A 72,089-nucleotide genomic window follows, 5' to 3' on the forward strand; every position below is an offset into this window, starting at 1 on the left:
TACCACTCTCATCATATGCAGATATCTCTATACATTTTATGTCCAGAATGCCCATGAAAGCAAAAAAATTCTAGCTCAGAATGAATGTAGTAAACCCTATTTTGAGAAATTACCATCTCATGCTTAATCTTTGATTATTAAAACTTATTTTTATATTTGACTGTTCAGGCTTGTATTAAAAGAAATATCTGTAATGTTGTTTGGACAAAAAAAAAAATGCAGCCTGGGATGGAATTTTAGAAAGATGGGAAGATGATATGTTGAAGTAGAAAGTTAAGAGTGGGAAGGCATAGAAGTATTGAAAAGTATTGGCAAGGCAGACTGTTAATGACAAGAGAGATCGTTTTTATAGATCCTTGAAAGAGTGATGCAAAACTGAAGGAATGTGAAGTTAATTGTAGGTTACTTTATTCCATATGTCTGAAAAATCTGAATTGGCTTCATTTCTTCATATTCCATGGTTCCATTGAGGAGATTGTGTATATGTTAGAGACATATACACATGTATATGTATATGTGTATATGTTAGAGACATATACACATGTATATGTATATGTGTATATGTTAGAGACATAGTTCTGCCTCAAGTAAGGGAAATAGTCCTATTCTAAATATCAGTTTGCTGTAATGTTTACCAAATCATGACTGTTGCCTACTCAATCATGAGTAATGTCTCATGATTGCCTCTCCCTCCTCAGAGGCTAGATTGTGACTGACTCCCATAGAAACTACTATTCCACAGATAAATGTTTAATTATTATTTGGGATTGTTAAGAATCCCCAGATGAAAGAGGGTAAGAGTGGCAACAGGCTGTAGAATGCCATTAATTTACAGTAATTGACATATCCAGTGCAATCACTGACTTTTATGAAGCAGTCAATAAGGAGCAAATCATGCTCATTTGCAGTCACAAGGCTTAGACTGGCTCTCTTGTTGCAGCAGCTGTGATGCCTTTCCTCTGTACAGGGAGCAGAACGTGGTTTCCTGGGACAGGCAAAGGGTCAGACAGTGTCACGGTGCCTTTTTCACAAGGAATTACGTGAGGAGCATCAGAAGCATGCAAAACATTGCCTGAGAGACTTCTCTTTGATTGCTTCATATTTTCTTGCTTGTATTTGGAAAAGACATTAACTCATTTAATGCAATAGAATAAAATGAACTGTTAGAAGGCTGAGGAAAATTATGGTCAGCTTGTGTTTCTGTCTCTTGGCACCAAACTGTCCCTACAAATATTGTAGGGGAAAACCTGACCCCAGTCTGAAGTGGGTAATACAGAGGACTAGAAGCATTTATTCCTTTTGTAAATCTGCTGTAATAAAAAACATTTGCTTCTATGATTTTCCATAGGCAATTACTTAGTTATATTTTTCCTTTTTATTGTAGAACACAGATATTTTCTCTGGATCTTAGATATAATTGTTGATTCCATTTCTGTTTGCAAGACCTTCCAGTATTTTACTCTCTGATTATAATAAAGCAGATGTATAAGCTCTTCTTAATTATGAAATAAATTCCAGACAGCAATAGTGACTAATAATTCAGTACTGAGTTGATAAATTGCTCTTTACAATCTTTGTAACAACTATTTTCTATTGCAGCCTGGGGTTTTATGAGCAGAGCTGTGCACATTAGAACATCTCTAGCATGGTTTATTTAAATCCAGCAAGCCACAGTGATGAAAACACACCCCAGCCTGGATTAGTCAATCTGGTGTAACTGAACAGTACATCACTATTAAGGTTCATAATGGATTTTGTGAACTCAGTAGCTTCACATCTAAATGAAGTTTTATGGGATTTATGTGTCCTTAATATTAACTGTTCAAGATTTGTAGATGTTAAAATCCAATTTAAGCGCCGGGCTCAAATGATTTCTGATGTTACAATGCTGTTATTGGCTCTTCCCATATGTCATAAAAAGAGATAAGCACAGTAATAAACACCTCATGTTTTGCAATATGCAAATAGTAAGAAAAGCAGAGATTTCAACTTTTCTGTTTTTCAAATGGTATGATTATTTCAGATGGTTTGATAACTGAGGTTATTATAAATACAGAAAATAACTCACAGCAACTCATGAAACAAGGAGGGAATAAATAAACTAAATGGGGAAAGTACATGCTCTGTCATCTCATCTGAAACATTACATTCATGCACTAACAGGAGTTCTTTGCTGCACTAAACACTGTTGAATCAATGTACATTTGTCTTGTTACATTATCATGAAACAGTACCTGAGCAATCTAGGAATATTTATCACAGGACCTCTTTCTGGTGCTGGAATAGTGAGCCTTTCATTCCATGCTCCACCTTGAGCCCAAACACTGCAACACCCATGTGGAGGGCCAAGAGGGCCTCCGAGCAGCCCCTTGGCCAAGCTCTGTCCAAGGAATGCCCAGCACAGCTCAGAAAGAGGATGCTGCAGTGTAGGGCTCTTAGAGAACAGTGGAGAGGGGTCACAGGGGTCCATGATTTGTTCTGTGAATATTGAAGAGACTGATTTGTATTATTTTGATCATGATTACAATAACCAAAATGTTTACAACATTACAAATTTTCTCCTGAGTATCAGGGCGCCAGAAAGCTGGGAGAGCCTCAGACTTTCCATGTGATGCTGGCTTTGGGCCCTCAGAGAGCCAAGGTGCTCTGAAGGGATCAGCTCATAAATGGCTGTGCTGCCTGCAGGACCAGAATTATAACAGAGAGATGAAAATAAATGTGTTATTAATTTTTTAAAAAAGTATAACTTCAAATAAATTGCACTGAATTAAACAGTCATTACTACATATCAATGGTGAGCTGTGCTGCTGCGTTATGAGGATTAAATGCCATATAAGAGAGTGCCAAGTCTCTATGGTGAATATTACTTGAGGAAATTTTCCCCAAATCAATCAAGTCAATCAGCTTTTATGGATAAGTTGAATGAAGTCTGATCAAGCAACAGAATTGATTTATTATTAGAGATAAACTGCTGGTTTGTGATTGAGATTAAGCATTTAGAGCTTTCAGTCTGAGTTATTTATTTAGCTAAAGCCAAAATGTGAACCAGAACCACTCACTCTTATGGGTCACAGCCTTTCTTCTCTTTGATACTATTAAAATGATAACTTGAGAATACTTTCAGTTAATGAGGTAATTACACCACTCTGGGTTTGGCCTTGAAATTTATTGCTCATTTAACAAGAAATGAAAAGTTGAGATACGTCTTTGTTGCTGGACAGATCTTGAAAATTTTAAATGTAAGAGCCAGTCAAAGCAAAAAGATGGTTGTGGTGAACTGGACTCTCTAAATTTGCATATTAATAAAATTCCTGAGAAAATACTGCACAACTCTGGCAAAGAATGGTTGTCTGTCAGCTGTAGCACAGGGATCCATAGGCTGCATTTCACTGACAAGTCTTGATAGAGCAGATTTGCAAGCAGCAAAAGCAATTAGTAGTGCAAGGAAAAGCATAACTAAGAAAACTTTAGTGCATAATGTAGTCTCATTTGCTCAATAGGTCCTGGGATAAAATTAAAATCCCTCTCTCCTTTTAATCACAGCAACTTTAAACAAACAGATTAAAAAAAAAAATCCCAGCTTTTCTTATTAATTAAATTTTCCATTTGTTCTCTTTTCTTTGCAAAAAACATGCTTTGAATTCAAGGGCAAACATATTTTGCTGCTGTAAAACTGGGGATTTAAAAATATAATTAAAATAATATCTTAATAATAAGGATAAAAGAAATAATAAGGACAAAAGGATAATAAGATAAAAAGAAATTAAGATTTTAATAATTAACTATAAGAACATTGGGGCAGAATTTCCTCCTGGATGGCATATGTAGAAATAGTTCTATGGCTATTTGGTTTGGGTTTTTCTATGGAGAATACAGGAGTTTGTATTCTCTGAAACTCCAGAGAATACAAGGAGAAGGTGGAACCAGCAGCCAAATTTAGCTTCAGGGAAAGAAAAATTAATCACACCCTTGTATCACTTCTAGTTGTGATGTGTTGTAAAATATTCTGATTTACTTTTCTGTAAATTCATCAAAACTATTACATTTGTAACACCCATCTGTTTAATTAAGTACATATTTTGGCTTGCATACTCTTCAACAGAGAGATTTTCTGTAATTAATGCCATGGTAAGTTTTTCTGCTTCAATCAACTGTGTTAGTATGAACCACAGTATTAGAATATAGTGAAATATGTTATCAGAAATTAGTCAGGAAATTTAGAATTTGGAATCTTTTATGGAACACATGTTTTGCATTATAGCTCCATTTTAAGCTATATATATGGCTTAAATATAATATATATATATATATATATATATATATATATATATATATATATATTATAGCTATCCCTTTTCTTTGCAGGAGATTGTATTTATAGGTTTGGGAAAAAAAAAAAAAAAAGTATTCATATAGTCTAACACACTAGTTAGCACAGTTTGCCATGTTGTTAATTCTATTATTGGAAGCTTGTTGCCCTAGGCCTCCTAGCAGAACATCTGTCTCTTAAATTAATCTGCTTCCTGAATTCATCTACTATGGATATTTTATAAATTGTGGTCCTGTTCACCATTCAGTCACCTTTTTTTTTTTTTATTTTGTCAACTCTAGTGACCATTTTTCTAGTTATTTCCAGTAAATGTTCCTCTTTATAGAAATAACGTAAACCTGGCAAAAATGTCCCTGGCTCACATCTATGCCTATTCTAATCTATATTCAGATCTAAATTCTAAATTATTCTGTTGATCCCGAGTCAATACCTGAGCAGAAACAAACTTATGAGAACAGCATTTCTTAGTGATGTCATGAAACCCAGGAGTTCCATTAAGTGGTGCAAAACAATGAACAGCATCAAGAAAATCCAGTTGAAAATAGTTATGTCCTTTAATATTGCAGCCCCTGCCTTTAGTGAAAATACACAGAGTATTTAGCTATTCTTTTGGAAATTTAGTAATACCTGATTCAGTTAAACGATTTTTACAAAAAAAAAAAAAAAGCTTCAGTGAATTAAGTATTGTTTTTCCAGTGGTCTGCAAAAGTTCTTTAATATTATGATTTTGTTCGGCAGCTTGAGAGCAATTAAATATTTCATATATTCAAATATAATTACATATACTTAAACCACAAAGATTTCAGCATGACAGGACTTTTGATTTTGATCATGTACCAATTGTTGCAAATGACTGTAGGGATGGAAATAAAAAGTCAGAGAAATACAATTCCTGCTCCTGTACTTTGGCCAGACTAGCTTGTGGGGTTTGTGATTAGAGAATTGTTTGTAATTGTCATGTCTTGTAGCTTTTACTTGGATGTAATTTTTCCCTGGAATCTCTATAAAACAGTAATTTGGAACAGTTAATGATAGTGCTTCCTGAGAATATGGATAGAAAAAGAAATATTTTCTAATTACCCAAAAATGAAAAAATTTTCATCAGCAGCTGCTCTAGTAATAGAGCAGATGATGCAAACATTTACATAAATATGTATATTTTATTGTCTACAATGCTTAGTCTGCTGAAAATGTGACTGTTTTCCTTGACGGATAATCACAACAGTAAACCAAAACCTGTCAATAAAATTTTCTAACAGCTGCCGCTATAAAAGATGCAAAATCTGCCGTGAGAAATGGTAAATTCACAAGGACCAGGATACCTGCTCTCCACAGAAGACAGACTACCTCACTGGAGGTTATTTAGTGTGATTTATCACATATAAGAAATTACTGAAATATGATGCAGCTGCTGGATTAAACTCATCATGGCAGAGAATGGTGTTTACTGTCCTTTGCCCATGAGCATTGTCATGTCTTAGAGTTTATATCAGTGAGAACTCTAGCCTCAAAAGACTGAAATTTGTGCCATAATTTGTGTTGTAAAATTTTATTGACATAAAGCATCAACTCATATATGTTTGGTTTGTGACTGCCACAAAATTTTTATTCCCATTTTCATCAGATAAGTACATTATGGATCCAAGTGGGGCTCGTTCCTCGATCAAACAGAAGATGTCATCCATTTTTATCTAGCCAGAAGGAAGATATTTTGAGCTGAAGAACATTATGATAGGTGGGGATTTAATACTTGCAATGTGAGTTGCAGATCCTTGACTATGCTAGAGCCTCAGGTGGCCAAAGCCACTTCAGTTTTTGAGTGTTTGGGCATTTGAAACTTCCAGAAATATTTCAGTGCTTTTGCAGTGTTTGTACTGAGGAGCTAAACTAAGCTATATTCACAGAAAAGGTGCAGTCTTGATGAGTAGCAAAACCAAATTTCTTGGCTATTTTAACAAACTTGGTGCAATCAATGGGCCCTGTCCTGGAGTGACGTTATGATATTTGTATTCCCAAATGCCTGGTTTATGTTATATATTTAGTTCTGCACCTTTAAGGCTGGCTTTGAGAGTTAAGGAAGTTGAAACTGCTGGAGGCTGATGGGAGTTTTTTCTCCTAGCCAATAACTAACCATTTCTGAGAACTGACCATTCTCAGAATGGTCAATTGAGGTTTTCACCATTAAAAAGTGAGATCAACCTGTGAACACCTACTTTAAGATGCAAGCCTGAGAATTTCTGGCTCTCTTTGGTTTCCAGCTTCTGAAGAGGTAACAGCCTCTGGCTCAGCCCCTCCCCACCCCCCGCCCCACCTCCAGGCCGGACAAGGCCGCAGAGGGTGGCGGGGGAGAAAAGCGGAGCCGGCCGGCCTGACTCGGTTTGCAGTTTCTGCCACTGAACTGAAACCTGACACCATCAACATCTGCAGCTTGAGCAAGACTTTAACTCTTTTACTACCTGGATGAGACTTGTAGATTAATCCTTTTTTTCCCAGAGATAGGGGAAGAGAGAGAGGGAGTGATAAACATGTAAAGAGACACCACAAAACCACCAAAGATAGTGAAGAAAAGACTTAAGTTTTAGAGGGGGAAGAGAAAATAAGGAGATGCTTTATAAGCTGAAATATTTTTCTGCTAAAGCTATGGAGATGGACAATAGTGTTCTGAAAAAGACTCCTTTAATTCATGACAGAGTCTATTGGGAGGAATGGAGTGTTCAAAGTGTGGATTTTGAACAAATGGTGAAGTGGTTGTGATCCTGTGAGATGCTGGAACAGAGGGGGAGAAGTAATAGCTGAAGATTTGTGGCCTCTTGAGGCAAAGAGAAAACTTCTGTTTCCAGAGAGGTTCACAAAAACAGATGGAGAGAACTTTTGCCTGATGTCCCTAAACTCATTGACCCATAACACACCTCAGAGTGATGTGAAATGGGAGGAGAGAACTGATGGCAGAATTTCCGGGCAGCTGGCATCAGAGAAATAGAAAGCTATAATGGAAATAGTTTTCTTGTGAAAAATTCCATGGATTAGCAGAAGAAGACTTCTTTTTCTTTACAAAGACTGATGAAAGGACTATAGCAAGAATTGGGACTGTTTTAACCACCAAAGCTTTTTTGTCTCTATGTTGTCATGTGAACAAGGGAATGGTTGAGTAGTGGGGGATAAAAGGGTTTTCTAGAAATTTTATTCTGGTTTCTTATTCTTGTAGTTTTTGTTAATAAACTTTCTTTGTTCTTTTTAAGTTTTAAGCCTGTTTTGCCTTTGTTCTAATCCATATCTCACAGAAAGAAATAAGTAAGTTTTCTAGTGATTTTTTAGGTACTGCTTTAAAACCTCGACAGGCCCACACGATCAAGTTTGTTGATTTTGATCTCTCATTTAGTAAGCCCTCAGCTGAAAAGTTCAGACTCAGAAGATTTTTTCATATTCAAAAGATTCTGACTCATGCCAAGTCTTGGCTGCCTATGTTTTGTATAAAATTAGTACCAAGATGTACTTTTTCTTGTTTTTTAAAGTTGTTGTTGGGGCTTTTTAAATTTAAAAATATGGTCTTACTTGGATAATCTTTCTTATAATAATATCTGAAATGTGGAACATTTCTTGAAAGTTTAATTTTACTTTGCTCCTTACATTCTTTTTGTTGGCCTGTACAGCATTTTGGGAATGATTTTAAAGTTGGGTATTATAGATGCTGAATGCAGGAAATGAGGCAGGTAGCACAGTGTCTGTGTGAAACTAAGTCACATAACTTTCTCACACTAGCCTGATAAAGTATGGCCTGAGAAGTAAGGAGGAATTCAAACAGTCATTAAGAGAAGGAAAACAACCTTTGCAGGTGTTGCTTGTCTCTTTGTTGTTTACTTGCAAGAAACAGTGATGGGGTGATGTTCCTAACTGTCCAGTGATGGTGATGTGTTGGTTCGATGACCAATGAAAGCTTTACCTTTTCAGACCTGCTCAGAACTGTCTATAAAAGAAGATCTGGAAGAATAAAAAGTGTTCTCTTTTGCAACTAAGGCTAGAGAGTTTGTGTCATCACTTCGCTGTTCCTAATACAATGTGACAGGGTGTAAATGTAGAATGTATTGTTATGCTTCAGAAATTAGTTGAGAAAGCTTACTACTGTTATCAATATTACCAATTTACAACCTTGTGATTAAGACAACGCAAGTAGGAGGGGCGTGGAACCAGAAGACGGAAGGGGCGGGGCTGGAGGACTGACTGAGTGGGAGGGCTTAAGGGAGGAGCAATAGCAGGAAGAGGCAGGGTTTGGGGGTGTGGTGATGGGATGACACGCCCTGGAGGAGGAGGAATTTCCCAAGGGGAAGTGGGAGGGGTCAGGGTAGGAAGAAGGGGAGGAGTTAGGGAGGAAGGGGTTGGTCGATGGGGGAAGAAAAGGATTGTGGAAAGGAGAAGCACAAGGGAGAGGTCTGACCATGTGGTCCCCGCCATCTTGTGCTCTCTGGGGGCCATTTTGTGGGTCAAGGGAAGAACAGGGGAACATAGGGGAACAAGGGGACACTGGGGGACAAAGATTCTGGGACATTAACTGGGGGTTTTCAACTTTATTAAACTGGGGATTAACCACCTGGGAAGCATTAAACTTGGGATTGACAACCAGGGAAGTGGGGGAATGGGTAGGGGCTCTGGCAGCTTGGCCAAGACTGGGGTTCTGAGGGAGACGTGGGGAGCCAGGGAGACTAGAGCCATTATTGGAGCCCTTCGTAATACAGGATGCCCGCAGGTCTCCCCCAACTTAGGGACAGAGGTAGAGGGACATGGGTGTGGGGAAACTGGGGAAACTGGGGAGAACTGTCCTGGCTGTCCTTGCACTCCCCCTTTTTCAATTAATGGGGACCTAATCAGAACAAAAAGTGGTACTAATTTAGAAGCAGTTTTGTCCCCTTGATTAACTAAAATTTTCAATTTACCTCCAACCATATTCCAAAATTTAACAGAACAAATGTTTTCCAGGGACACTTGGGGGTAGTGAAAGAACAGCCATCTCACAAACCTCTTAACCAAGCCCTTAGAAAACTTCTTCCCTCCCCCCTCAAGGATTCCCACAACTTGGAAACAAATCCCCCTTTGCTGAGCTGACAACCTCGTGCCCATTTTCAACACTTCGGCTCAGCAATCCTATCACTCTTGACAGCAAACGAAAACTGAAAAAAACTAAAGATAAGGGTCCGGAACCCAAAAGAAGAACACCTCAATTTCCCCCTCTGGGGAACTTACCACACCAGGTCCAGACAGGGTGCTGCGAGGGATGTCCACAACCCCGAGGCGATCCTCTGTGCGAAGAGGGTTGCTGCCTCGATCCCTGGGAGCGCCACCAGACAAAAATTGGTCTGCTCCCACCGGGGTTGTCGCCGCCCAAAAGTCCAGATGACGGGTGCCCGTCCCACTCCTCCATGAGGTCTTCAGGCAGAAGAGGCCCCACGTTGGGCGCCAACTGATGCTGCTCCTCAGCCGCACCAGAGGTTTGGGGTAGCTCTGCAACGCCACTCCGGCACGGGCAGCGGCCAGGAGTGGGGAAGTGTGATCCCACTGCGGAACCTACAGAGCTGCGACCCCTGCCGGGCTCTGCTGACTCAGGCGTCGTGGGTTGCGATAAAAGGATGGAGGAGGCTCAGTCTGCTGCACTTCCCAGGAACAAGTTTATTAGGGCGAAGGGAACAGAGGCAAGGGTTCCTGCTAGGATGACGGAGCAGGAGAAAGAGCCCCGAGCACCTCTGTGCATCGGGTTTTATTCAGGGGTGGGCACCATCCAGGGTCCAATCGGGGATCGCGGAGGGAGGAGTAAGGGGAGGAGATTACAATATTGAGGGCCAATGGGGATACAACGAGGGCGGGTAACAACATAGTAACCAATAACTTACTGAAGAAGGAATGAAATACACAGAAGGAGCTGGAAGGAAAGGTGGGGTTTAAAATGATGGATAGGGGAGATGGGGCAGGGTTAAGACAACTGACAGGGAACTTTCAGGAAAAAGGGGAGGGGTTAACAATATTGACAACTGGGGCTAAACCACTGCATAATAACAGGGGAACAAGAAAGTACCAACTAATTTTAACATGTACTTAACAAAAGTAAATAAACAAACTGCAACATTGTACAAATTACTAGTTTAAAGAATAAGATGCGTATGATAAGGAAAATATTACATTCTGTCATTAGTTTCTCCATCTAAGCCTAGTTTTCAGTATTCTGATTTTAGTACATATTCATTAGATGGTCTAAGGTACAGTTAAGTTCCTGGGTTGTTTTGGTTTTGATTTTGGTTTGGTTTTAGTTTGTTTTGGTTGGTTGGTTGGTTGTGTTTTTTAAAATTTTTAAATTTTTTCTCCTTTTTTCTCACTTGTTTTAGTCTTTTTACATTTGCTTTTAACTTTACCAAATAATTTTGTTTACCCAGACTGTTGCTGCCCTTGGCACAGCAGATAAAAGTCTTGTAAGCAAAGTGGTTCCTCCTGTTGGATTTGTACTGCTGAGAATGTGACATGTCCTTTTCAGTTCTGCTAATCTTATTTCTTGGGTCATTCTTGTTCTCTAACTGCTCACTAGGGCAAACCTGCATTGTTCATCACAATAAAAAAGTGTTATCTTTTGGTATTCCTGGCTATCTCTGGAGAACAGTAAATTTCAAATAAAGAGCCAGCAGACAACTGAAGACATCTGTTATCCTCTAATGATTGACATCTTGACTTACAAGTCATTCTGGAATGACAAATGTTTCTTTTACCAGCACACACTTCCACTGAACCTTATACCCAAACTTCTCGATTCAATCAAATGTGCCTCTGATACAGGGCATGTCTCAAAAGCAAACAAACTATGTAGAATTTTTATTTTTATTTGAATATTTATTTTGAGTATTTGTGATCAACTCAGATTTTCCTGTTTGTTCTGTAAAACTCCTGCATAAGGTGCTTCAGCAACACGTTTTCTTCTAATCAGGGATAAAGGACATACTCTACAGAACATAAAATCAAGAGGTTTTAGAACCTTAGAATTTTCCCTAACTTCTTTACATGCTGTTTCTGGAAGTTTTAATACCTGCTACTTGCTATTCTTCCACTGTTATATCTGAAAGTCCAGAGCAAGCCAAGTATCTGTAAGCCAAAATGATGCAAATGTTTTCATGGGTGATAAGAAGAGGGAAGATCATATCAAATTGATTTTCCAATTACTTGTTCCTTTTGTTTTGTTAGGTTTTTTTTAAATCTGTGCATTCTTGTCAGTCTTTACCAACAGTTTCCAGCAGGTGTGTACCTGGAGCAAGCCCATCCATTCCACTCATCTCTATTTGGCTTTAGTATCCCATCACAACAGGATCAAGCCTCTGTTGCAAATAAGAAGATAAACCTTTCGGAAATACAAGTTAAATTTATTTATCCCCACCAAAACAGAAAGTTATAGGCAATTTGACATAGGTTTCCACATAAATTGCTAGTGAAAAAGAACAGATTAAAAGCAACTGAGATTTTGTTCATAGATATTCCAAGTATCTTATTATAACTGAAATTTTGCTCATAGATATTCCATGAATCTTATCTGCTCCTGTAATTCAGGAGAGTTAACTTATTTCAAGTGATTTTATGACTTTACTGACTAAATTGTGAAAAGTATGAATCATCTCTCAAAATTGTACTTTTCTTTGAGGCTACTATGCTTTTTCAAATATTTGTTCTTCCATGAACACTAAAGAGAATGCAATGAAAATAATTGCTAAGTTTTAAAATGAGCTGGATTCTCTTTTTTTAGATAAAGCATTTTACCTCATTGTGTAGGTATTGGGGGAAAAAATCAGGTCAACAATGTGTATGTTTAAATATGCATTTGGGCACACATTATTAGATAGTAATTTGGAAAATGTTGTTCCATTTGAATAATTCCATTAGCAGCCAAAAAGATTTTTGGAGAAAGACTCAAAATGTGGATAGATCATGTAATAGGGTGGAATAGAAAATTAGCAGAAATGCACTATTAAAAGTACTTTGCTTGAACAGGGGAAATTGACCATCAGCCTAGGAGGACAACGAAGGTTAAAGCTACATCAATGTTCTCACAGAGAAAAATGCTTTTCAGTTTTTCATGATACATTTTCTGAGGCAAAGATTTAGCAGAAAAATAATAAAGAAACAGAATATCCAGGCAAAAAAGTAATATGTGCAGTGACATTAGACACAGTTCCTACTGGAACTAAGATTATGCATAAATTATCCATAAACCCTTTTCTGCAAAACTAATACTTATAAGTGCATTTTTGTTGAAGCTGAGGTGTCATTTTTCAGTTGGGTGATGACAGACATCATAAGATTGAGGAGGCATTTTGCCAAAACTGGGGGCTGAAAACAACTGGTCCAGAGAACAGTGTGTGTCAGGAGTGGATTTGGGATTTTGGTGCTGAAAGAGAGAGAGGTGTTCAGGAGCAAGCAAACACATGTAATCAGTGATGTTAAGGAAAACAAGCAATCCATGAGGACTGGTTTTAGTAGACTTTATCAAGGTTTCAATCAGAGCTCTCTTAAGAGTTACCCTGGAAAAGGAGGAAAGAGGAGCTGCAGTCATTGTTCCCACTTGATGTTAGAGATAAAGCTGGCAGACACAATCTTTCTCCCAGTATGAGCTCATTTCCCTCTATTAGTCATTTATAACACAAACATACAGTCAAATTTAGCAAGGGTTTTTTGCAAGTATGTTCTGCTTGTTAAACTTGGGAATTGTTTTCCCTTATATATGTAATGGCCTTTCCAAGGGCTAAAGTGCAAATCCAAGTTGGATGCACTCTGTAAATTCATCAAGAAATTTTGACAAGAGGCCACCTGGGAGTTGTGCATAGTTACTGGAGTTTCTGTATTTTCAATTCCACATTAATGTTTCCTGGGTATAGCTCATCTTTGGAAGCCTGCACTGCATGAGAAAACACATAATTTTGACAGAAACACATTTTGCTTTCCATCTCAAGGAATTATTTGCAGAATTTCCCTGTCCCCTAATCTCATAATATCATTATTATTTTCTTTGAGTGCTTTTCTGGAATTGTAGTGAAAAATGAGTCTAATTAAGAAAAAGTGTCAAGGAGAAAATATTGAGATACCCTTAATGTTCTTTGGTTTATGTATGATAACCTGACTGGGCTTTAGGATTAAATACATTTTATTTCGTAACTTGACTACAATCCAATAACGTAATATAGTTATATAATGGTTTGCTAGGAAGTGCTCAGATACAGTGACTACTTCATTTATTTATTTATTCGTTTGTTTATTTATTTATTTATTTATTTATTGAGCTTGTGATACTGTACTTCATTTTCTACTGTGTTTAAATAGAATCTGATATCTGACTGCTGCAGACAGTAACGTGAAGTTCATTTATTGTTTGGAATGTGCTATGAGTCCAAATGCAGGGTTAGAAAAAAATAACTGAGTCCAACTTCAGAGGAGATTCTCTATATTGTTATTAGCTGTTGATATCTGTTTGTCTTGAGGTGAGTTTATGATGATACTTTATTCCCTGATCATCTGCTTTATGCTCAGAAATGCCTGTGGTACCTTTAAGAGGTAGTTGGTGGCAAGGCAGGAGCCCCAGGAGTGAGCTGTTTCCAATCTCCCTCTCAGGGCATGGTCAGCGAATTAACGTGGATTGTTACTTCGTTGCCTTTTACTGGATTAGTATATGCCAGTTTAGGCAAAAAGCTTCTGTTGGGTATTTTTGGATGTTCTGCGGGGGGAAGGTTGTTCGGGGTTTTTTTTTTGGTTGGGTTTTTTTTTTCTCCTTCCCTTGGCCTATGGGCTGTTCACCGGCAAATCCTTTTTGGTTTTTTTTTGTTGTTGTTGTTGTTTTGGTTTTTTTTCTCTTTGGTCCAGAGAGCCTGTAGCGGGGCCCTGGTCAGTCCAAACCCCGAGAAAGACCAAGCAAGCCAAAGAGGGGATATCAAAATCCACCAGTTTTGCCTGCAGTGAGGAGGAAAAACAATGCCAGAGGTTGAAAACCAGCAGGTTTCTCATCTGCTCTGCTTCGAGCTGCTGCTCTTCCCCTTCCCAGAGACAAAAGGGACCAGTTGCCTTTTTGTTTTCTGGGCCACATGGTGAGCCCGTTTATTTCTTCTTCCCCGGGCATTTTTGAGTTTCTTTTTGTTCTGCTGTGTGTAGGTGTATGTATGAGTGGAGGGTAAGTTTCTGGGACTTCATATTTAGGATTTATTCAATCCTTTTCTGTAGCTTGAGGGCACCCCCAAACCCCCTCTATTTTTTGTTGATAAACAGTTCTTCATTTTCAGCCTCTAGTATCAATTTCTCTCATTGGCAGAAAAAAGGGAGTTACTGAATCCCTTTCCCTTCAGTGGAAACACTCATGCCAGGGTGTTTTCTCCTGAAATTTGTCTCCAAAACCAAGACAGTGTTGTAGACCAATTTTAAGGGAAATAATATAGAGGCTGTTATTAATTTAGATAATGTGAAAAACGAAGTTCACTCCTGTAAAATTTTAAAAAGGTGTAATAAAGACAGTAAGAGACATAAAATAAAGCAGAGTTGCCTTGGCGCGCTGCCAAGAGCACACCTGGTATCTTGGGAATACCCTTTTTATCCCATCCTGCTGTAAGGGTTTAATGCATATTCAAAGCATGTCTCCTCCCTGGTTCTGCCTTCTTAGAACATGCTCTGTATGGTTTTTTATTTCTGCTGGTCAGCATTTTTTTTGCTGGTCATCATTATTCTAGCTGGTCAGCATTATTTGAAGTTTGGTTTCCTTTCTTCTGCAAATGGTCAGTGTTGATAACAGTCCGGGCCCCTCATCCTTCCTCTGAGAGCAGCTGGGCTTCATATCTTTCCCCCCTGCCCACGTCCTGGTCCTGGCTGCTGATAACAGTTTGCTCTCCATTTCCTGCTGCTGATAACAGCCTGGTTTCCACTGTCCTTCAATTGGAAACAGTTTGGTCCTCCCATTATCCTGCCTGTTGGAGTTATCTTGCCTTGTCCGGATGAAACATATCCTTACCATTCAGAATTCCTATCTAAGCCTATAACTTGCTAAGAGAGAGAAGAATATAGCAAAAGCATATAGCATATAACATTTATCATAATACTTGCAAAAAGCCAATATTTACAACATGAATGCACAACAATAAGAAAATCAAATAAAAGAGAAATAACCAGCTTAGAGTGGAAAACATGCTAGATGCTTCAGATTTAAGTGAATAAACACTTGAAAAACTGATGAAATAGGGAAACCCAAGAATATCCCAAAATCAAACCAGCTCAATTTTTGGTAAAGCAGGTACACTTTTTTGAAATGGCTCCAGAGCAGCAGCAATCAAAGCAAACACAGGAGTTAGTTTTACTCTGCTAATTCCAGGAATGAAACCTGTTGTGCTAAAACCATCTTCAGGTGAAGAATGTATTTCTAACCCAAGGCACCTTGTCTTCTGGGAAATCTGAACAAGGGAAATCTGATTGTCTTTACAGAGTCTGTGTAACAAATAAATGACTGATGTCAGCCATTGCACCACCAGTCTTCCTTCACAAGCCTTGCCTTATAAATTCTGCTTTTTGTTCAGCTGGAGGACAAAACAACAAATTAAGAAAATGTAATTATGAGTTACTACTAAGACCTGAGTGCCAATGGTTTAGTTTTATGGATATTGAAACTAGAAGATAACACCTTGTTTCTCTATCTTCTGTGAAGTTCTGATTTATTTTTCTTTTTGTATAGGCTAACTAATATTTTTAACTGGGACCAATATGCACTTTCACAGAATTCACATCATACTCATTTTATTTCATTTGAAAATTCCTGGTTACTAAAAAAACCATTCTTTTCCACATAGTTTTATCCAAAATTGGGAAAGAAATTTAAAAATACCTTAGAATATTATTTAATTCTGTCTTTGGTTAGAATTGTAGGAAACAAAGAATCTCTTATGACAGAAATAATTCTAAATAATTTCTACTGTGAAATAAAAAGCAATGAATTAGCAGTTCCATTTTAATCCATAGTTAATTGCAAATGTTTCATATCTATTATTACTAGTAATTAATATTGAGATATGGGTTTTTCTTAAAGAGTCCTGAACTTTTTTATTATTTTTTAAATTTATTTATGATTTTTATTTTTTATTATTATTTTGTTGTAATAATTAACAAAATGAATTATCAGTTTATTGGAAAACCTTTTGTTTCTTTATTTTGTTTGTTTTCTTTCTTTTTTTTGATGCAGAACACCCTGACTATAAAAACAAGACTCCATGTACTGTCTCCCAGCATCAAGTTGTTTCATTTTGTATGAAAATATATAGAGATAAATAAAGGGACAATTCAAAGACTTTATACTAGAGGATTAAAAAGCTTCTGTTTCTGTTTTCCTGGAGTCCTGAAGGACATTATATTCTCATTAACTCTGCTTACTTTTTTCTTAAAACTTTGAAACCCCATTTCTTTGTTAGAATTGCTGGGTGTATTTTTTGCAGAAGGAATGATAAATGATACCTTGCTGCTCTGTGGTCAGCACTGAGACCAAAAGACATTTTCAAAGGAAGGATGTGACATATTTTAAATTCTTTTTTCTTCTGGATTCTTTCCTCATTCATGCCAAAAAAAAAAAAAAAAAAAAAAAAATTCACTGACATGTGATATATTCCAGTCATGATATTTTGGCAGTTCTACCATAAAATTTTTCTGTTGATTTCTGAATGAGTCTGAAAAATGCTGCATTTTTCCCACATACATAGAGAGAAATGAAGAAAAGATGGAAGTAAGAGTAGAACCAGCTAATATAGCTCACACCCACAGCAGATTCTATTTATGTATTTCTCCTTCAGGCTCTCAGAAACACAAATAATATAAATTTGGTGGATTAAATATACTATAGGCATTCTGAATAGCATTTTTTTTTTATTATTTGTCCTTATTTTCTATTAAGGATCCTGCATGCATGTGCTTTTCTGTGTGTATTCTTTAGAGCTAGGATTGACAAAAAACAAACCTCTTCCCTGACTTTTTAAATGATATTCATTAGGGTCATGTATCTTAAGAAAAGGCTTACTTCAACATCTTGGACACAATTAAAATTTAAACATTTAGAAATGGCATTTGGTTCTTCTCCAAATTTTGACTTGTCTTCCCAAATTTTTTTTCTTGTGTGTTTTACAAAAATACATTTTTCATTGTTTACTTTTTTTAATATTTTTTTTTTGCCTTTGATAATACACAGTGCAAATAAAGAAATTTCTGCTGACATTATCTAGGTTAGAAAACTGTGAACTTTCTCAAAACATATTGCACTTTCCCTCATGTCTAACATGCTCCCTGTGTTCTCAAAGAAGGCTGATTGGGGAAAAAAAATGTTTCCTTTCTGGAAAAAGTCTGGGGTTTGGAGAAAAAGTAATTTCTCCAATAATTTCTTCTGTGTTTCAATGGCCATGTCTAGAAGAGTGAAGTGGGGTGAGTTAGATTTGCAGAGTTATTTCAGAGAGCCAGTGTTTGCCTGTCTCTACTGGTTGGTAGTGTTTTGGTTTTTTACCTGGCAGGTGAGATGGGCACATTCAGATTCCACTTGTATCTGTTTAAGGCCCAGCCTAATGCTGTATCATCAGGCTGCTCTGGGGAAAAACTGGTTTCTCTCATTTGCAGGTAGAAAAGATAAAGTTCATTTTCTGCTATGGGAATGTTCCTTGAAAAAAAAAAAAAAAATTGAAGCTTTTTTTTGTTTGCTGTTGGTTAGATCATCCATGCTTATACCTTGCAGAAAGGGGGAAGGGTGGATGGATCTGCTCATGTTTTGTCCAATATTTGAAGAACTTGCTTCTGTTATGACCTATTTTACTTCACATTTCTGGGATTTACTATAAATACTGCACAAATATAAGAACAACCTGTATACTTTGTAGCTTTTCACTTGCCTTTTCTAATAAATTCTGGTTTATGAACCTGCACATTCCCTAACGAGTTGTATTACAAGTGGAAAGTTCTATTGATGGGAACGTTATAAAACGATGTGTCTGTTCTTGCAGAAGTCAATATATCCATGAAAACATTGCAATTCTGCTTTTTTAACAACAGCACTTGAGAAATATCCTGAATCCTTGTGTGAGTGTGTACACTGAAGTAATATTATGTTCTTTCTAAATTCTAATATATCTGTTGATTGAACTGTGCTCTGGAATTTCACCTGAAGGTTTTGCATCTCTCTAATAACACTCTCAGGTTATAAGATAGAAGATGCTGGGCTTGGGAAAGAAAGAGGTTGGACAGGCATTCCATTTTTGTTTGTCAAAAGTAATGTACTTAACACTGGGTAAATGGGTTTTGTGCCTTTGTTTGTGTGCTTTAATACATAGCGAGTAATTGCATCTGGCAAATAGAAAAAGAGCAGTTTCAGGTCTCATAGACATACAACCTGCAATAAATATTTATCACACAGAACATTTAAAGTTTTGCTGTACTGGTAACAGTGATCTGTAATACTTCTTAATCTCTCCCGAAAAAAAACCCTTAACCACCAATTTGTGAATTATAGTTTGTTTGGTTTTTATTGCAGTATGAGCTGAAAAAGATCTTATTTTCTCTGGAAACTGGGAGTAGTTGCATATCATTGCACAAAAGAATTGTTTTCACATACCAGTTTCTTAGTTATGATATATAATACACCATTTTACCTAAATCCAGGAGTTGCTAATACTACTTTTATGGCTCATCTGTCATATCGTTTATAGCCACATATCTGAATCGCTGGACCTCAGCTGCAGCTTGCAAGATGACTTTTCAGTGATTAACAGGTCTTACAGTAAGCTTTTTCATTGCATTTTACAAAATCTGTGGGCTGCTGTAGGAATTGTTGCAGGTACATATATCTATACATAACAGAAAGTGTGAACAATATCAGCTACCAAATCTTTGCTTTATTTCGGCATTCTGAAAATGAACCTCACTTCTTCATCGGTGTACTGTGTCAAGGAATCCTATTACATTAAGTTTGATAAACTGCATTAAAGATTGCACAGGCTGTGTAACAGGCTTGTTTGACAGTGAAAGATTTTAAAATGCCTGCTTCACACAGGAAAAAAATGAATACAAGCCCATTTAATGTGCCAACTGACAAAGTATAAGGATTAATGGACTTATTTAAATGAATTATGCCCTCTGTCCTATACCAACTTATGTAGTACTGCTATATATGCAGCAGCTGGCAACCCTCTTTAAGAGATGTAAAAGATGAGAATAAGTAATGATAAAAATAATGGTGGAGCCAGGCCGAGTTAAGATTAAGCCTGCACTGCATTCCCTATGACCTCAGTGGAGTTCAGAGAACTTAATTGGCATCTCAAGGTTTCATTCACCCTCCCCATAACTTTATTTCCAAATCTTCTATGAATCACTCTACTGAAAAAAATCATGTTTAAAAGATCTAAATTAATCCAGTGAAACAAATCTATAGAAAATTTTCTTTGTTCTATATAAGATCTGTGACCTAATTCTATTTTTACTTAATAAAGTGGGAATTAATGAGGCCAGCATAGCTAAAACAGAGTTGGAGCAGGTGATACACACTTTCATTTTTATTCTCCACTCCTCGAGTGTGGAGGAATTGCTGCACTAGAAAATGTCCCAGGGCAGGAGGGGTCATCAGTGAGTAGTGGCACAGCAAATAGATCTGGGTTTAACCAGGTTTGGTCACAGATAACTCAGTCACTTGTGAGCAGGTGTTGGTGAATTTTTCTCTTTGGTTTTGTGTTGTAGGTCTCTCAGTCACAACATGAGTTCTGCTTAATATATTTTATAGCATGGCCTTTAAAATAGAATGCTTTTTTTTGTGTGTGTGACTGCACTGATTTTTACTAAAGAGACTTCACTGATATTTAATAGCACTTGAGGCTTATCATAAAGAAATTTTAGCAGATAAAATTTCTAACCCTCCCTCAATCATTGCAAAATTTCCACTATTTCACTTCATATATTGTGAGCTAATGGATTGTTTTAATAATTAATTCCTTTCTACATTAGTTGAGTTAGAAAGTGAGAATGAGTTAATAACCTTATGGGAATCCACACCAAAGCCAAGCTAGTACAGAAAAACAGAAACAGGTAGTAGAATCTGAGCATGTGAACAGTGTAAAAGGAACCAGTAAATCTTTTGAAGTGTATGTCTATTTTTAGCTCACTAACGGAATCAATGTTTTCTTACAGACTAATTCAAAATCCAATGCAATTGATGTAAGAATTTCCAGATTTAGGTAAGGTCACAGTCATACTGTTGTTTGTGATAAACAATCCCCAAAATCTGTTTTCTCCTTGGCTTCATTTGTATAAAGTAAAACTCTCATAAGCACATTTAGGATCTCTAAAAATGCTTTCAAATGTAACTTCCTGAGAAGGGCTGTAAAACCTAAAGCAAAGAAAGAATAACAATGAATGGCCAGTGAGCCTTCGATGCCCTCACAGAATATCTTTCCTATCATTGAAAAGCATCTTTTCATTCTTTGAAGTCTTTTGGCAACAACAAAGACAACTAGAAAATAATCTTCAGATGACATGTCCCTGAGGTAATACAGAGAGTGGACTGCAGAAAGAAATGAAATAGCATTCTTAAAATGTTTTGTTTCAAAATCGTACTTATTACTCTGTGCTGTGTGGAGCAAACACAGGAACCGCAAATAGCACAGGCTCTTTCATCCATCTCTGTGCTAATGCCCTTTCAAGTTTGCAGGGATTGATGTGATAGTGATATCACAGCCCATCCAAGCCTTTTCAGTGGATTTGTTAACCTGCTGAAAACACACACTTTTTTTTCAGAGACAAAGCTGAACTTCCTCCTGTTTGCTTTACACAGCTCAAGATTCTCGCCTGTTCTTTCTGTCTGGTTTTGTTATTTCATTTTTAGCAGGTTTCCATGTGGCATAGAGAAAGTCTGTCATTTTCTTATTCTTACACAGAGCATCCACATTTGTGTTTGGCTTTTGTCTCTTCTGAGAAAAAGAAAAAGCAGGAAACCAAAACAGTTCCTGAAGGATTTCCTGACTGAATGGAAGGCTGTGAACAGTTATGCTGTGGGGTCACAAGAGGCAGAATACAAAGGATACACTAATAAAGATTTATGTGAGCTTGTAAGGGCTTCTCTTTCTAAATGTTACTTGCTCTGTTTGTGTTATATCAGAGTGGGGAAAAGAATGCCCTGGTGTTACATTAGGTTGTGCTGTGAACTTTAGTACAACCTGTGTTGTTTTAACAGATATGTTGTGTTAAGCAATAGTGGTTTTCAGTGCTTGTAAGAGACAGGGATTTTTTTTCTTAGAGCCCTGCTGTCTTGGTTTGAAAAGACAGGTGTCTGTTAAGGAAGGCAGAAACTTCCTTTGAAATGGAAAAATGTAAACTACCCTCCTTACTCAGAATTATTATAATCTTGACATTAAGGGGCTTTCAGGCAAAGATATGGGAATAGGAATAACAGTCCTTTACCAGGAAAATCAAATAAAAATTAAAATAAAAATGCAGTAATACAAAAAAGAAAACTAACAAAAAAAAACCCAAACAAAAAATCCCAGCCTGCTGAGAGTCAGAATATAAACTGACACTCTGTTAGGGTGTTGGTAGCAGTCTAACTAAATGGTGACTGCAGTCTTCCTGGAGTCACAGATGTAGTTCTGTTGAAGTAATGATCCTATAGCAGGAAGTAATTTTCTTCTGAAGGTCTGGTGGTGTAGATGGGTTCAGTCTCTCTCTTCGGGGAATTCAGTGGAGAAAGGTTGCTGTGGTGTTCTGAGTCTCTAGAGATATACAGGTTTAGATGCTTGGCTCCTCCCCCTGGGTGGAGCATCTTGCAGTGGGATGATGTAATTTTATCAGTTATGTAATGAGACTCAATTAATGGCCCATTAACAGAAGATATCCCCTGGAGGGAGGATGGGTCATGGAAGACAAAAAGAACACTGCCCCACCTGGTTTTAACAGCTGGCCCATTAACAAAAGATATCCCGAAGTTATGAGGGATGGGTCACAAAAGAGATAAAGAACAGTGCCCCACCTGGTTTCAACAGATAGTAACAGAATACTTAATTTTGGTTATATCTTGCATTGCAGCCTAAGACACCTGCCATTTAATTTCAAGTGTCATTCTCTTTTCTGAGGCACATCTAAAACGGCACTGGGAGGTTTTGTATTAACTGTTTTACAGAGAGTTTAGTGTAATATGCAACTTTCCCTTAATGTGGGCTTTCAAGATAAAGAAGGTTCTTCTGATCTGGTGAACTTGGTTAAATTATATCACTGTTGGCAGCACTAACTCTCTGGTCCTTTCAGGTTGTTTGTGCATTTAACAATGATCCTATCTTAATTCAGGATTCTGACCTGATCTAAGATAATTAATGAATAAATAAAAAAAAGGAAAATGGCATACTTATGCAATTTGGCAGATGCAGACAAATAGCTCTGTTGCATAGGAGCATTAACTTATTGCTTGTATCAGTTTTCAGAGTTAGAATTACCCCTAGGTATTAGCTGATAACCTTCTATGAGTGTCCTGATCTGTCACAAACCTGTAGTAGCTATGCATCATTTTTGTATATATATGATTCATTTTTCATGGAGATGAAATTGATGGAAAAATATCAATAGCTATTCAGTCAGTTCTGGAGAGGGAAAAAGAGTCACCAAACTCCTAATACTCTATAGTTTTCCTGTTATTTTGATGAGGGTGGACTCATAAACGACAGATAGTTGGCAAATTTACTGGCTTTTTTCAAGGAGTAAGGTATTACTTGATGTGAATTGGAGTAGAAAATTAAAACAAAGTAATTCAAGAAAGTAACGAATTGAAGTTTTAAAGAATGTGCATTAGAAAAACAATATTTATGGGTGCTGGAATGCTAGAAGTGTGATTGAAACAGTAAAGGCCTGTGGCTTGTGACAGTTGTCTTTATATTAAAGTAAAATGAAAATTTTTGAATTAGTGGGAAGAAAATGCAGGAAGGAGTTGGTAGTCTGTAAACTGAAAACTTTCAAGGTTGTGTCCAGGTATTCAAATCAATGCTTACAACAGATAGAGCAATGCAGCCTAATAAAAATCAATAACATGAATAGATCACGGTACTGAAAGTTATGTGAATGCCAATTAAGTAAATAAATGAGCACAATGAGATGTTGTCAGTGAGAGATCTTGAAAGGAAATAAAAATTACTAAGGTGGAAGAATGCGTATTATAGGAAAACGCCAAGAATTTACCCACAAAGACAATGTCACTAATTGACATGACTAATCATCATGGCACACTGGGATAAAGAAACTCTGGGAAAGCAGAGAGGACTACATATCTGCAGCCAAATACAGATTGCTGTAAAAGATACTTCAGAAGTTAATTTATGCAGGTGATTTATACTTGAATTTTTAAATTACATCAAATATTAAACATTATTTACAGGATGATTGTGATTTAGGTTGTCATTGGGATGAATGATAAGCAGAAAATATTAATCTAGGAAGAAGGATATTTCAGTGAGGCAAAAATACAATGGTAAAGCACAAGAGGTTCAGTCTAAAATATGGTCCTGTGATGTTTCTGAAGGAAGTTGGAAAGGAATACTTGAAACTTGAATACCTCTGCCTTTGTTCCCTGCTGGATTTCACCCAGTTACCTAGAGATAACAGTTTTGACTGCAGCTTAACAGCTATTCTGGGCTCTGTGTCATCTGAACACTTGTCAGGTGGAGACTGTCTGTGCCTACCCCTCCTTCCCTATATTAGAAATTCTGAATTTGTCTGAGCATCATAATTGTTCTCTTAGTTTTTTATGTTTCTATTCTCTGAATACAGTTACATAGATTTGTACACTAAATTGAGATGTGCATGACAGAGAACATGTTTTCCTACTCCTTTTTTTCTCTTTTTTCTTTCTTTTTCTTCTGACATCTTTATTCCCCCTCTATTTTGTGGAGGCTTCATTTCTTGTCTGGTCCAGATCTGACAATCTAAGTAAATGTGATTCTGATCAATTCTGATCAATTATATTTTTCCCTTTTCTGTGGAGATGACTTGTTGCCATCTTCTTTCAGTGGCAAGTAGTGGACTAGAAGAGCATTTGCAGAGAAAGTTCAATCAGGTCTTACCACTTCTAACTGGAGAAACCTTCCTAATGAGGTAGCACTAGAATATATGCCATGTCAAACAGCTCTCTCTGTTCACTTTGGAGAGATTAACTTCTCAATTTGAGCAAAATCCCATCATTCAAATACAAAATATATAATAGAACCTGGATTTTTTGCATACCTTTTGTTGGAGTCTGAGATACAGAGTATGTGCCCTTGTTTTTAATACTTAGTTATAGGATTCAGAAAAACACTGAATTTCATATAACATGAAATTCATGAGCATGTTTTCATGGTGATACATGAGAACAAATGTTAAAGTTAGATAGAAAAAGCTAAAAGTGTAAGTGTGTAGATTAGAAAGTTTTTTAATCACTGGGTGAAAAAGTTAGTTTAGAGAATAAGAGACAAGATGGAGGATTTAGGGTGTTGTCCTTTGTTCCTTCTTCTTTCTTCTTCATGTTCTTCTAGAGGTTTTTGGGTAATAGTAAGTGATTGGATAGAAAATGCCGCAGTGCATCACAGAGGTGATGGGTCATTGAGTCATTAAGAAAAATAATATACATGTCTATTGTTAATTGGGTAAAAATAGGTATAAAGATAAAAGAACTGCATAGTTCGGGGCCATTTTGTGCATCAGACATGAAGTGTGCCACAAGGCCTTGTTTGTGCCATCAGAAGAAAGAAATGTGCCAAATTGCAAAGATTAACCTTGTAACCAGGCTGAAGAGATCTGTCAAGTTTTGTGATCACCTGTTAATAAACACGAGAAACAAGATTCTAACGAGCTCGGGAGTTTTCTTAGAATAATAAGGACTGAGATAAGTGGGACTCCCCACGAGGGAGGATCCCAGAAGAATTCAGCCCAAAGGAGGCTGAGAGACTAGAGAAAAGTTATATCCACAGAGAATTCAGCCCAAAGGAGGCAAAGAAAGAGAAATTACACCTTTACCACATACAAAACAGTATTTGGGAAATGTAACTTTGCAATTGCTTATTAATTTTCTCTCTAAGGTCTTTTGCTACTTGCACAGTGTACTATTTTCAGTTTAGCTCTGGTCCTACTCTCAAGTACAGTTTGTGTAATAGATTATCAAAAATACTTTGGTTTTGTTACTCTAATGTAAGTCATACCTCTTTTAGTCTTCTGATTTGTATGAATTAAATTCAAATATAAAAAAATTGAAGAATTCTTGACTTTGAACACATATAAAAAAGACCTTTTCCAGAGTCACAATTTTATATAAACTATCTTACCTTTACATGGTAAAAAAAAGTGTCTTAGATGTCTTTATTTTCATCTATCTTATCATCCTTTAATTAAAGGGTCACAGAGTTCCTGACAGAATTCTAGGAGAATGTTAATTTCTGAGCATGCATTTTGAGCAATGGAAAGTAGTTTGTTCTTATGTTGTACAGGAAATCTGTCTCTCACCGAGGCTGGAGAGACCTGGAAAGTTCTATCTGAGTGATCCAAAAGTAGGAGTGAAAATTTTGTGTTTGCTCTCCAGCTCTTTCTACTAGCTTGCTGGTATTATAATTTTCTGAGTGATAGGTGATTAAAGCAGCAATGGGCTGAAAGCCTCTCACAGTGTTTAAAGCATATGTGAACCATATGTAATACTTACCTCTGTTTTCATCTCAATAAAGAAAGATGTCCATGCTAAAAAGTGGAATTGTGTGCCACTTGATGTGCACAAAGAACACAGCAATTAGCTGTGCAGATTTTGATAATAGAGATCCCTTTATTCATAGCTGTTGGAACAGATAAACAAAGAATGATAAACTGTCAGCTGAAGTGTTTAGGAGAGCAGGTAGTTGACAGAAGATGACAAGGAAGGCAGAAAATGAGCTAAAGCAAAAGGAGGAAAAAAAGACTTCTTGAAAAAAAAGCATCTCAGTGTACTTAAACCACCAGACTTTGAAGTACATTTTGAAGAGGAGAGTTGCATAAGGAATATACAGAACAAAGACCACAGAAGTTATAAAAGTAATAAAATGTTTCCTTAGAGGTATCTGAAATAAATTTCTGCCCCATTTTTAGAGGTTTAGCAGTCTCTTTGTTTTTCCTCTGAAGTATTGTATACCATCTGCTATTGTTTGTTGTTTTGTTTATAAGACCTACTTGCAGAGTCAGGTCAGTCTGCCAATGCTTTCCCTTGGGAGGAATGTGCCCTGAGGGAACTGTGATAAGCTTACTTCAACCCTCCTCTCTTGTCATGGTGAGCTATCCCACCATGCTTTGGTGACTATGTTGATCCTTTGTAACCCATTGGTTTCCCCCCTGGTACCACCTTGGCTTTCCCCCATGAAAAGCCCAGCTTCTGCCCAGTTCAGGAGGGGGCCCCTGTCCCTGGCTACCCTTCACAGAGCTGCTGGACAATAAAAGCTATCTCTGTGGAATCACCACACGACACTCCTCTCTGTATCTCTGAGTTGTCCCAGGATAATCTCACAAGCAGAGCTGAAATAACTGTGCTGAAATCACTTGCAGCCACAGGCTTCCCCTTGCTGAGGCTACCCAGTGGTCAGAGATTTCCAGAGACCCCCACTGTGAAGGCTGTCTCTTGTGGGACTGCTCTCTCTGGGAAAGTTGTGGCATCCCAGATCAGATCAATGGACCCAGCCTGGCCACCACACCTACTGACAAATCGTATCTTATACACACTTTTATTCTTAAATAAAGACTTTAAAATAGCAGTCAAAATTCTCATCTACATTCTGTGAAACAAACAGATTTCCTCAGTTGGTAGGATAAAAAAGATAGGGTGTTTCAGTGTTATCTTAAAGTGTGTGCTTTCAGGTTCCAGCACTGAATTTAATAATCAATCCGGAAGTTCCTTCTTTTCACGTTCAGCATGCTTTGAATGTGCTTAAGTGGTTTTGTTTTCTTACAAATCATTCCAAAGATATCAATCCTTGTAAGGGGAAAAGTTTGGTTTATCAGTATTAAAAGTTTTCATGTTTTGGAGAAGAAAAATCCCCACATCTATTAACTGCTATCTATTATTTTTGTGTATTTGAAATTATTTTCTTTCTTTGTTCTAACTTGGAATTGTCCACAGAATAAAAATTCCAAGTTTCTCTCAGCTTTGTTAACTCTTCCTGTTATCTGCTTCAGTCAGGGAATGGCAGATTCATCTAAAGCCTCTATTAAAGCATATTGTTTTGGAGGTGTGACTTTGCTGCTTACTTCTTGTAATAGTTTTGCTATTTATTGGGAGCATCATGTTGTGGTGACTGTTAAACCAGGATTTTCACAAATACTGCATTATATCATTTAAGGGAGCATAAAAGGAAAAAACCGCAAAGCGCTGATATTTCTATTTCTTTGATGCATCACAATTTTATATAGGAATAAGAATTCAAGTTGAAGTTGAATAAGAGGAATAAGAGTTTAAGTTGAAATTATTCCCTACATGGTGGGTGTAAGAGTTTTATAGCTGTGCTTCCATTAACACTCATTTAAGTCTGAAATTTTTCTTAATAATTTGATGTAACATTGTAAAAATCATACAGGCTTCAAGTGAATATCATGCAGATTTATTTGTTAATGTCAGATATAATTGCTCATCTAATTTCCATCCATCACATTTTATTTTAAGAATGAAACATTAATTATTTCTTTTTATAGAAAGTTTTTATCAAGCTATTAAAACACACTGAAACAGGAAACATTCATGTTATGCACACAGAAGAGGAAGACACAAGGTGAAGATGGGGACAGTGGCAAATTTTAAAAGATTGTGAAGTGCAGATCAAATCACAGTATATGATGTCTGTGTTTAACAGTACATAATGCTGGGCAAATATTCAGTGTTTCAATAGACTTACCTGTGAAGCTCCCTGCTTTTAATAGGAAATTGGATAATTCGAGTGCCTCCAGCTTAAGTACTGCTGGCTCAGTAAATTTCTGGAAAAAACTTTCTTTGACAGAAATGAAAAGCTGACAAGCATTCTGGGGATGAGGGTGATATGTCCCCTCTTTGCTCATAACAGTAAAGCTACACAGAAACAGCCCAAGCCCCGGTGCTGAAAGTTCATGTAACATTTTGGATACATTCCCTGGTTGGACAAAATTAGTCCTGTAATTAAAAAAACTCCTCAAAACTGTACATCAGTTTCTTTAAAAGGCATGTAGTATTTTTTTACTCCTTGTAACCAAATGGTTTTTTTGATTGCCTTTCTCATTCCCAAATGAAACAACAGCTTTGAATAACAGATAGTGATTGTAAGTGCTTTTTCAGGTGCCAAACCATAGTGTCACTGCTCAGAATTCACAATTATTTCCAATACTATCAGTGAAATCCATTTTCCATGGAAAGCAAAGACACAACTCCGGTGTGTTCAAAAAACGTTTTACTGCATGATTAGGAATATTGTAAACTAACTACAACCAAGCTTTCCTGAGTAAATATCTGTCTTTTTAAATTAGGAGCACTTCCACAATAGATGCTTCTGTAGATTTCAGGTATGTTATGACAGCAGTTAATAATTACCCATGCTGTCTTTGTGCCAAAAAATCATGCTGAGGAGATTCACTTAAATGTAATGAAGACTTTGGAGAAAAAAGCAAAACTCCCAACTTCTTAGGGAATATCAGTTACACTTTTTACAACTGTTGCCACAGCATAGTAATAACTGTTTTATGACCTACTAAATAACAATTAAAATTCCTAGTATCTGTAAGAGATGATTAAAGTCATAAAGAGGCTTCCTAGTGTGGCACTATCTCAAATTATCTTTGCAGTTTTCTTCTACCTCTGAGAACCAAACAAAATCTGGTTTTTATGGTCCAGTTACAGAGCTGTTGAAGTCAGATAAGGTTTTCTATCCATGCATTCTCATTTTCATCAAGTTGCTAGTATGATGTTTAACAGGAACTTTTCCAACTGTTATAGTGACAGCTTTATCTAAGATGTTATTTAAAAGATGGAAACATTTGTCATAGCTTTATATGGTCACCGGAGCCCTGGCTATCTCTTTGTGCACACTGGCATCCCTGTGCCAGGTGTGGGGAACAGCCTTGGAGAAGCAACTCCAGAGGCTGAACCTTTAGAGTCACTTGCTCTATGGGAACAAGTGTCAGGGGTATGGCAAAAAAGTAAGGAGGAGGCTCTCTGTGTGGGCTCCAGCACACTGAGTTTATTGAAGCTGAAGGGATCAGGGACAAAGAGCCCTGAGCACCTCTGTGCATGGGTTTTTATACAGGGAGGTTTCCAGGGGTGGTAAAAATTTTAACCTATCAAGGATAAACAGGGGAGGAGCACAAGGCGGGGTTTACAATACATGGGCCAATGAGGATGAGGGGGAAAAGACGACAGGTCACATGGGCCAGTGGGGGCCTCGAGGGTTAGGGGATTTCCAAAGGAGTGGTACCAAAGGGCAGGGTTACAGTGACAGGCAGGGAAGGTTTGGGAATAAAGGGTTGGGTTACATTGATGGGCAGCATAGGGGAGGATACATCTTAGGGATATACCAGCTTGGAGAACATAGGGGAACACTGGAAAAAACCATTAACATTGAACTATGAACCATAAAAAAAATGCATACTGCAACAGTAGATGGGTCTACTGTTTTGTTTCTAGGGGAGTCTGAGGTCAGACAGGTTTGGGGATTGGCACTCCTGCAGTGTCATTGAGCAGGTGTGGGCACAGCTGAAGTGACTCAGCTCATCAGTGGCCACTACAGGCCTGTAAACACCTGTGAGGAGCCGTAGGCTCCCATACCATGTGGGAGAGATGAACTCTGATTCTGTGGAGTATCTCTTGTGGCAGCAGGGAATTAGAGATGTATTGTTGGAACTGAAAGACGTGAAGGTGCTCAGAGGCACCTTCCCGGTGCTCTGCTCTCTCTCCCGATGCCCTGCCCGTGTCCAGCCCCAGCAGGACCAGGCGGACCGGTGGGCTCCTCCTCCTTCTCTATCCGCTGGCCCAGGCAGGGTCACCTGTGCGGAGCCTCAGGTGGCTGCCAGCGTTGATGCTCCTGGGGGTAAGCAAGGTGTAAATTTCCATCTTGTTTTCTGGGTGTGATGGAGATTTTTTTTAAAGTTTTGTAAGTTTTACAGTTTACAAAGTTTTTCAAGCATGGTGCACCTGGAGGGGTTCAAGCCCTCAGGGGCACGCAGCAGGTGAGAGGATTCTGCCAAACCTCATGGCTAAGGTAATCTAGCACTGCCTTTACCTGTGACACACTTACAAAGAAAAACCTGAATTCCCAAATTTGTACATAATAGTGAAATTGTGTTGAAATAGTGTGTGTTTTGTTTACTCTCTTTCAAAATAAGAATGGGCAAGTGGAAATCTTGGTATGGATGGTGTCTCATGAGTATTTCCTCAGCATGTGAAGCTGAGGGTGTAGGGAGCTCCCTATGAGGGGGCTGGGGGGTGAAAAAGGCGTCCTCCTTGGAATTTGCTTGTGTTTATTCTTGGAAAAACAGTTGCTTTTTGTCAATATATTCCTTATGAATATATTTCATAGACAGACATTGTATGAGTGATTATAACTTAGTATCTTTTTTAATCAAATGTAGGGTTTTTTAACCTTCTCTTTATCCAGTTGATGTTGAGAATTGGATTTGTGTTGCTACTTGTTTTGAAAGACAAATTAAAATAGCATATCACCAAAACACCTCCTTCCCCCCTCAAAATGGCTCCTGTAGATGTTGGGATCGTAAGGCTGGAATTTCCAGTCAGAATTAAAGCAGTAAAGCCATTGACTCCTAGACAGCCTTTACTGCTTTCACCTGGATGCTGTCTAAGCTGAGAGAAATAATGTGGCTCTGTAAATCAATCTTGTTGCTAGTGGACATTTTAGGAAAAAATAGCATTTCCTATTTTTCATTTTGGGTTTGTAACTTTTTAAAAGTGGATATCAAAATTCTGTTGACCTAAGTGGTGTGTTCATGTGTCTTACTTTGTGTTCTGCACCTTGCTAACTTCCAAAATTTCAAACATGCCTCAAGTTTTCAGACATATTATTTGCATTTATATGCAGACTTCATTGAGACAGAAGAAGGGTCTCAGCTCAGCTGAATCTCCCAGACTTTGGGCTTTAACATTTGCTACCATTGATATGTGTCATATTTGGTATACTAATGACTCCAACATTTTTCCAGAGGTCATTATTTTCCCTTTTGGGAGAATCCTCCACCCCACCACACTCAGATACATGCAATATTGATATATGAAAATATAAGCATACCTGCATTTTAAATATGACAGGAGAAAAGATATTTTCTAGTTAATAAAAATGTTTCTTTAACTTGCAGGAAGTGGGGAAATTCAAGGTCCTGAGAAAGCATTTTTCTAATTATTCACAATGAAGCTTAAAGGATACCTCTGATGAGAAGCATTTGATCCCCACCTTCTATTTTATAAATACAATGCTTTCAAAGTGTAAGTTGCAAAACAATTGTTGATACTGTAAAGTGAATTTGGTTCCACTTGACCACTTAATGCAAGCAGAAAGCAAATGTCATGGATGATTTTGTGCTGCCTTTTGTTTTGTTTTGTCTGTATTATTTAAAATACTTTAAACCATGAAACTGAATTGTACTTATTTACCAGGAATTATCTGTGCTTTTCTAGTACATACAAGATACATGCACATGTGGAAATTAAGGCATTTAAGACTGATTGTACCTGGACTATATACTAGCAAAATCTGTAAATTATATCAATGTTTAATTCTGACTTGAGAGATTAATAATGAGTTCTGCTGAATTACACTAATTATTTTCTTAAACCAAAGTAGTGTTTTCACTATCTGTACCTGCCTTGTATTAAGCTTTGTGTTTCTGTAGCTGGAAAACTATGATAAATATTTGTGCTTGGAATTGGTAGGAATTTTTTTTTTTAATCTCATTTAATTCAGAGAATCATGAGACAGATGAGAAAATAGCATGACTACCTATATGTATCTCTCTGTCACCTTAAATTTTCCTTTAGGCCTTATTTGTTGCTAGATTTTTTTCCCTCTGAATAATTGTTTTGTCCATCTGCTTCAGTATGTTCATTTGTGGGCAGTACAGTATCTTGTTAAAGAACACTGATCAGTGCCTTAAACTTTCTTAAAACAAATAAAACAGATAAATACAAGAACTTCTGTTTTTGTTTTTTTTTTTCCTAAGAAGCAAAACCAATCAAAGGCAGAAGTTATTTTGCTTTCCTATCTCAAGAAAGTTAGGGGTTTTATTCTTGCTTGCATTATGATTCTTTTATTCCAGTCATAGTTATCCTGGTTTAGGGCAAATTTGGGAGAAAACCTCCAATGCCCCCCCCCGGGAAGCAAACCCATGTGAACCCTTTCTCCCACCCCAAAACCAGTTTGGGAAGAGATTTCTCTGAGAGGAGTGGAAAAAACCTGTTTATTTAACAAGCAAAGCACTACCCAGCACAAGAATGAACAATATCAAATTACAAAACCTCTCGCCCGCTCTGAAGAGATGACAAATTCAGATGACTCTTTCCTGTGGGTGTTCACTCTGTTATCAATCCCTCTGGCACTGGAAAATGCCGCTGCCCAGGCTGGGCTCCTGGTAGTCCACGGGTGCAAGCTCCCGGTGCTCCCCCGAGTCCCCAGTCCAGAGCAGGTTTGATCTGTTCCAAGGAAAAGGGAAAGAAAACAGTCCAGGAAGACCTCTCTGCTCCGGCTAGCTGGAAAGCCAGGGTGATCTGTCCCTTGTTGTCTGTCTGTGCTGTAGTCAAAACCCTGTCCCAGGATGCGGGGGGAGCAAGTACAGTCTCTGATAACAGACTTGGTGCTTCTTCTCCACTCACTTTTACTCTTAGATGAAATTTTAAGAATACAAAACCTGTGTCTGGGTTAGGTGGATGAATGGGGATACAATTTCACATCACAATCACCCCAGGACAGTAGTGTACAAAATGCTATTAAAGAATCTGTTAACTTTTATGCCTACCTCCAACATTAGTCTAAATCATAATTCAGCTTTGCCAGTGCTTGTCACTTCTTTTACTTATCCTGTTGGGAAGGTGTGAATAAATTGTGATTTTCGATACTGTGTCTATATTAGAATATTCATTATCTGGACTGTTCCTGCTTATGCCTGCATAAATAGTCACTGCAGGTGTCAGGCTCTTATTAGTTTTGTTCTGTTTTCTAGTGCTTAATTTCTAAGCTGAAATGGTTGTATGACGCAGTGCCGGATTTTCCCCATCCAGCTCCTGGCTCTTGGCCAAAAGTGGGCTGATCCCAGAAAGCAACACAGTCCAGGACACAGCCGTAGGGCTTAAGCTTCACAGCACAGGCTATTGAGAGCAGGAGCAAGAATGAGGGAGAGCTCTTCAGTTTGGTATCCAAAAGGGGCTTACTTCATTTAAGGGTCCAGGGATGAAAGACAAACAAACTGGGTATGCAGGAACTTTTATATGGGGGAGGTCTCAGGGGGAAGGTACAATCTTTAACCAATAGGGAAAACACAGGGGAGGATCACAGGGTGGGATTAACAATATACAAATCAATGGGGAGCACAAGGGGAGGGGAACAGATCAAACAAACCAATGAGGCTTTGAATATTGGGGGATTTCCGGGGGATTTCCAAGGCAGGGGGCTGGGATAAGGTGGGATTGACAACTAAAAAAGGGAAGGAACAGAGAACGTTCTGTAACAAGGGATAGCACTTAGGGAAGATGGACAGCTAAAGGTGGGGGATATAACTTCGATTAAACCAACAAAGCAGGCGGGAAATGGAACAGGCTACTAGGGACAAAAACATACTGCAACTGTTTTGTGTTTTTTGAAGACTTCAGGAAATTGAATGCCTGATTAAAGTTACTACCATTTGTGATTTCCTTTCTGTGGAATGAGTGCACTACTGAGAAATACATTATGTGGACTTTCTTTCCTGATCTGCAGAAGAGTTAAAATTTCTTAAATACACAATAATTTTTTTTACATTCAGCTCAGCTGAAGTCTTAATAATTGTGTTCAGTTCATACTGGCAGACAAATGATATTTGTCTTTATTGCCTTTTTTAAAGCTTCATGTTTTTTCACTGATGTTTATTTAAGTGATTGTAAAACCAGCTTCTGCATGCAGGTCTAGTTTAAAATTCCAGGATAATTATGTAGGTGAACCTTTCCAAGGTATCTTGTCCATTGGGTTGCCAGCTGAGACATCTGTAAGTGTTATTTGTAAGAACAGTTTGTAGAAATTCACTCTGGTCTGCCAGAGAGAAGTTAAATTGCTTTCTTCCTGTCACAGTCTGTCTGACTAATGGCTATTGTGAAATTTTTAAGGGCTGCTGTGGTTCCACTCCAGCTGGCAACTAACTCCCACACAGCCTCTCACTCCTGCACCACCCCCAGCCCCACCCTAAACTCCTATAGGATGGGGGAGGGAACCGGAAAAGCAAGACAAGTTGCAGGTGTACGTAAAAACAGTTTAGTAGATAAAACAGAAGCTGTGCCCACAAGCAAAGAAAATCAGGAATCCATTCACCACCTCCCCTGAGCAGACAGGGGTTCAGCCATCCCCAGTCTGGTGGTTTTAAAGCACTAGTTAAAAATCACCAGAAAACTTATTCATCTCTTGCTGTAAAATATGGATTAGGAGAAGGGAGAAACAGGCATAAAACTTAAAAGGAATAAAGAAAGTTTATTAATAGAACTACAATAAGAAACCAGAATAAAACCTCCAGAAACCTTTTCTCTCCACCCCACTTTTTTCTTTGCCCAACTGACAACATAGAGACAAAACCTGGTGGTTAAAGCAGTCCCAACTATGCAATAGTCTTTTCATCAGTCTTTACAGAGCAAGGAGTTCTCTCTTGCCATTCCATGGAGAGTTCTCCACAAGAAAACAGTTTTTCATTCTCATGATGGCAGCTGCCCGGAAAAAACTCTGCTATCATGCCCTCCTCCTATTTTCACACCAATCTGAGGTCTGTTCATGGGCCATGAACTCAAGGGGTGTTATTTTGAGGATGTGTTACTCAAAGGCAAAGGTTCTCTTCATCTGTCTTTGTGATCATCTCTGGGAACAGAGGTTTTCTCCATTTTCTCCCTGGGGGCCAAGGGTCTTCATCAACTTCTCTCTTTCTGTTCCAGCATCTCATGGGATCACAGCTACTCCACCATCTGCTCAGCTTCATCAATGGATACCTTTGCTCAGATTCAGAGTTTGAATAATTAATTCTCTCCTAATACTCTTTTCATGAATTAAAGGAGTTATTCAGAACATTATTGTCCATCTCCATGGCTCTACCAAAAGAATATTTCAGCTTACTAAAGCATCTCCTCATTCTCCTTCCATCTGAGGCTTGACTTCTTTTCTCTTACTGACCTTCATGTTTCATGTTGTCTCTTTACATGTTGATCACTCACTTTCCTCTCTCTGGAGAAGGGTTTAAATCTGCAGGTCTCATCTGGGTAGTGAAAAGGTTAAATCTTGGCTCAAACTGTGGCAGATATTCATGATGTCAGATTTCAGCTTGGCAGCCGCTGGAAGAGAGCAGATGGTTTTCGGCTGTTTTCAGCCTGGAGCCGTCTGTGCAGGCCATGGGGGTGAGGGGGCTGGAGGGGGGGCGGCAAGTGTCAACAGCCGTCTGGAGGCCCCTGGGAAGAGCTTTGGCCACCCTGCTGGTACGGGACCTGGAGGTCTTCCCAGGAGAAGCAGGCACTGCAGCACAGCCTGGCCTGGCCTGGGGCTAAACCCCGCAGCCTCCATCCCCCACCCGGGAACCACTGGGCTCTGGCTGAACCTCCCCCCAGGCCATACAGGCTGCGGGGGTGGGCAGGGGGCAGCTACACCAGAGTTCTGTTACCTTCCAAGGCCAGAAACAAAGAAAGCCAGAAGCTCCCGGGATAAGGTTTAAAAGATGGTATTCACAAAGGTAATCTCACTTTTCAATGGTCCAAAATGATGTCAGTTCTGAGAACTGGCCAGCTTGATCTCAAGCAGAGAAGAAATTCCCAGCAGCCTCTCTCAAAGCCCTTACTTCTGTGGGTGTTTCTTACCTTTTTTTTTTTTTTTTAAATGCCAAACCATCACACCCAGGGAAGCAGAGTTCTACTTACAACAGTGACTTGGGAAGAAAAACACCCTCTGAACATCCCTGTTCCTTCTTTCACAGCTTTTCATGCTGGGCATGATGCTGTGTGGTGTGGAATATTCCTTGGTGTCCCCTTCCAGTTTGTTGTGCATCCCCAGCTCCTCACTGTGTGTAAGAAAGTGTAAGAAGTAGGAAAGGCCTTGGCTGTTTGTAAGTGCTGCAGTAATGGAAACATCCCTTTGTGCAATCCCTACAAAACCTACAAATGGGGAGTTCTAGAGGAAATCCTTCAGTGTGCATTATCACCATTCTGCCTATTGATTAGAACACCCACTTCTAATGATATTTTCATTGGCATAAAGTTTGCATTGTCTGAACAAATTAAGGCTCTTTTTAAACTTTTTCATCCCCTGAGGGCTCTTAGTAGTTGTAGTCAACAGCCACACTGTATTTGGGATTATGTTTAATTGCGTGCAATTAATTGGGTCATAGCTCTGCATGTTGGAAATAATGTTTATAAAGAAAATCTAGTATGGATATAGTGAGTTGTGGCACTTTTATTGTGCTTAATATCTGCTTCTGGCAGAACTGGGAGTACTTACTAGTTAAGTGTTGATGGATTTTTCATTGATGCTCTGCTGCTTAATTTCAAAAGATGGGATGCATTTTTATCCACTTCAATTTGCCAAAGCAAACATATGCACACTTTAATTGAAATAAAGCAATAATAACTTTATGTGCTACTAAAAATATAGCTGCTCTGCATTTATAGAAAAAAATGTCAGGGCAAAGATGTGCATTGTGAAGAATGAACAAAAACAACTCCTTGGAAACACGCCACCCAACTAAAAATCCCTTCCAAAAATAAAAGAAAAAAAAAAAAAAAGCAAGCAGCCATGACCACACTTATCTGGCTAGTGTGGTTGTGCAGCCATCAGTATCTTCATAGGGAACTTTCAGATGTTCATGTTTCAGCATTTAAACTTCATAAATGCACATAAACTGGATTTGGACATAGATGTACACAGCTGATGTCAGTGTTCTTTCCATATTCTACCATCCAGAAAAAAGCAAGAATTAAACCGATGCACCAGTTTATATATGCACCTATAAATGTAGAAAACTTATTCTAGTATCAGGGTTTTTTCGTTATGGAGGCATTTTGGTAGAATTTAGGAAGTCAAAAGTATCTTTGTTGGATGAAAATGAAATGGAGTCTACTTGTTCATGTGTGTTGGAACATCAAGGCAAAGTACACTTAAAAATATTAAAGGTTTCTGTAGTAACATTTAGTGTTACATGTTAGCACTTGATAGTTTCCTGTCATGCTTCTTCCTTTGGTATACAAGAAGTGGGCCCATGAATTTAATGTTATACTGACACAGGAAAACAAATAAACAAACCTGTTTTATAGTTATGTTAGAAGTTTAACTGCAATGTTGTAGTAAACAAGGAGTTAAAGCTTTGCCTGAAAGCTCATGAAGCTTTATCAGTTCAGTCTGACACCTGAACAGACCTAGTGAATTGTTCACCTTAGATTTTACAAGAAAACATTAATTCTTCCTGCAAAACTGGAGTAAGCTGAGTAGGAAGGCAGTATTTCTATCCCAGTTATCTGCATTTCTATGGTTTTATTTAAGAGTTATTAATTATTCTGATTCTTTTATAATTCGAGTTCATAATATTTCAAAGTATTTTTTAATTTTCTTTTTTTTCTTACTATTGAAAGATAATTTTAAAAGTATGTATCAATGCTAGAAATGTCAAAGGTGACAGTCACATCTGTGCATTAGAAGAATTAACACACAATGCAGTCCCACTGCTGAAAATTCATGATCTTAGCTATAAAATGTTGAGAAATAAAATAAAACTTACCTGTCTCTTTGAAACAGATTGTTAATACTTCTGCCATTATTAGAGTAAGACCTATAACCATCATCTTGAGTGAGTCAGAATTTAAATTTTTAAGGAGCTGAAAAATTGCAGTGGCCTACTGAAGTGCAGTATAGTTACTTAGTTTGGATGAGCAATCACTGCTGTGAATGAATCTCACATTTGGAGTGGTGCATGCAGCTGGAATGTGGCTCATGTTAGAGACGTTTAAGGGATGCTCTTCAGGGGAATGTCATCTCTGAAAAACTTGAAAGGGTTCCTGGGAGGTCTTTATCTGCTCCTGCTAAGATCAGTGCTAAGGCATGGTGCAGATCCTGGCTATGTTAAGTGCTGACTAAAAATTGAATGCGTATTTATCCCTCATTTACAGCCCAGAGTGAATAACTACATGAGATTGCAATCACAGCTGGAGTACTCAGGGCAGTGTGCTGGAGTGTCAGTTGTCACTTAGTGATTATTTTGTGCACACATCACTGTGTGGGTTTTTTCCAATTGGACGTTTAAACAAAAAATTTTCAGGTTTAGAAATTTAGCTTGTGATGATGGCATAAAGACTGGCATAAGCCTCTCACAGCTCCTCTCAAGTGTAGGCTGGGGGGGCAGGCCTCTGTCATTTTAGCTGCAAGAACCATCATGACATTGAGACTCGGAGATGGGCTGTTTGGACAGCTGCTCCCTCTGTTTCATAGCATTCTCTGAAGAGTGGACCAGATGGATTTAGTCTATGAAAAGGGACCTTTGGGAGTCTGTGATTATGAAAGTTTGTAGTGATACAGGCAAAACCTTATGAGGACAAATGTTCATCACTCACTCATCTGATGTGTAGCAGGGATATATTTTTTTGGTATATACTCAATTGGAGTCTTACAGACAGTTTGATGCTTGGATGTTGTAGACACAAACTTCAGCCAAAAAATATAAAAAGGTGTTGTTGTGCTATTAAATAATAGCTCTTTTTTGAGGGTAACTTTTTATATATGTCCATATAGGCAACCTTTCAGATGTGTTTGGTATTGAAAATAATTTTATTTGTAAGTCTTGTTTAAGATTGATGTTTTTGTGTGCGTATGGTATCTATTACATACAATGGCTGTAAAGATAGTAGGTATGAACTTAATGAGAGCTCTGAATTGCTATACCATAATAAATGCAACATATAAATATTATTTTATTGCATGTGAAAGTAGGAGATCTACTGAGTAGTTCTTGCCTGCCTTCAGGTGTCCTGGATTATCCTCTGGTAGGATTACTACTGAGTAGGAACCCTGAGTTCTGGTCACAAGTATCTGATCTTGTGAGCAAACAAAACTTTGCATGACCAATGACTTTGAATAAGAACTAATAATAGGAACTGCTTCTTAGTGGGAGAAGTAAAACAGGGTAATTTAAATCTAATGAGGACATGGTTATCTTTACTCTTATAGCTCTGTGACATCTGTAGACCATATAAATGGGGGAGTTATGCAAGATTGGACATTAAATTCATGTTAGTCCTTAAAGGAGTTATGATATTGAAATTATATGTTGATTTATGTCACGATCTGCTAGCAAAAGTGGGAGTCGTGAGAAGTTTGTTTGACCTCAGTGTGCAAAAAGGACACCAAGGGATTTCAGTTTAAATCACAGCAACAATACATCTTTATTTTAGTGCTAACAACATGGGTTATGCGATAGATGAGAGGGAGAGAAAGAGGCGGGGGGAGGAGGGGAAGAGGGGGAAGAGAAAGAAGGGATAAAGAGGCAAAGTAAAGAGAGAAAAAAGGGGGTGTTGTAGCTACCAACAGACGAGATGGAGTCGCCGATGTCTTCTTCCATGGGGAGATCTCTCTCGAAGAAAGTAACTTAGAAAGTCACTTTTATAGTCTGTTTCAAAGCAAGGGGCAGTTGGACAAGAGGTGGGGAGATTCACATTGTGATAAGACCCACTGCTCTGTGAAGCAGGTATGAGGTACAGAACAGGCCACTCCTCACCAGTACCTGCTCACCAGCAGGAACGAAGGCAGTGTACCATGGCACAACAAGCACACCTGCAAACAATCACTGCTGTGGTGTAGGTCGAGCACACCTTCAAATAATCACTTAGCAAGCATCCACCTCAACCAGGCCAGAACCCCTGCACAAAGTCCCCTGGGGTCTTCAGGGTCTTAGTCTCTGTTCTTGGGATGGTTGTGAGGCAGATGAGGGAAATTTCAGACCATCTCTTACAGTGTCTTGCAGTTTCACTAGTAGGATGTTTTACACTGAATTATTATAGAACATACATAATGTTGCAAGTGAAGCAGAATGGCTTTCTTAAGGTGTTCGCTCTCTTACTATATAAGAAAATAAATTTAATTCACTAGTGATAACAGTGCAAAACAACCTATCAACCTGTAGAGGTAAGTCGTGGCTACAATTATGTTCCAGAATATTGTCAAGATGAAGTGGCAACTGAAGAATATCAGCATTTTAATGAAAAATTTGATTATTGGTCAAGAGCAAAGCAGAGACGAAAAAAACTGAGCTTTAGACTTCATGTCAAGAGTGTAGAATGTACAAATGAGAGATGGTAGTCAGAGGGAAATTGGGTAGGTATTCTAAATGTGTTACTTTTAAACTCCATCTAACACAAGGATTATTTGTATGTGTGTCTGCTCCTGTGTAACACCAAATCATCAAAGATTCTAAACCTTATTCCTGATCTGGCTTTTGAAATTTCAGTGCTCATAGAAACCCTTGGAGGTGAAAACTGAAAGTCTGGCCCATTGCTGGAAGCAGGAGTATTGTTTATATACTGGAAAGATCAGTGCCAGGAATACAAAATTGCCTCTTTTACCCCTTTGTGAATAGGGACCACCATTCTTGTGCCTCTCTTGGCGACTGCGAGAATATTTTTGCTGATAAATGCATCTTTATGTGTTAGTTTGCTCTAATTTTGAATCTTGACAAAGTTAAATTCATTATTTTTATAATTTTATAAATTCATAATATATTTTTATAAATTCATAATTTTAGATGACAATACTTGGGAGGAATTGCATTGATTTGCTGGCCCATGTTGCACTGCTGTCTTGCTGACTCAAAAGCTTTTAGGAAAGATAATTGCAGGTGTGAAACAAGAGCTTTATGTGTAGGTCTTGTGTTTTATAGCAGTGGGAGAGGTTTTTTATTAATTTCTTAGTGCATAGTTTCTTCAAATGATCAAACAAATTAAAGCCTTAGCAGATCTAGTGCATTGTACAACTATAAATATAGACAAATATTGCTACAATGAGCAGTTTAGTTTCACATTTACACCACTATGAAAGCTGAATGCAAGCTGACCTTTAGGTTAAATACTTTTATAAGCAATATGATGGTGTATATATACAGTACTCATCTAGTGTGAGAATGGCTGGGGTACTTTGAAGGGCAGCTTTAGTTTTTATTGCTTCAAATAAAACTAATAGAAGTAGGATTCTATATTATAAAATGTTCATAGATTATTATATTAAATTATTCACTTATGACATCCTGTGCGTGTGGATTTCAATAATTCAAAATTATATTTTACCTTTTTATTGAATTTTATTTTTTTAGTTTTATTTTTTTAAGTTTTGGAGCTTTTGTGTCCATAACAGTCCCCCCCACTTTGTTGTATGTTCTAGGTTTTTTTTCAGCTAGAAAAAAAACTTCTGTATGTTGAGAAATCTCCCTGGAGGCTGATAATTAGATGTTAGGATTTTTTGGCAAGTGAAGTTGTGAGCTGATAACTTTTCCTGCAGCTGTCTGTCAATCATAAACTTAGACATTGCTGTAAGTGTGGAGGATGCAGGTTGCTGGAATTGTCCCCCATTGCTGATCTGGATATTGGAGGCAGGTAATTTTATTACTAATCTAGACAACAGACACCTTCTCTTATTGGGAAAAATGGACTATAGATTTCATTGCTCAGTGCTTGCAATGGCTGGATATTTCAATTCCTCCCTGGGATAGAAGAAATAGAATTTAAGTATGAAATCCTGATTTGAATGAGTAACTCCATCAAAGTTACCTACTGACAGTGATCAAGGTATCAGTCAATAAATGTAGCACTGATGCTACAGTGAAATCCATGTGCATGTAGAACTCCCAAAGACTTTTTAATTAATTGCAAACACCATTAGGTTTTCCTTGCAAAGAATACTTGTGTTAGGTGGAGTTTAAAAGTAACACTGTTTGAGTAAGCAGTTAAGTGATGGTTGAGATACTGACCTGTAGTTTTCAGAAGAATATAATGAGAGAACATAGACTAAAGGTGCTTTGCTTGTGTCTGTTATGGAAAACCTCAGCTTAAACTTGGAAACTGAACTGCAACCAGCACAAGAGGGAGCACTTTCAGTTTTGTTACTGTACCCTGAGCACTCTGGATGCTTCTGTGTAACAACAAAAAAGTTATTAAAGATGACAGAAATTAACACTGTCACACAGAGATCCCAACAAACCACCAACCACTGCTGTTTGCTGAGCCTATGAATTATTAGATGTTCATTAAGAAAGCCAGTGGGCAGTGTAAGTGTGGGGAAAACAGACTGCTTATGTTTTGGAATGAAAAATTTTCACACACATCTGAGTTGGAGCCTTTGTAATATTAATGGAATGGGCACATGCAGTTAATTTTTTTTCATACTAGCAAAAACCTTTACACTCCCTGCATGCTGAAACTCTGAGTTTTGGAAACTGTTTTTGGAAGTGTTTGACACTTAGAAATAATATTTAATAGTAGGAATTTCAAACATTTAAATACGAATAAGGCATGATACTTCTATTGCATGAAAATTGTTTCTATTATGGATATACTGGATTTTCCTTTTTTTTTTTTTTTTTCCCAACCAGACTTATTAAATCCATCCTTTCCTCCACTGTTTTGAGCAGTGTATCAAATCTGATCCCGGTCCCAGTGATGTCATGCAGGATTTTGCTGTTATCTTTAACAGGAACAAACATTTTAGGAAAGGCATCAGGTGAACTGAATTGTAGAAACAATAGTGACACAGTTAGAAATTACATTTTTAAGTTGTAATAAAGTATTTGTTTCATTCAGCAAACGTAAGTCAAAAAAGAAATTGTAAACACACATGGTTCAAAAAAAATATTTGACCTTTTAAATAAATTCCACAGAGCTGGGAAATTTATACAGGAAGGATTTCAGTTCTATTTCTTCTGAGGAAAACCAAGTTTTGATGGAGAAACTGTTTTGTTGTGGGGTTTATTGGTTTTTGTTTCTTTTTTTTTCATTTTTTTACAGGTTTTACTAAAGAAGTATGTTTTATTGAATGAGGTGTCTGTCTGGAGAAGGAATTAATGATGTCTTGCTTAGACATGAGTTCTGCACTATTGTGTGATAAAAAGTGACCTCACATGGATATAAAGCACTTGATTGGGACTATTTGAGCTCAGATGAGATTTTGAAAAGAAGATCCATACCTCAGACTTCTTGACTTTCAACAGCAACATGACCACATTTTTGTTTCTCTGTGTTGTGTCATTGTAGGATTTCACTTGTAAGAAAAATGGGTATCTACATTAATAAATGTAAATACTGAGGTTGTCATCCCCATGAGGATCTTTCAATAGGATAATATTAAATTCTACATTCTCTGAAATGTCCGCCTCTGTTGAGTAAGAATGTCTATTCAGAATGGTAACATATTAGAGATGATGTGATTAGGAAATAGATTTGTTTAGCAGCACAAGAGTTTGTATTAATAACAAAAAATAAAGCCTGCGTTCTTCTGATATTAATTCTTGCTGATGTAATGGTGGATCTCTAATCAGAAGGTTGTATATATGGTTAAGAGCATAGGGTATTATAATCAGAAAGCTCTATTGTAGTAATAAGTGTAACAGCATCTTAAATATAATAATGAGTAGCTAATCAGATTATAAAGAGTACTCCTGGACTGGTGAAGAGCTTTCACCTGTGTAAGATTTGATTTGCAAGACAAGCCAGTATCACAGATTCATGATGTTTAATTGCAGGAAAATGAATCTCAAAGATGGTTTGGTTCAAGATTGGTGTTTATTCACCTTATTCATATTCACAGCAGAGAAGTAAAAACAGGGAGACTTTCTCTCCCTTTTCATCTTTACTGGACTAAATTGACAGCCTTAAGGCCAGCAGAAGGAAAGAAATGTAAAGACAATCTCAAATTTTGTTTTAAGGGAAGCATCATTATGCTTCTGGAAGAGCTGTGAAAAAGAAAGTGGTTACTATTACTATTTGTCACAGTAGAGAGAGACGCGGCACAGCACTCCATAGTTCACGTGGCAACAGACAACATTTATTGAGTGCAGTTCGCTTTATATAGTTTTTGAAAGCCCATGCAGTTGGTCCTGACTGACTGAATTTAGTTGCCACCCAGCTTACTGGATCATAGCTGTCTGCATCCCCAGTTCCCCTAATGGAACCTAAACTGGTTCCCTAATGGCCTAGACTGGTTGAGTTATATAATTATTAGTTATATATTAGTTATAAAAAAAAAAATTGATACATACAAAACTGCTGGGAATTTAGGGTAAACTTGGAGTCTGTCTTCTCAAATGAAGAATTTCACCACAAATCCTTGATTTATATGTTATTTGTTTAAAATGAAATAAAAAACTGATGGTATCTGGCAAACACCATCTAATATATCAATGATGCTTGATGAAAGATTTTAATTAGATTTCTTTATTGTTTTTCTGGTTTTGAAGTACCTGACTGTGTTTATTATGGAGAATGAGGAACAACTTTTTACAGAAAACAAGCATGCTTAGTAATGTCTAGAAAGCAATTGAAGCCTGTTGTGTGTAATTAAACAAAATCCCCAAACCAAAACAGCACCAAACTCAAAAATCAAACCAAAATACAACGAGCAAACACATACAAAACAAACAGGCAAAACCAAAAATAGACTTTACATGAAAAATTAAATGGTGTCTTTTCACCAAGGAAAATGCATTTACAACAAAGATGAAAAGCAGTTATGGGCTTCTCTCAATTTCTAGATGGCTTTTGTCTTCATCAGAGCCCACTGGGGTGCTAGAAAAGTAAGTTTTAAGTTTCTTGGTCTTCTGACAAATCTCTGATACATTTTCAAAATATATGGACAAAACTTATTTGACTTGATATCCTTGATTCTCTTTCTGTATCCTCAGTAGACACTTAACTTCTCCCTCAGGGTTAATAACTCTTGTTTAAAGAACTTGGCAAAACACTCGTAAGCAAAAAATAAATACTGGAATCTGGTCAAAATAGTAATGGCAGTTCTTGGTGTAAATAACTTGATTCAAATGGGAATTTGCGGTGATAAAAACCCCATTATGTAGTTGAAATTGACAGTTTCTCTTCCAGTGTGTGTCTCTGACTGACCATTTCCATAGCTTCTCCTGTCCTAACTTGATGTTTTCTGACTGCTATATTTAGACAGCAAGTAATTGGGGAACTATGGCAGAAATATTTTAGTGTTGGTGGGTTGCCCATCTATCTTTAACAAACTAACAGCCCTCTTGCAAAACTCTCATATAAGAAATTTTATAAGAAAATGCACAAAGACATCTTAATTTTTCTGTGACATGGGCTTCTGTCAACCAAATTGTACAAGAACTTAGGTTTGCCCAAGCAGTACCGGCACATTCTCATCTGTGTATGTTTGGAGCTGTAACTTATGCCATGCCAAACCAAAAATTATTTAAACATAGGTTCTTGAGAACGTGTGTTTTGGTCTTGTTGGTTCATTGCCCACACCCCCAGGGTTACAAAGCTCCTCTGCCTCTGCTTGCTGTCTCACATGGGGAGCCTGGTCTGTGCAAACACAACTCCACACAAAATTTACTTTAGCACCAAATCCCAGAAAAGTTCCCTTTAACCATGCTTGTTGGGAGTTAGGTGTCCTTCTTTTAGTTCTGGCTCACCTGTGGAATTTTTACCCATTAGTTGCAGGGAAAACCTGACTGCTGGTACTTGGGAAACACAAAGAGTTTGCCTGGGCCCAGGGAAGGGAAGGGGGGCAGGAAAAGGAGAGGGCAGGGACAGTTTTGCTGGCTTCTTCAGCTTCATAGAAGGACACTTTGCTGGGAGCTATTGCTGCAGAGAGAAAAGAATTCGCCATCACCCAAACGGAGCTGCTGCTGCTGCTTCTCCTTCCTTCTTCGCTGGTGGCCCTCGCACCCCTGTCCTGCCAGGGACATGCCAGTGCCAGGCATCACTGCAGAGTTGCTGATACACCTCATCCACCAGCCCTGGATCTCTGCTCATCCCTGCTGTTCCAGCTGAGTGTTCCTCAGAGCCCTGCAGGGGCACTGGGACTGACTGCCCGAGGGGGTTTGTGAAGCAAAGCCTCTCCTCCATCCCTTCCTGTCTCGGCTGAGAAGGCTGTCCCGGGGTCCCTGGTTCTGTTTTGTTGTTAATGCTGTAGTTATTGTTGTTTGTGTGCCTTGTTGTACATACTAGTAAAGAACTGTTATTCCTATCCCCAGATCTCTGCCTGAGAGCCCCTTAATTTCAAAATTATAATAATTTGGAGAGAGGGGGGGGTCTACATTTTCAATCCAAGGGAGGCTCCTGCCCTCCCTAACAGACACCTGTCTTCCAAAACTGAGACAGATTTTGGCGCCCAACAGTGGAGCCTGAGGGCACTGAGAGAAAAAGGGCAAAAAAGGAATAACAGTTCTTGAATAACCTAACTTTTGTGTGCTGAATTTAGAAACCTTGTTAGGTAGAACCATGTGGTCTGTCTTACCCAGGTTCGGGTGGCACATGGTCACAACTATACTTCTCCCATTTGCTGCACCTTACCTAAATATGGGTCCTATAACTAAGGCTACTGTGGCTGTTATCCAGTTTGTTTTGTGGGTTGATAAGGTAAGGAATTCATGGATGTTTAACATCCTCTGGAAGGCGGGCTCATGGATTCAGAGCTCTCACACACTAGCTGGATGTTTTTCGGGTTACTTTAATAATGGCGCCTACTGGGAGAAAATGACAGCTAGGGAAATTTTCTCCCAACCTTTCACCCAGTTCCTTCAGCCTACCCCACCAGTTTTCAAAGGGTTAAAATCTTCTCTAGATGTTAATGACATCTTACAGTGGCTGATGTTGCTGATGTGCCTGTTCTACATAGCATTCAGAGACAAAAGGAAATTGACAGGGATAAGCACCCTGACACCTACCCCAGAGACTGAGGATGCTGCCCCAGAACCTGATGCAGCCCCAGAGACTAGGGGTGCTGCACCAGAGCCTCACCCTGCCCCACAACCCACCTCAGAAATTAACCAGCCAGAGTGGATGAGGGTTCTGGTGAGGGAGATACATGTGATACTAAAGGAGTGCATTTCCTCAGCTGCTGGGAAACCCTCCCCCTGCCTCAAAGAGGGAGAGTCTGATGATGCAGCAGTGGAACCCACAAGCGTTACAACCATCCAGGTTCCAGCTGAACCACAAGGGCAGTCACAGACAGCAGCAGCTGCTTCTGTGGAAACGAGGAAGTCTAAGATGAAATCACAGCACCCTGTTGGTAAGGATAAGAAAGGAGGGCCCTCACAACCCACAGGGGAGCCAGAGGTTGAAATCATCACTGAGTCCCTGACATATGAGAGTCTCCATAATCTGCAAAAAGACATTGTGAGGCGGGGGTGTGAAGCTTATGGTTACTTTGGGTCTGGGACCTTATGGGTGCAGGCGTGCAGCTGGATGGTGGTGAGGCAAGGAATGTGGGACTCCTGGCCTAGGACTCAAGTGTAAATCAGGTATTCTTAAGGGAGCCAGGGCAAATCAAGGGGCTCTCAGGCAGAGATCTGGGGATAGGAGTAACAGTTCTTTATTAGTATGTATAACGAGGCACACAACCAACAATAACTACAGCATTAACAACAAAACAGAACCAGGGACCCCGTGACAGCTTTCTCGGCTGAGACGGGAAGGGATGGAGGAGAGGCTTTGCTTCACAAACCCCCTCGGGCAGTCAGTCCCGGTGCTCCTGCAGGGCTCTGAGGAACACTCAGCTGGAACAGCAGGGATGAGCAGAGATCCTGGGCCAGTGGCTGAAGTGTATCAGCAGCTCCACGGCGGTGCCTGGCACTGCCACACGTCCCAGCAGGACAGGGGGTGCGAGGCCCACCTGGGCCCAGCCAAACTCTGTGTTTTCTCAAGCACCCACCAAGTACCAGCAGTCAGGTTTTCCCCACAGCTAAATGGGTAAAAATTCCACAGGTGAGCCAGAAGTAAAGGAAGGACACCTAACTCCCAACAATACTTAATTCTATCTGATTTTTAATAATTTGTTGAAAAAATATTTCATTCATGATCACCCAGTTTTCAGCATCAGTGGTGAGAAAATTTGTTGGATTCATTACTTGACTAGTTATTTTTTTAGTTGCTTATTCTTTTTAATGTGAATCTGTGAGGGAACAGACAGTGTTTATAAATCAGAAAGGATTAATGTAGTGCTGTAGTTAATAACAATTCCTGATGTCCACCTTCGGGTAAGAGATTGGTGCTGCCAACGTACCCAGGACTATGCCCCTGTGGATGGTGAATGCGAGAGATCAGGCAGGTAGCACAGTGTCTGTGTGAAGCTAAGTCACATAAGTTTCTCACACTGGCATGAGAAAGTGTGGCCTGAGAAATTGTGAGGAGGAATTCAAACAGTCCTTAGAGAAGGAAAACAACCTTTGCAGGCGTTGCTTCTCTCCTTGTTGTTTATTTGCAATAGATAGTTGAGGAGTGTTGTTCCTAACTGTCCAGTGATGGTGATGTGTTGGTTTGATGACCAATGAAAGCTTTACCTTTTCTGATCTGCTTGGAACTGTCTATAAAAGAAGATCTGGAAGAATAACACCTAGCTCTGTTTGCAATTAAATTGAGAGTCTGTGTCGTCACTATCACCGTTCCTAATACAGTGTGACATGCCCCCAATTGTAATTAACTGTAATTAACCAAGGAGATGGAGGAGGCCAATTTCACAACAAGCACAGCTGGCTATTTATAGATCCAGTGCCATCTCTAGTGTTTAATCACTGCCATGGCCAAGCTGCTAAGTGCTGTTTGGGTATTTTGTGAATGCATCAGAAAGGATTCACAAATAATTTAATGTTTAGATCTAAAATAAATTTTAGCGAATAGCACAGATTGTGAGTAGAACTATGTAAATTTATGCTGCTCAAAGTAACAGAATGCATTCACAAAAATGCTAATATTTGCAAATTTTGAAGAAAAAACGGAAAAGCCGTTTTGAGGAATCACTTTCTAACTAGTGTCCAGAGGAAAAAAGCCAACATTTATATGACCTTTAGCTATAATCTACAAAGTACTGGCCTTTAATTGCTAAATGCTTGATAAATTGAATTTTGGAAGAGGGGAACAGTACAAAAATTCATCAAAAGGTGACACATCTTGAGTTTCGTGTTCTTTGCATTATGTAATAACAACACACATCCTCTTCTAGCAATTAAAACCAAAATGAGTTTCCTAAACAGTTAATAGGCCTTAACCTAAGTAATAAAATAAACTTTGTGAATATTTGCAGCTACATTCTGTCTGTTTAATTTTAATTAAAAAGCTTCTTTAATCACCTCCTTGAGGGATTATTTGGGCAATTGTAACTAGGTATTTGACTACTAGTAGTTTAAATCCTCCACACTCCTGCATTCGTACTTTTGTGTGTCTTTAATTATGAAGGAAAAATATTTTCATTTGTCCAAGATATTACTTGAAAAAGCTGCTTTTCCATAAAATCTTCAGCTGTCTTTTTCTTTCCCTATTTAAAGTTTCTCTTCTCATATTCTGCCTGTGCATAAATTCAGGGACTTGAAAAAAGGAAGATAATCCTTTCTTTACCAGTCTTACAACTGGAAAATTAATGTTTAAGTTAAAGCTTCCTGTTTCAACACTCTACCAAAATTTCAATAAATAAAGTCAGATCTCTTTCAAAGACATACTTTTTAAAGCCAGAGGTTATCATTAGATCATCTAGTTTTAGTAATATATTGCAACCAAATGATTTCCTGTCAGAAAAATTTGCTCCGGGCTATGGCCAAGAACAAAAATTATTAGAAATCAGGCAAACATAATTTGAGATTTTTAAAATAATTTTGAGATTCCAAGCTGATTGTCCAGATGCTGGCATCTCCTTTCCTTCCTAGCATTCTTCCAGCTAATGTAGTATAAAAAGCTATTCTTGTAGGAAGGCATTACCCATGTCTGGTGGCTGAGGCATAATGAGACCTATTTTTGATTTGAAGAAAGAGAGGAGGTAAAATACTGAAGTAAATTGTGGAACATTTCTGGGGCTCTAATCTTTCACCTCCTAGTTTTGGATTGAATTTAAGCTTGTTATTTACAGGGAAAATACTGGTGGTTTGACTTTCAAGATTTTAGTAGGTTTCACAGCTTATTTCCCAGTTGATTTGTGAGCTGCTCTAGCTGTGTTTGTGGCGCTCTTATGGAGAATATTCTAATTTTATGATATGTAGTATGTGTATCAATGTTATCCAGCAAAATGTGTAGAAAAATAGACGTATACATTAGGAATGTATTAGGAATAACTGATGGCACATACATAGCATTATAGTTTGTTTTTTAGTGTAAGTAATCCATTTATGACAACCTCAGTTTTCTTTGCCCTGCTAAATATTTTCAAATTCCAGAGAAAGTTTTTTTTGGTTTTTTTTTGTGTTTTTGTTTGTTTGGGTTTTTTGTTTTTGTTTTTTTATTGAGTGTGTTGTTAGTGCCAGCAGTGGTCCTATAGCTGTGAGATTCAGTATTGTCTTACAGGAGGCCTAAAAACTCTGACAGCAAACTATAAAACTGGAACATGTATTCAACAGAGGCTTGTTCCAAGGCAGAAGGAGTTTATTTCAGAATTTGCAAAGAAAACTGAGCCTTCTGAAATGCTGTTGTTACTCTATCAGTAGACCCATGATAGGGCTGAGGATTCTCTTTCATGTCAGATTTTTGTCTCTGCAGATATGAATGCTATAATCAATGCATGAGGGAGCAGCATTTCATTTTCCCCTACTAGCTGAGCACTGTACAATTGCTTCCAGACAGATGTGTGCAGTTCCATGCAAAAAATTATCTTATACAGCCATTAGTATGACTTTTTTTTTTTTTTTTTCAGTAGCAGCTTGTGCTTGAAGGCTATATCTTCATTCTGCTTCTGTGAATTTCCTTTCACCTTTATCCATTCTGCCAATACAGATATAATTTCAGTGTCATGGAGTAGCTGCTCTGGGCTGTGAATATGAACGGGATATGTGGATATGAAGGGGATATGTGGAGACCTATGAAAAAAAGGGAGCATGAATGCATGAATTTATAATTAACTTTGTCTGCAGCTTTTTATCCCACAGAAAAAGAGATAAAATTCAATGAACCTTGCAAGTCAGGGAACCAAAGTGAGAGATGGGAGAAGTTGGACCCCTTTCCATGTAATACATCTTCTTAGCTAATTCTTTGGTCTTTCCCTTTCCACCCTTAATCTGCCTGTCTGGTTTTAGAAGCATCTTTGTCTGAGATGCTTCTGAGGAGATGAGCACACCCTTTTCCGTTCCCCTCTACTGACATGACCACTTCAGTGAGAAAACAAGGTGAATGATCTTATATTCTCCCTTGTCCTGTGATTTGATGTGCTGCCTTTCTTCCACTGTGGTTGCACATTCCTGATCCTCCTAAGCCCAGTTAACCTTCTCTGACTCTCCTCCTCAGGCTGCTCAGCAAGTCCCCAGTGCTGCTCACTTGGTTTATTTTCCTTCATGCTTTGCATGAACAGATGGTGGCTATTACGAGTTGTGCACAACCAAAAACCAGCCCAACATAGCAGTGACTTGCTTTGGACTGAAATATCCCTTCACACACCATAGTTAATGCAGCTTGGTTGCCCTCAGCCCTGCAAGTATTAAGTCAGAGGAAGGGATTTCTTAAGAAGCACTAGACTTCCTCAGAGTCATTCAATACAGTAGATTTATTATATGTGCTCAACTCCCCACACTTGTAAAAATGAAAAATTCTGCTTTTGAATAACAACATACTCTAGCTGACAAAGCTTTAAAGCTCTCTCAGAAATATGTTTTGATGCAGCAGAAAAGAATTGTCAGCAGAAAGTTCTGTTTAAAAATGCAGCTTGCTTTCTTGGCTGGATCAGCCACTCTCTCTCTGTGCATTATCTTGCCTCACTGCTTCTGCTGTTGTCTTCTGACATAGTTCAAAAAAAAAATCTGATCACTGATGACAGGGAATTGTGAAGACAACAGGGGAAAATCTGGACATATATATTTGGCTGTAACAAATTATTTTTCCTTTTCCACAGGTGACAAAAAATGCATCATTCTGTCCCTGGCTGCCCAGCAGCTTAAAATTAGCAGCTGGATGAGCTGGATGACCTTTGATCATTCTTTCATTAATAATGTTTTGTACTGTGCTTGCCATTTCCAGTCCTAGGCCAGCCCAAAACCTTTGCTGTGGTACAGTAATTGCTGTTTGTCTCTGCTTAATGTGTATCCCTGTTCAGGAAGTAACATGGTTTTATGTTGGGTAAGGAAACAATTTTGTGAGAGTTGATCATGAAAGTATTATGTTTTAAAGATTAATTTTAATCCTGGTAGGGACCAATTATTAGCAGGAATTCTTTGCAGACTTGTGAAGCCTCCAAATGCTGATCATTTGTTTCCCTTCATTCTATTCTAATTAAAGAAGAATTTAGCAAAACCCATTTTCATTGTTTCTTGAACAGATCCTCATTGGTTAGCCCTGGCAGAGGAAGCTGTTTTGTCATGGAGCAGTTCTGGCTTACAGAGTTCCTGTTCTTGCCTGTCTGCTGCTGCCTTTGCTGTACAGTGTTTTACAGGTGTACTGAAACAAGTGTTTTGTGCAGATCTGGCAGGGACTGCATCAGGGTACCTATGTGGCTAAAGAATAGGCCCTTTTCTTTTTATTTTGCCCAGACCCTGATGTGTTTCTCCATTCAGCCTTACAAACAATTTTATTGGCACAAGATGAGTTGGCAGTGCTGCAGAATCTGTAACAGCAGATAAGAAATGACAATTTCTTACACTGGCAAAGCTGCCAAAACCCTTGTTTTGTGAAGCTTCTCCCTCTAGCTATCTTTTCATCAGGCAACTGAGGAAATTGGATTGTAGGTCTTAAAGAGAAAAAAACAATCAAACATCAAACTCCACAACGTTGTGTAGGTCTCGTGTAGTCTGATTAAGTCCAGACCATCCCATTGGAATCACCCAACTTACTTTCCGAGCCAGCTTTATTTGGCTGATAGACTACTAATTTTTGGAAGTTCATAATTTCTAATGATAAAGAAATGAGTCGGTCAGAATATTCATCCGTTCACAAAGCAAAATAATAACTATGAAATTCAGGGTGCAAAATTAGATTGCTGCTAAGTAATCCTTGCCTTGGAGGGATTTTAAAAATATGTGTGTGTTTATTTTTTAATATATCTGGGAAGCAGTGTAGAGTTATCAGCTGAAGTCTAGGGTTGGAAAACTTGACCAATTTCCAAACTTTATTCAGCTTCACTAATTCCTGGATTATAGAAACTAAATACTACCCTCCTGTCCTGAGTTAATCACTGCCATTGATACTATTGCCAGATGTTGGTATTTACTAGCTGTAGCACAACCATTTAGAGTACAACAGACTAGAACAGTAGTGAGGACTCCTGTAAAAATGCCTAACATAGGTTTAAATATTAATCACATTACCTGGATATTAAATTAGCTGCTCTTGAAAAAATGTACTGTCCAGCTGAAACCATTAATCAAGACATTCTCATTCTGGAGTTATAGTAGTTTGAATAAAAGGAAATGCTACAGAAACACTTTGCAGTTATAGTGGTTTACTTTTTGAGATGATTTTTCCTTTTAATGTAATTCTTGGTGATAGCTGAGAAAAAATATAGTAATGTTAGCAAGAATCTTCTCTCGGTTTAAGAATTACTAAATGGTATTGATACTTCTTCATATTCAAGAGATGACAGGTCACTTAAAAATCTCTGTGTATGCAGAATTTTAAATTTTCAGCAAGATACCCAACTCTGGGAAGCAGTAAAAGTAAGAAAACTTTCAAAAGCTGTGAAAATAGGCCTCAAAAAGAAAGAGAATTTAGAGCTATCTGCAGCTGCAAAGCCTGAAAGTAAAGAAGATACAATAATGCAATATGCAAGGACATGAAACAATGGTTAAGTTTTTAGGCTTGGCCAAGATAGACCTTAAGGCTGCAGAAAATTATGCTTACCATGATAGCAGAAAGTTTTAAGCTTAATAATGGAGTATTGTGTATTGTTAATAGAAAGCATACAAACAAGCATTTTTTGTTTGAAGCAGGTGTACATGTGCTTTTAGTGATCGGCTAGAACAATTGTCTGTAAGCTTTAGCAATATGCTATTGGCTGAAAAACTTTTAATGTACTGTGACAAAGAGATGTCCAGCTGCTCGTGGCAGACATGAGCTTGTGCCATCTCCTGCATCCGTAGCTGAGACCTGTACCTGAATAAAAGCTCATGACATGTCACCCAGCAGTCCTGTTCCATTTGTGAAAAATTAACCTCCAACACTTAACAACCACTTTGAAGGTGTCTCAGTAGCATTACATTTGCTGGGACAGAATGTATTTAATTCCTTAACGCATGCAGGAAATCTCCAACCGATAATCTTTTTTAAATGCATGAAAGAAGCAGCTTTGCTTATTTCTGTGGCCTATGTCTCAGCCCAAATGCTGAGAAAAGAAGCATAAAGGTGAGGTTGTAGACACACTTCCCCAGTCAGTAAACACCTGTTCTTAAATGTAGTTGTTAATGTCTCAAATTGTCTTAGTCATGCTCTGTTACCTTTGAAGAAATTTAAAACAGTCTTCTAAAATTTGCTGCCTTAACTGCTGGGACAGTGGTGGGCAGATGAAGCAAGAAGGGCTAATATGAGGAGGCATTACTCAGAATATGTAGTGTTACCATGTACCAAAACTGACTAACTTCTCAATATTTTTGCAGCATGGATGCAACCTACCATAGAAAAAAAAAAAAAAAACAAAGTGAATTTTTCTATTTTACATGCAAAGTGTAAATTCACAGAATGGTTCTACCTTCTTATTGTCATAGATGTATTTTAAATGTGATTATTCCAAGGTGGTTTTAATTACTAATTACATAATCACTGAACTTTTAAGAGCATTTGATTAACTCAAAGGCACTATTCAACAAATTGAATTGTTGTAAAGCTAGTCACAATGAAAAATTACTTCAGAGGAAGTTAAAATAGACATATATTTATGTGGTTTTTTATTTATAAATGGTACAGACTGCTGCTACTTCAGTGAGTAGGTCCAGGTAGCCAGGAAATCAACAAAATTGGAATGTCAGAGGGAAAGATAATGTTCAATAAATATTCAAAACTGGGGCTATCATTACAGTTATTAGCAATGTCTGAGGATTGAATGGCTGTCTTTGTTTTCCCTGACAAAGCTGGATTATTTTTATATCTCCCTTGAACAGCCCTGTTATCTTCAATTGAATTTTTTTGTTTGTTGTGAAATTCTACCTGGGAACTCCACACAGTTTCTGGTAGAGAGTTAAACAGTCCTGAGAGGAGCTAAAGGTGGTAGTAATTCTAGTAAGTCTCCCGCTCCTTCAATTTCTGTGCCATGTGAGCATTAATAAATGCAATTTGATCTCCAGTTTTGGAGCAGAATTATACATTGCAAAGACTGTTGGGGAATAAAAGTATGTGTTTTAATCTCTTCTAAAAATGTTATATTCAAGGTGCAGCAGCAAAGAGACCTGAACTTGAAGGTACAGTGATGCACGATGTGCCTTAGATCTTGGCTGGCTCACTGTGTACCTTCAGACTTCAGCATTCCTCATGACTCCTCCTGGTAAATGACATGTTGAACCAGTTTGTTCTTAGGGTAGGAGAAAGCTCTGACTAGCTGTTATTTGTGTTCTGCTTTGTTTCTAGCTCTGCAAGCATTGCTCATCTTCCCTCTTTGTAACTTACACATTCTATTGCCTACAACTTTCAGGCTGCTCTTTTGTGTAAAACTGACCAGCTCACTGTACCACTTTATTTTAATCACTGAGGTGCTATAAAAAAAAAAAAATAGAGTCATTAAGAAGGAGTACAAATATGAATAGGTGATACAGATGATTCTTAGTTTCCTTTTTTCTAATGTTTGATGTTGCATCCCAGGAGCTGGTACGGGAAGTTGTTAGTAAGATGCCCTGGGATGTGACCCCTGTTTAAAGAAGTCCTTTGGTATTTTTTGTACCCCAGTTACATCATCCTAATTATGTCATTCCTTGTCCCCATCCAAGAGTTACGTCACCCCTAGTCTCCACTCCAGTTCCAGACTGTTCCCTGCTTTTGTTTTCCCTATTGGTTCCCATTCTCTGTCACTCCACCCCCAAGCCCCTGGTTAGCTGTTATCCCTTGGCTCCACCTTTGCACCACCCCTGTGCCCTCAACCCATTGGCCCTCAGTTCTGATGTTCCGCCCTTTCCTGTTTGTGGATAACCTGAGTCACCCCTTTGTTCTGGGTTTTTTGTCCCTGGTTCCCTTCTGTGTGAGATCAATAAACTCTACAGGAATACCATACAAATAACCTCTCTTGTACTTATTTGCCCTCAGACAACATCGTGGTGCTTGAGTGTTTGGTGTTTAGAGCTGTCCCTTCCCAGTGGAGACATGAAGCTCTTGGGAAGGCGGTGGCTTTGGCAGCTCCTGCCACACCGCCACAATGTACCTCTGCAGAAATGGAAGGGAGTTCCTCTGATTAAAGAATGTGTAGTAGATAACAAAATTTGGGGTTTTGCTTGTTTCAAAACAATGTCATGACAAAAGCATCTTTGAAGCTGTTGAATAATCTTGCTGTACTTAGTGTGCACAATACTAATGACCATAAATGTTGAATGATTTTTAAGTAGCGATAGCTAGTTCACTTACTTGCTGGGCTATGTGACATTTGTCTTTTATCTAGTATATTAAGATGAGAGGTGTTGGTGTCAGATTAATTCACAAAGCGGTATGTGTAGACTGTGACCAAGAAAAGCATTCTCGTGATGCTCCCTAGTGCACTATCTGCTGTCCATTTGCTGTCTTTTCACTGCAAGGATACGTGAAATAATTTGCTTTTCAATTGTAAGCCACTGTGTGCACTTTGCCTTCTTAAAGGTAGTAGGGTCTAAGTGCTCTAGGCTGAACCTTGCTGCTTGTGTATTCCAAACGGTGATGTAAATGTTGGGAGAACTGAATTGGAATATAAAACTTGAGAACAGCTAACAAGTAGAAAAATGGGACAGGAGTCTTGTCATCAAAGAATGTTGGAATTTGAAATGAACCCAGATACTGCACTTTGCTTTTGAATATGGATATGGCTATAAAGTTTTTTATCTTGGAAATCAGCTATTCAGTTTAGTATCCTAAATAAGCCTGGATAAAACAGTAGCACTTTGATTAGAACAGAAGTTGTGCCTGCTTATTGGAAACAGCATTCCTGGGAGAGAATTTTTCCTGGATGCCAGGAAAAGCCATAAAAGATGCAGTTGCTTTCATTTTTGTACCTATTCAAACATATTGTCTCTCTTGATCTACTTGTCAGTGACATTTTAAAACACCTCTAATTTTGGGATAGAAATTCTGTATTTGTGAGAAGTTTTGGGTTGTTATGGGGAGGAGCAGAGAAAGAGATTCAGAAGCAAGATGTTGCAGTCAGCAACCTCAGGATCTCATCCAGGGAAGCTGCAGGATTCTGGGGACCAGCATGGAACACCAACCGAGACCGGCGCCCGTTCATGAAACCATTTATTCAGCATGGAAACAAAGTCAGGTCCAGAACAGAGAGCTCTGAACAGAGGCACAGCAGGGGTTTTTGAGGCACAGAACTCTTAAGGGTTTCCACTTTTGAGGGTGGAGTTCAGGGTCAGGGACCAGTAGAAGCACACCAAGGGAGAAACCCCCAGGGACTCAAACCCATTCAGAGCACCTGGGCCGCCCTTCTCAAGGGGTTTGGGGTGGGACAATGTAACTCTTTATCTCCCCTGAGGCCGCTGCCACAGCCAGAGAATTTTCATCTCTAGAACAAGGCTGGGATTTCTTAATGACTGGTGAAGGAGCTTCAGAAAATGACCAGGTATAAAAGGAACCTGATGAGGGTGATTTGGTTGTTTGTATTGCAGAAATTACTGTGAACACTGCCCTGCAGTGATTGGTTTTGAGTGGCTTTGGAAATTCACTTTCTTTCAGACTTTCTTTCAGAACTCTGTAAAATGCATCAGACCATAATTACTGTCATTTCTCCTTGAAAGACATTTCTACTCCATGGTAAAATTGTCTGGTTTATGGTATTAATGGTTGCCTCATGTCAGCCTGGGTAAGACTGTGTTGCCCTGTTCCTGGTGATATCCAAGTTTTACACCACCTGTTAATACCTGTTGTTATCAGGAGTGTTTTCATTCAGTGCAGGATAAATTGACCTCTGTGTACAGTTCATAAAGCCACTATGATTCTCTGGTATGAAAGGTGCTAGGTAAATATCAAACATCAAACCTATGTCATTTTTGTAGCTCTTATGTGTAACTTATTTTCTAATATATATGTTTATTGCTTTATTTCTAGATGTAGCAGGTGGGTTTTTTTTTTTCATTCTACTTCTAGATCAAAATATTGGCCCTTTTCTCTCTGTAAAAGAAGGTCTCCTAAGTTGGTAGTGTAAAACACAATTTGAATACTGTGTATTTCAGAATTCATCCAAAACTCAAGTTATCCTCACACCAGCTAAATCCATTAACTAACTGAGAACTTGGTGGGGGCAAGATGCTATTCTTTATTTCAATCATTCTTTATCCATCAGTAGAAGGTGAGGAATTCACTGATGAATATCCGTCTCTGTGTTAGCAGTTGACTGGGGCAAAAGCAGGATCCTCAGGTTTTAGAGCTGTATGATTAAGTATGCAGCCAAAAATATAGTACAGTTAGTAGTTGTAAAGGAATTGAACTTAATATTTTAATAGCAGGGCTAAAAATATTCCATATGTAGTCAACAATATTCTAAATTGAGTAGGTAAGATCTATTTGGCAGGAAACACATTTCTAATTGTGTGATATATGAGCATTTTTATTTTATATAAATAATAATATGTAGCACACAGTTATTTCTGAATATTTGCTAAATAGAAAAGTAATTTTTTAATTAGATTTTTCTATATGATGATTTGCAACCACTGGAAACAGGCAAAGAAAGGCTAAGGCCCTAAGATAGTTGTTAGTTATTTCAGGTATGATGAATCAGTGTTACAACCTGTGGATGGCACCTTCTTTTTGGGAGCAAAATATATGTTAGGAAGGTGGTGAAAAGTTTCAGAGGAACAGGAGCTACAGCAGAATTCTTGCTGAATTTCCATTGAGTTGCAGGTTTTAAGTGTGCAATAAATGCAAACTTTGGTGAATCAGAGCCTAAAGTTTGTGGCCATTTTTTTTGGAAGAAATCAATACAATTGAGATGGTGTTATTTGACGGCGGACAACTTGAGTCATGGCAGTTAAAAAAATATTTTTTTAGGTTAATTAGGATCTTAAATATTGTTTTCAAATTAAATATAAGCAGCCCTGACATAACTTGATGCTCCTAATGCATCTGTAATTTTTGTAATAATAAATAAGAAAATTAAATATATCAGACTTTATCTTTGAAAACATTGACTTTTTCCCACCTAAAACTTGGATCAATACAGGAAACTACTTTTTTTTTTTTTTTTTTTTTTTTTTTTAATTAATGACTTCTAGTTATCTGTTGTCCTCCACATGATGACCTTTGCTTCAAGTAGAGCAAGTTGTGGATTCCTAAATTTCCCTAAAGGGCTATAATAATTATGCTGTGTGTGGGATAGGAATATCTGAATTGTTTTGATATGAAATATCAAAAAATAAAAGTCTTCAATGGATTAGAGCATTGAATTTGCTCCTGCTGATGTTATAATCTACACAACCACTTAGTGAATGGCAGCGCAAAAATTAGGTTGAATTATATTTTGAAGTACTTCAGAGAAGTGACAAGATGGATTTACGCTTTTTTTGGTCTGAAGAATGCCTCATTCTATGGAAAGAGTTGAGTCACCTGTGTCTTAACTACAAAAGTGTTTTGCTGTAGATGGTTATGCACATCATTAAAGATGAACAGACAAATACAGGTTTAAACCTCAAGATTTCTCATGTTATGTGGTCAAACAAAATGCTTAAAGCTCCTAGCATGCCAGTGTGTAAAATAAAGCTTGCAGGTAGACATTTTAGGGTATGGAGCATCTGTTTTTAAAGTATTAAGATTAATCATTGATCTTTACCCCTAGCCTGGCATGGGGTCAAATCTGGATAGCAAGGAAGCTCTTACTGTTACAAAACATCATTATATGATTAATTTCTAAAAGGAGGACTGTTACTGAATGTCATCAAGTAGTATCATCTATATGAGTTGTATGAAATACCTGTAACTATATAATCTTGCCAAGAACATAAACAGGCTACATATGTGATACTCACTCTAAGTAATTACATTTCTCTATAATTTAATCCTATTTTATGACTTTGCCTAGAATGAATAAGCAGTCCTATCCTGACTTGTCCAGCAAAGTTGTTTCTTAAATGCTTTATTTCAATGTAATGAAATTCAGAAAGCTTCTGTATTAAATTCAGTGTTATAACCTAAAAAAATATAGCCATGTTATCTTTAAACATTTTCCTGACCCACAAATTTGAATAAGAGCCTTTTGTAAGAAATCCTAATATCTGGAGTAATACTTGATGAATTTTTAAAATATATTTCGATGAGACTCATTAAATTAGTCCTGTGTCTTAAATTCATCTGTTATTAGTTAATATAAAGCCTAACCAGTAAGTGGATGTTAATTCATGTAGTGTAACACTGGACCTCCCAGGAGATTTCTCTGCGTGGTATATTAGGTATTCATACCAGTACTGAGAAAGATACATGATTGATACTGTTCCAGTCTCCATTCCTGACGGTTATCCAGCAGTGACAAATGTTTCCACATTTAGCAGTAAAAAGGTACCATGACTGTCTGAAGTGACACTTATCACAGAATTAACTCTTTCTTAAGTTCTTTCCCTTCAAATTCTATTTCCTTTCAACGCAAAACATCTGGAGTGTAAAACTGATGTAAAGATGGGTACTTTGTTAACAATGGTCAGGAAATTCAGGCCTTTTGACATATTCTTTTGTTTGAGAAGCTTTTTCTCTATCTCAACTAATTCAATAACATTTTTTCAGTGAATGTGCTAAAGCTTTTTTAAAAACCACCAAGTTATGTGTTAAAAGCATTTTATGCCCAGTGAAGGACTGTAGGTACTGACATTCTTAGGGACATAAGAAGAGAGTATCTTAGTGATACAAATAGCTTGGGAAAAGTTGTAGATTATTTCCTGGAAGTTTTCACTTCTGTGTAAGCCCCATGTACTTTCCAGTATGACAAGTTAACAAGAAGGCTGGTGTACTGGAAACTGTGGCCTATATAGAAACTTTTATCTGTGTTTCATTTGTGCTGAAATGTTACAATGATGAATGACTTTCAATTCCCACACTTGCCCTCCTGGTACTAACAAATTTTCATTTGGTGCCATACTTTCAGATCATACAGATGATACTTCTCAAACTTGAAAGCCCCCTTATGGAACTATTTGAAAACTGCTGACACCTGTAAACCTGAAGAAATCATTATTTGCAGTTACTCCCTCAGCTTTTCCTTTGTACTTTAAGCTCCTACAATTAAGTCTCCCACTATAAGCAAATCAACAATATTTCTAGTTTTCTTGCTAGATCATGGGTACATTTCTCTGTGCTCATATCCGTAAGACTCACATACTCATATCACTCCTAACATGCTCTTGCACCAGACAATGTATTTTCTGTCACACTAATAAAATCCAAGATGCTAGAGGTGCTTCAACTTAAGAGGTGCCCATAAAGGGCTTATTGTGGAAGCCCAGCATCTTGAAATATGGTTCACACAGCTTAAATACAAACTTACACCAAACATTACTAAGTAATGGTATGAAAAAATCCCTTAGGATAGCAAAATGGTTAAGAGGGAAAATTGTCTTGAGTAAACTTTTGGGTATGTAGAATTTCTGCCAAAAGTATGCTTAAAATTTTTTAAGTCATGATATGAAGTGTCATTAAAAAAAATAAGTATTGGAATGTAAAATAAATACTGCAATTATAAATGAGATTTTTTAAAAAAAAAATCTGGAATTTCCTGTTTAGGGTTCATAGACTTCATAGAGGGCTATATCCTATTTTTTTATATGAGCAGAATCCTACCCCATTTCTTGAGGCATGAGTTGCATTTTCTAAGTTGTTTTTTATTCCTTACAACTACTAATGAATTTTTTTTCCTGACACTTTGTACTATTCAAAAGGAAAGATGTGACTCTGCTGTCCTCTACCCATTTGCTTGTGGGTAAAGCATACAAGGAAATTTAACAGGGAAAACATCCAGCCCTGTTTGTCATTACCATTTCTCGACTGTATTTCTGTGGCTCTTTACTTTTCTATAAAAAAATCCTCGGAGCAGATGCAGTTTCTTCTTAAAGAGCCTCACCATCTTGTGAGAATATTCATAAATAAGTAATTTGCTAGAAGTGTGAATAGAGCTCAGTGTTCTGATAAACCAGACGGGAAAACTAGAACACAACCCAAGCTGGGCCACAATGGGACAACTGTTCTGCTTAACATACTGTCTCTGGAAGAAAATGAATAATCTTGTGCCATTAAGCACTTTGAAAATTAAGAAATACTGATAGTTTATTTTTATGCAGTTCTAGTTTAGTTCTTTTACAAGTTTACCCACAGGTCCTTGGCATTATATGAAGCAAAATCTTGCATAAGAAAGTGTTTGTCCAATCAATTTGGACTAAATGAATACATGCATATAAATTTATGTGAGAGTTAATTTAGCCCTGTGTAAATGGCCATTAGGATAATGGCCTGATTTCTGCCCTTCTCTAATGAAGTCTTATGAAATATTAAACTCTTTGTTGCCTAAATTTTTCTCGAGTTCCATCAGAAGTGATGCTATTACGTGAATTTTTTCACATAATAAGGAAGGTATCAATGTATAAAAGAATAACCTTAGAGTTTTTTGGGATAAGGAGGGGTATGTTTTAGGAGTTGTGTCCTACAGATTTCTAAGTAAGGACAGAATTAGTAGATATCCATGGTTTCACTAATTCCAAGGCACACAGACCCAATTTGTTTTCAATGTTAAAGCAATTGCCTATTCTATTTTCCTGATATTTCCTTAAGAGACTTACGTTCAGGTAATTTACATTGCTGTCTTCTTTCAAGTTTTCGATAGCAATTGGCCCAATCCATGAAATTGCAATAGGTTTAGAGGCCAGCATGTTCACCAAGTCAGATTCAAGGTGAATAAAGCTATATATTTAGGGGTTGTGGGATGGCAATAGAGTGGCAAGAATTTTTTTATATTTATGAATTTTGTTATGCACTGGAAAGCACCATCAATTCAAAGTAAGCTTAGCAATTATTAAGTAACATTTACCTTCTCTTTGTAAGAGACTGATTCTTTTTTCTTTTTTTTTTTTTTTTTTGATTTGCAGGACTTGATGGCTGTAGGAGATTTTTAACTGCCCAGAAATTTGTTGATGAGGAGTTGAACATAATTCCTTAAATGTGTTCAGAGGATATTTCCTACAAAGTAAAAATGCATTTTAGGCATAGACTTTTGAAGATATAATTTTGTCTTGTGAGGGAAAAAAAGTGTCAAAAATGTCAAGGTAAAGGAATACTGAGAGCAGCTGTCAGCAGTGCAAGTGGTGATCTCTGACATAGGAATGAGAAAAAATAGCAAAATAAAAACAGTACATTTCAGTATGATGGACCCTCTTAAACTCCTAGAATTGGTCATTAAAATCCTCCAAGAGGCTTTTCAGAGGCACTAAAGAAAATTGCAGTCTCTCAAATTAATTATATTGGATTTAAAAATGCATTTCCCATTATGGAGGGAAAAACAGGAACCATGTGAAGTCAGTTGGTAAAGCTGAAGGTTTGTGTTGAGTGATTGAAAAGCAATCTGCAGCCAAAGAGGGAGTCTTGTTACCACACTGGATTCCTTGCCTTGAACTGCTTCTGGTTCTCTGCTGCAGTGAGCAGACCTGGAGAACTAGACTTGGTGAGACCTCCTGAGGTTTTTCTTGACTTTCTAAAACAGCTCACTGATAACTCAGAAATCACATGCAATTCTGTCATGACAAGTGTATGGATACCAGGCTCAGCTTGTGGGTGTCAAACTCTACAGGGAGTGCACATAAGGTCATCTTGCTAAAGAACAATGGAGAACCCTGGCCTTAATATATGTCAGGAAAAAAATCAACTAAATGAAGTAATATGAAATGGTACAGAACTGGTCAGAAAACTCTAAGGAACTCTTAGTATTATAATGGAAAGTGCATGGAGATGCCCTCATGTTTCAGTCCATATCATTCTTTTTCATCAGTGATGGAATATATAATCTTCAGTCAAAGCCAAGCTGAGTACAAAATATTGGGGGATATACAAAGAATTCAAAACTCAAAACAAATACCTTGTTAAATGGTGAATATCAGTGGGAAAAGAAGTGAGGTTGGAAATTGTTCAATTGAAAGAAGTGCTTGTGCATGAGAAGGAACAGCTAACTGGGCGCTTGTTTTGCAAAAAAAAGGTTGATTTTGCAAATAGTTCGCTCATCAGTGATAAGACTTCCGAACTAGATCTATAAGTTGTCTAGAGTAAATGTAAAATCAACTAAACTGTTTTAAAGTATCTGGCTATTTCTGTGAGGAGAGAGGAGGAAACCTGGTCACTGTGGTACTTAGTCTACTGTTTCCTCAGGTTTGAGCAAGGAAAACTAGATTGCATTTAAAAAAAAGATTAAAAGTGGGTGCAGTAGAGGAAAAATGTCAGAGTATTGCATAGTTAACTCGTCTATTATCTTAAATAATAAGGAGTGTGAATGTAAAAATGCATTTGTATGTATTTTAAGCAAAGTGTGCCATTACCATTGTCTTCAATGCAGTCCTGTTTCAATCAAAGTAAGCACAGGTGTGCCTGTTTCTGTTCTGATAGGAAATGTTGTGAATGTGAATGGTGGAAATGCAGAGCGAATTCTCATCTATCACTTTAACACACTGAACCATAGGCTGAGCGGTGATAAGGGATCCTTGTCACACTGCAATTTCCAGCTTCCTGAAATCTTTGTACTCTGCCTTTTGGCGGGGAGGGGGGGTGGAGCACAACACAGACATTTGTGGAAACTTGAATGGAATTGTGAAGATGCTTTTGATGTAGCTTTTTGGACTGCATTCAATGTTTTTAAATGACAGGACAAGATTTGTTTAAAACAAAAAAAAATGTTTTTGAGAATTGGTTGAAGAAGCTTAGGTTCATGGTCAGGTTCAGGGGGTGGTGCTTGTGGTTGTGGGTGTTTTGTTGGATGGAGGTTAGTGGACACGAATGACAAGAGTTTGGGCTGGATGATCAGGGAGAAGGTGAGTCATGAGGCGAGCACGATAAAAAATCAGTGGTTCGGGTTTAGTTGGGGCATTTCATTAAGGAGGAGTGGGCGATCCTCTGTCTCTAGCTTAAAAGGCTAGTGCTGTTCCATAGCTTCTTAATGATTAGGATGATAGTAGAGATGATCAGTGTTCAAAGTTAGCGAGTGGGGCGGATTCTACTACGATTGGCATGAAGCTGTGGTTAGCTCCGCAGATTTCTGTGCACTGTCTGTAGTAGACTCCAGGGTAGTTTGGCTGTGGTAGGAAGTCCTTAGTGTCCTGTAATCAACTCTCCTGGGCTTAGGAGAGCTGCTGATTCCACCCTTCTAGGCTCAGCTGCACAAAAAGCAACTCGCAGCTACAAGGTAGCTGACAATACAAAGCTTGTATAATCCACATGTGGATTTCCAGCTGCTGTGTGGGGAGTCTTCTGTTCTCCAGACAAGCCCTCACGCTGGACGCCAACTGCCGTAATCCCTCTGCTCCCAGCCCCTGGAAATCGCCTGACTAGCTCCAGTCCACCAGGGGTGGGGAGAGGGTTTGGCAAGGACAAAGATAAAAGATGAAGGAGGCTCTCTCTTCCAGGACACTGTCCCAGTTTATTCACGGAACCACTCCTGGGTAAAAAGAGACCGAGGGAAGAACTGTGGGGATTTTTAAATTGAGGGAAAAGGGGAGGGAGAAAACAGGCTACAGCCAATGAGGTGAAACTGAAGGGGAGGGGAGAAGGAAAGGATCCAACACACCACCAGACCCAGGCGGGGAGTAGAGAAAAAACACCTAGTGGTAACATCCTAGTGCAACACGACATCATTTTTTATGCAGAAGAGCAGTTCTGGGCAATTCAAGCGCTATTATGCAAAATGCTGCTTGCTGTTTACTATTAATAATAAGGCAGAAGCTTTGCTGTCCTATCTTAGTAGCTGAGTATTTTTTGCTGCAATCTGTCATGTGAAATTAGAGAACAGTATCTCAAGACTCCTTAATGTCTATTTATGCTGTGAATTTTTTTACTGGTATTTTTATAAAAATAATGGAAGTGAATATTTACATTCAGTTAATGGGAGGGTTGAATTTGTGTTTTGTGATAGTTGCCCTGCTACTGTTCTGAATTAGTGAGTGAAACAAAATTCACTTAACTTTTATTTTGTATTAAGGATGTTTTATTTAAATCTGTAATTCTTAATTTTTTAGAAAGTTAGTATAAACACAGTATTTTGCTCAGTTACTTCATTGGAATGCCTCTTTCAGTACCTTCAATAACTGAACACAAAGCAAGTTTTTAGAAAATGGTCTGAGAGACTGAAAATGCAGGTACTTTGAGGTAAAGGCAACATACATATGAACTCCCTTGTGACCTGTGTGTGTGGCCTGCCTTCCTCTTGAGAGCTCATTTTTGGAGGAGTTCTACTGTGTAGCATTTCATTACTTCTGTGTGCATGTATTTTTACTGTTCTTTTACTATTCACTTTACTGTTCTTCATCCCAGAGCTCTGAAAGTATTTTTTTCTGTGTCTGAACTCTTTCTTCCATGTATTGCACCACTGGACAAGATGCTGGGATGCACTTGGCTGTGCACACATGGTCCTGGATGTTTGGTCTTCGAGTTCTTGAACAGAACATAATGGATGAGGTGGCCTTAATTAATTTTCCAAACCTTTAAATTTGCTGCTAAAAAATCATTTAACAATGTCCCACATTTCCCTAGATGGCCTTAAATGTTTATCTTGGGATAGGAGGGGGGCTGATTTTGCTGAATGTCCGCCTGGGGTGTATGTGTTACTCATTTATCAATTCTTTGGTTTCTTTAGCTTCTATAGTATCTTCTCAGCTTCCAGCTAATATCCTGGACTGGAATGGACTGGAATGTTTTATTTAACAGGAAAATACTGTGCTTGAAGCACCTTCAGTGCTTCACTTAAGTGTGTTCATGTGTATATATATATTTATGTGCGTGTGGCTGTGTGTGTATGTATATATATATGTATGATTTTTCTGGCCTTGCTTATACTGCATAATATTCTAAAATAGTCTTAATCCTTCTCTCACATCACCAATCATATTCTTTTGTTAACTACGTGGAACACATTGCCACTAAGCATTGTTGATAATTACACTCCTAAAGCTCATTCCTGTAGGAGAGCCATATGGTATACATAATGATACATAACACTGATGTGGTCTTCAGTTACCCATAAGTGAATAACTGTTTAATGTGAAACTGATGTTTTATTCATCATTTTCAGGAAAAAAAAAAGAAAATTGTATATTGTTGCTGTAGGACACGCAATGATTCACACAGACACAGCTCCCATATAACAGGGAAACAACTGGCTTTATTCTTACAACTTCAGTATTTATAGATTCTCAGCAATGACCAGGGATTAGATAGTTAGGTTACCACCTTTCCAATCACACTGGTCGTGTGAGACGTCCATCAAAAAGTGTGTATCAGAAAGAATGTATACATTTACAGTCACTGTCCTGGAAAAGTGCTTAGAAATTATGTAAACAAAATCAAAAACCTGAGTTTTCAGGGTGGCAGTATATTTCAAGGAATGAAACATGAGGTAAAAAAAAATAAAAATCTCATTTTCTTGAAACAGAATCGAAGATTTGCACCATGAAGTGACTGAGGTACTTAGTGTTCAGTAAAACTGAACCGGAAGTAATTTACAGCAAAGAAGTAAAAATCTCCTTTAAACCTCTGCTGAAACTGTCTGGAACTGAGGCTACTTGGCAAGAAGCTATCAGGACTAAGAGATGGATAAACTTCTTATGATGAGGAAAAAGGTAGGGCATGAACTCATCTTGCCTGTTTCCTTCAGGCACTGAGGCAAGGAGTATGCACAATTGATTGAACTTGGCATTCATATAGATGTCACTAAAAGATTTTCTTGTGCCTTTGAGGCTGAGAGGGAATTGTGCCTTTTTTGCAAGCTGGGGAGGCTGCAGATGTGCAGTCCCTGGTCACAACCACCCAGCTTCAATGTGAACACAATCAGTGTAAACTGGGATTGACTTGCTATCATATGGTAAACGTTATGCAAGCAGTAAGAAAAATACCCCACAACTGAACAGAAATGAGAAGAAAAAGCCCTGACTGGTCTTCAGTCTTCTGATTTATTGGGACAGTAACTTGTGGCTATTGTCTGGCTACTATTGCTAATGGCAGCGCACAGAGGAAGGAGATACTGATATGAATTTCCCAGTTCACTTAATTTATGTTTATTTCACTGTAATCTGTCTATCCTAATTTGATATATTCCAGATGAACTGAGCAGGAAAGTCATTAATTATTGTGAAAAAGGAGGGTGTTGAGTTAAAAGAGTAATTTGTCAAGTAAATGAAAAGTGTCTTTATTCTGATCGCTTGCTTTTGGTGAAACATGGACAATTTCAGAATCCCTTTTTCAAAGAAAAGAAAAATGTTCACTGTTACAGTTAGAGCTCTTTGGGAAGCACTAATTATTATCTTTTGCAGGAGAGAAAAAAGTAATGAGCAATTCCATATTGTTACCACTAACCTTGATAAGTCCTTCAGATAAAATTCCAAGAAATGCCTTTTATGTTGGTTTTATACAATATTCATTATACTTCTAATTGGCAGGTTTTAATAATTTACAGCTGATTAGTATCTTTAATATTTTCTTTATTCAAATACTACTGCAAAAACTGTCTTTGGCTCAAAGAAGGTCCAGTATAGACATCTTTACATTCCAAGGGATAGAGTGTTCTCCTCTTGCTGCGCATATTTGCTTGCCACAAAAAAGCATTCCAAGGAAGAGGTTTCCTAAATTCAAGTTTTGAAATGTGTGCCCTAATATGGGACTTGCCTGTCTCCTTGGGAATGCTCATCTGCATAGACATTCAGAAAAATTTCTCACAAGATTCATGTTATCTGGAACTTGAAGGAACAAGTTTTCTTGGCTTCTGCTGTAAGTGAACTTGCAGACCCAATTTAAGCTTACTTAATTTTTTTAAGTATTTCTTCCAGTATTTGGTGAAAATCTTCCCAGCAAAAAAGCCCAATACCAGTTTGAAAGTACCTTGTATGTGGCACATCTCCAGCAATCAGAACACAATAATCAGAAAAAAATTCCTCTTTTTTTTGACAAGATAACTCTAATTTGGTGAGGTTTGCAACTGCTAAGAAAAATGTGGGTAATTTTGATATCCTTTGAGAAAGAAAATGGAATTTTTCTGAGATTCAGTGTTTGTTATATCTTGTTATGACTCTGTAATAACAATGATTCTTGGCATATGTGTACATGCATAATTTTCATTATTATAATAGAAACAAACTGCTATTGAAGCAAGATTCCCAAAATATATTTAAAAACATCCAGTGAAAGAAGAGAGAACAATTAATAGAGAAGCTGGATGCCCCTACTGCATGCAAGAAAAACTCAAGTAAAACCAGCTAAACTAATCAATTCTGAACATGTTTAATTCAAGCAGCATAACAATAGTGCCAAGATTTCAGCCACACCTAGTCTGATAGTTGATAATGCTGTTAAGATACTTCAGTTAACTACAAAAGTAATTAAGCACTCATTACAAAACTTTATTCAGTGTTATAGGTTTTATGTGGTTTTGACTTGTTTCATGAACTTCAGTTTTCAAGTCATTTTCCACTGACTGTTGCTTCTATTCTTATGTGACTTGGTGGTTTTACATCCTCTTGTATTTGCTTTAGCAAGCACACTCATTTAGAGTCTGTAAATGGACTGTAAATTGCCTCATCTTGTCTCTTTACTATTATTAGATCTTACTTGAGAGAATTGAGCCATTAAATTATTTCTAAGGCATAATTTCTGTTTAAAGAAATTAAATAGAGGGAGATTGAAAGCTGGGCAGAACCTGAAACCAGGGAGTTAAATGCTTCTGATGTTGTATTTTCAGCTTTTAAGGCGTCAGCAAAAATCCTGAGCTTCAGTACTACTTTTAGGCTGATAAAGGCAGTGATCCCATCAGCATTCTGTGAGATAAAATGGTGACTTTGCTTCTTGTAAAGGAATGGGCTTGTCTTTGTTGTATCTCTGTAATTTCAAGGAAAAGTAAAAAAATCTGCAAAGTGCCACTTGATTCTAAGTTAACTTCTGACTGTAATGTGCTTTTATTTAAACCTAGTGTGTAAGCCTATCAAAGTAGATAATGTTTTAGTGTACCTTCTATCTAATGAATAACCTGCAAGCTGAACCAACAACTTCTGAGAGGCTGATTTGATGTGTGTTATCTGGAAACAGCCTGATACAGAAAATAATAGGAAATGGCCAAGTTTGGTGTTGATATGATGTTGTTTTGGGAAAAAAAACCAGAAAATAATAGGAGATGACCAAGTTTGGTGTTGATATGATGTTCTTTTGGGAAAAAACGTACAGAAAATCCGTATGATCTCATTGATACTTGTTTTTTGTTTTTCTGTGTTTTGAGGGTACCTGATATGTAAATAATCTTCCTCCCCCCTGTATTTTCCTTCAGTAGACAAGTTTCATAACCAGTAATAAACTTTTTGTTAGAAAAATATTTGTGTCTCTTCACTCATACATATGTTAACTAATATGGAAGATGAAATGTATTTAATATTTCTGAAGGGAAGAAGTAGCAGTTCAACATCCCTGATGAGCTCACATATTCACATAATATATTGTCTGTGAGATTTCTGTGATGTAATGCCCATGGTTCAGTTACCAGTTCTCTGAGAATCATAATCTCACCACTCCCCATTTCTGATTTATTCAAACTTTGGAATTAATGATTGAAGCTAATTACACTTCAAAGTTCAAACATCATGAATGAGGAGAAGGAAAAAGATGTCACCTGTTTGACTTGACCCATGTTTAAGATCTTATCTCGGGACTAATCAGTCTTGATTTGCATGAAGTATTTTGATCTTTTAAAGGCAGAGCAGCATAGGAAATCTTGAGGTGGAATTTCGAGTATCCCATATATGGCTTGGCAATAACTCCCGTGTCAGGCTTGTCTTAGGGGTTCTTATTTTTTTCCCCGTCCTCTCTTCATGGAGTTCACCATTGCTGTTGGGAGTAGGTTTCAAATTTAAATATAGAATTCTCTTTGGAACTGTCTTTTTCTGAATTCTTGTTAGGGATTTGGACTTCTGAGTTGATTCCTTTTTGTGGCAAAAAAATGATCTGAAAGCCACAATATGGTTTTCCAGTCTGTTTTAAATACTGTTTTATGAGAAACTGAGGCTTTCAGCAAATCGAAAG

The 72,089-nt window shown here is 37.9% G+C and overlaps 2 long non-coding RNA genes across 2 annotated transcripts; both read left to right on the forward strand.

Moving 5' to 3' along the window:
* The first annotated feature begins 29,717 nt into the window (after positions 1-29,717).
* On the forward strand, positions 29,718-32,507 carry LOC147651593 (uncharacterized). Its single transcript, XR_015273589.1, has 2 exons — positions 29,718-30,399; positions 31,679-32,507. It is a non-coding gene; the product is annotated as an uncharacterized LOC147651593 (long non-coding RNA).
* Positions 32,508-40,394: 7,887 nt separating this feature from the next.
* On the forward strand, positions 40,395-45,551 carry LOC147651594 (uncharacterized). The gene is made up of 2 exons (XR_015273750.1): positions 40,395-40,695; positions 43,563-45,551. It is a non-coding gene; the product is annotated as an uncharacterized LOC147651594 (long non-coding RNA).
* The last annotated feature ends 26,538 nt before the right edge of the window (positions 45,552-72,089 follow it).

The sequence above is a fragment of the Cyanistes caeruleus genome, chromosome 9, assembly GCF_971803275.1.
Source record: "Cyanistes caeruleus chromosome 9, bCyaCae1.hap1.1, whole genome shotgun sequence".
In the NCBI taxonomy this organism is placed as follows: domain Eukaryota; kingdom Metazoa; phylum Chordata; class Aves; order Passeriformes; family Paridae; genus Cyanistes; species Cyanistes caeruleus.